This window comes from Podarcis cretensis, assembly GCF_951804945.1.
Source record: "Podarcis cretensis genome assembly, chromosome: 5".
Lineage (NCBI taxonomy): Eukaryota > Metazoa > Chordata > Lepidosauria > Squamata > Lacertidae > Podarcis > Podarcis cretensis.
This window is the reverse complement of record NC_137174.1, coordinates 102,608,597-102,660,271: the sequence shown is the minus strand read 5'-3', so window position 1 is coordinate 102,660,271 and position 51,675 is coordinate 102,608,597. Positions and strand designations below refer to the sequence as shown.

The window sequence follows — 51,675 nt, the reverse complement described above, 5'->3', positions numbered from 1 at the left end:
CAACAGGGGGGGGGGTGGCACAAGCAGAAAGGCAGCAGGGGCCAGTCCTGACCCTCCCCCCCAGACACACCAGGAAAAGGCAGGAGAACCCAGAGGAAGAACTCCAGCAGAACCAAGCCAAGGGAAAAAATTTGAAGAAAAGAAAGCATTGCTCAAAGCATCACTGCTGCTAGATGGCGGTGGTGCTTTTATCTACAAGGACATAATTCTCACTCTTAAAGAAGCCCACCCTGGATGTTTTGCTGCTCAGCTGGAAGTGGCCCCCTCTTGGGTCGGGTGGATTACCTAGATTTCAAATAAGGTTCCTACTAGCGGAAATTATTAATCTCAGCCAGTTTTATGAATGGAGACTCAGGGAAAACATGAATGAATGCTAGAATGAACACTAGAAATTGTATGAAAGTGTTTTAATTACAAAAAAAAAGCCAAACCAAGGATCACACACATTAACCAAAGAGGTACCAGGTTGCAGTGCCTGGACAAGCTGTGAACTGCCATCATGCCCAAGGCACAGGGTCACGGGGGCAGAATCAGGTCTTGGGAAATTACAGATAGCTATCAGAAGTGGAAATGGGACAAAAGGACTGCTATCAATGCACAAAGGAGGAAATGTTTAACACAGATAAGGTAAAGGGCAATTACTGTGATTGGATGTGAAAGGAAAGCCTTAGTGATTGCAAAAGGTGAAAGATGAGCAGAGACTTGTCTTTCTTGCTTGCTCGGTGGCCAGTCAATCACACAAATTTCTGCAAAACACCACATCTTTCTGTGACATGGTGATGTTTGTATTACACTTGTGGGAGTGGATCTTTGGGGTGGGGGGGGGGGACTGATCGTTTAAAAGAAGCTGCACCTTTTCTCTTGGGTCTTTTTTGCTATTTCAGATTTGGAAACAAAATAAAGACCAGGCTTTTCATATACCTTGGAGGCAGCTAGTTGCTTTGTTCTGGCCGACAAGCAGGCCTCGCAGAATCAGGAGTCCCTGGAGTGCGGGGTGGGCTGCAGCAGCCCTCCCTGTTGTCCTGGGCTCAGGCATGGGCTCAGGACCGAATCAGCCTTGGTCGCCCCAATGGGTGGTCTGGATGGAGAGGCTGGGCCAGAGGGAGAATGACTCTGCTTCTGTTTCTCTCTCTCTTGGCGGCCTTTGATGCCTCTGATTGTGCTGTCCTCATGGACCGGCTCTGGGGGATGAGTGTTGGGACCGGGGCTCCAACGTGGTTCTGTTTCTGCCTACAGGGACTTTTCCAGAGCCACAATTTTGCCATGGATTGTGTTCCTCTCTGTTCTCCTCCTTTGGCCAAGACTTCTGCCTTCTGGAAGAAGAAGCCTCCTTGACGGTCCCTGGTTTGTTGTAGGTGCTCTTCGTGCAGAGAGCTGACCACCTTGACCCCTGCTTCCCTTTTTACAGCCCTCCCCCCATTTGGGAAGCTTCCTCTGTTGCACTTAGATCAGCTGGTGTTAGACCCTCGTGCCAATTGCCTTTGTCTAGTCCTACATTCAGCCTGATAGCCCTGTGGCTCCCAGTCAGCTCAACAGCACTTGGCACTTCACACCAGCTCCTAGCTGACTCTCACAAAAAAGGCATGGAAGAGGGGAGAGGGGAACACATGACAGAGGGGCATAAGGTTATACCTGGCGTGGAGAAGATGGACACAGGACTTTCAGGCTGGTAGATGAAGGGAACACAGTGGATGTAGCCTACCTTGATTTCAGCAAGGCATTTGACAAGGTGCCCCATGATATTCTTGTAAAGAAGCTGGTAAAATGTGGACTTGACTATGCTACCACTCAGTGGATTTGTAACTGGCTGTCTGACCGAACCCAAAGGGTGCTCATCAATGGTTCCTCTTCATCCTGGAGAAGAGTGACTAGTGGGGTGCCACAGGGTTCTGTCTTGGGCCCGGTCTTATTCAACATCTTTATCAACGACTTGGATGATGGACTCAAGGGCATCCTGATCAAATTTGCAGATGACACCAAACTGGGAGGGGTGGCTAACACCCCAGAGGACAGGATCACACTTCAAAATGACCTTGACAGATTAGAGAACTGGGCCAAAACAAACAAGATGAATTTTAACAGGGAGAAATGTAAAGTATTGCACTTGGGGAAAAAAAGAGAGGCACAAATACAAGATGGGTGACACCTGGCTTGAGAGCAGTACATGTGAAAAGGATCTAGGAGTCTTGGTTGACCACAAACTTGACATGAGCCAACAGTGTGACGCGGCAGCTAAAAAAGCCAATGCAATTCTGGGCTGCATCAACAGGAGTATAGCATCTAGATCAAGGGAAGTAATAGTGCCACTGTATTCTGCTCTGGTCAGACCTCACCTGGAGTACTGTGTCCAGTTCTGGGCACCACAGTTCAAGAAGGACACTGACAAACTGGAACGTGTCCAGAGGAGGGCAACCAAAATGGTCAAAGGCCTGGAAACGATGCCTTATGAGGAACGGCTAAGGGAGCTGGGCATGTTTAGCCTGGAGAAGAGGAGGTTAAGGGGTGATATGATAGCCATGTTCAAATATATAAAAGGATGTCACATAGAGGAGGGAGAAAGGTTGTTTTCTGCTGCTCCAGAGAAGCGGACACGGAGCAATGGTTCCAAACTACAAGAAAGAAGATTCCACCTAAACATTAGGAAGAACTTCCTGACAGTAAGAGCTGTTTGACAGTGGAATTTGCTGCCAAGGAGTGTGGTGGAGTCTCCTTCTTTGGAGGTCTTTAAGCAGAGGCTTGACAACCATATGTCAGGAGTGCTCTGATGGTGTTTCCTGCTTGGCAGGGGGTTGGACTCAATGGCCCTTGTGGTCTCTTCCAACTCTATGATTCTATAATAATAATAATAATAATAATAATAATAATAATAATAATAATAATTATTATTATTATTTATTATTTATATCCCGCCCATCTGGCTGGGCCTTCCCAGCCACTCTGGGCGGCTTCCATAAAAACCAAAAATACAGTAAAATCACACGTTAAAAGCTTCCCTGAACAGGGCTGCCTTAAGATGTCTTCTGAATGTCAGGTAGTTGTTTATCGCTTTGACATCTGCTGGAAGGGCGTTCCACAGGGTGGGCACCACTACCGAGAAGGCCCTCTGCCTGGTTCCCTGTAGCTTTGCTTCTCGCAATGAGGGAACCGCCAGAAGGCCCTCGGCACTGGACCTCAGCGTCCGGGCAGAATGATGGGGGTGGAGACGCTCCTTCAGGTATACTGGACCGAGGCCATTTAGGGCTTTAAAGGTCAGCACCAACACTTTGAATTGTGCTCGGAAACATACTGGGAGCCAATGTAGGTCTTTCAAGACCGGTGTTATATGGTCTCGGCGGCCGCCCCCAGTCACCAGTCTAGCTGCCGCATTCTGGATTAGTTGTAGTTTCCGAGTCACCTTCAAAGGTAGCCCCACGTAGAGTGCATTGCAGTAGTCCAAGCGGGAGATAACCAGAGCATGCACCACTCTGGCGAGACAGTCCGCAGGCAGATAGGGTCTCAGCCTACGTACCAGATGGAGCTGGTAAACAGCTGCCCTGGACACAGATTTGACCTGTGCCTCCATGGACAGCTGTGAGTCCAAAATGACTCCCAGGCTGCGCACCTGGTCCTTCAGGGGCACAGTTACCCCATTCAGGACCAGGGAACCCTCCACACCTGCCCGCCTCCTGTCCCCCAGAAACAGTACTTCTGTCTTGTCAGGATTCTATGATTCTATGATTCTAAGTTTTTCTCCCTCATAATACTAGAACTGAAGTGAATGGGAATTTAGGACAGACAGAAGGCAAGACTTCTTCATGCAATGCTAAAACTCTGGAACTCCCTCCCGCTGGACGCAGGGATGGCCATCAACTTGGATGTCTTTAAAAGACAATTGGACAAGGCTATCAGTGGCCACGATCCACAAGGGCCATCTTCCACCTCCACTGCCAGAGGCAGTATAGGAATGCTTGTTGTTGGGGGTGATGACGATAACAACAACAACAACAACAACAACAACAACAACAACAACAACAACAACAACAACTATTATTAATTTCTACCCCAGCCACTCTGGGTGGCTTCCAACAAAATATTAGAAATACATTAAAACATCAGCCATTAAAAACTTCCCTAAACAGGGCTGCCTTCAGATGTCTTCTAAATGTCAGATAGTTGTTTATTTCTTTGACATCTGATGGGAGGGTGTTCCACAGGGCGGGCGCCACTACTGAGGAGGCCCTCTGCCTGGTTCCCTGTAGTCTCACTTCTCGCAGGGAGAGAACCACCAGAAGGCCCTCGGATCTGGACCTCAGTGCCCGGGCTGAACGATGGGGGTGGAGACGCTCCTTCAGGGATACTGGGCTGAGGCCGTTTAAGGCTTTAAGGGTCAGCACCAGCACTTTGCATTATGCTCAAAAACGTCTTGGGAGCCAATGTAGGTCTTTCAAGAATGGTTTTATGTGGCTCCAGCGGCCACTCCCAGTCACCAGTCTATCTGCTGCATTCTGAATTAGTTGCAGTTTCCGGGTCACCTTCAAAGGTAGCCCCACGTAGAGCGCATTGCAGTAATCCAAGCGGGAGATAACTAGAGCATGCACCACTCTGGTGAGACAGTCTGCGGTCTGGGAGGGTCTCATCCTGTGTACCAAATGGAGCTGGGAGACAGCTGCCATGGACACAGAATTGGCCTGTGCCTCCATGGACAGCTGTGAGTCCAAAATGACTCCCAGGCTGCACACCTGGCCCTTCAGGGGCACAGTTACTCCATTCAGGACCAGGGAGTCCTCCACACCCACCAGCCCCCTGTCCCCCCAAAACAGTACTTCTGTCTTGTCAGGATTCAAGCTCAATCTGTTAGCCACCATCCATCCTCCAACCACCTCCAGACACTCACACAGGACCTTCACCGCCTTCACTGGTTCTGATTTGAAAGAGAGGTAGAGCTGGGTATCATCTGCATACTGATGAACGTCCAGCCCAAACCCCGTGATGATCTCTCCCAGCGGCTGCATGTAGATGTTGAAAAGCATTGGGGAAAGGATGGAGTCCTGAGGCACCCCACAAGTGAGAGCCCAGGGGTCTGAACATTCACTCCCCCCACTTACTGGACACATCCCAGGAGGAAGGAGCAGAACCACTGTATGACAGTGCCCCCAGCTCCCAGCCCCTCTAGACGGTCCAGAAGGATGTCCTGGTCGATGGTATCAAAGGCCACTGAGAGATCCTGCAGAACTAGGAAACAGCTCATGGGGAGAGTTGCTGCTGTTGTGCTCCGGTCCTGCTCACAGACCTCCCCCTGAAGCATCAGGCTGGCCACTGTGAGAACAGGGTGCTGGCCCAGATGGGCTGCTGGCTTCACCGAGCTGCAGGGAATATTCTGCACCAGCTGAATTTCTGCCTTGCATGCAGCCATTTGAAAAGCACTGGCGGCTCAGCCTGAGCAATCCTGCTGCTTCCTTTGAGGCACCACAGGAGGCCCTGCAGCAGCCATGGCAGAGCCTTGCACCCAGCCAGCTCCCTCCTGCCGGTGCTGGGGAGACCAGCCCCTCCCAGGGATCCCTCTCAACCAGCTGCCACCCAGCTCAGCCCAGCTCAAGACTTGAAGACCTCTGCCCCCTGCTGGCCTCCTCACAGCACGCCTGGCCAAAACAGGCCGCCTGCAGTCCTGGTGGGTGCGGAGTGGGGAGCCCCAACTGGTGGAGGGGGGGGGCAGAGGCATCCCACTCTCCTCTTTGGCAGCAAGATGCTCCGCCCCCGGCAGCGTCCAACACGTCAAAATAATCATTTGGAGATTTTCACTATTAAAGTCATAATGAAGTCACCCAGCCCTACTAAGAAAGCCTCTGAGCATGTGCAAAGCATGCCCCGCCCCACCGTAAGTGGAAGCAGCCCTTGATAACCGAGGGAAAGAGCATGTACACCGTGTCTAAGTGGGGGGGGGGTGCATCTGTGGCCGGGGGCAAGAGAGTGGCTTTCTCAAAGGCTCCGCTGAGATTGTAGCAGAGACCCAAGTCCACCTGGGAGCTTCCTGGTGGCAGGGTAGGGTGTGCCTCTGGGTGCAGCTCCTGGGACACTTCATGGAGGCACAGAATCACTGTGATTGTAGAGTTGGAAGGGACCCCCAAGGATCATCTAGTCCACCCCCATGCTGGTTTGCAGGGAATATTTCCTCTTAGGAATTGGCAGGCCCCAGTGCCAAAAGGGTGGGTGGGGCCTTAACAGGACAAGAGGGCCTTCTTGGTGGTGGTGCCCACCCTGTGAAACGCCCTCCCATCAGATGTCAAGGAAATAAGCAGCTATCCTATTTTTAAAAGACATCTGAAGGTTTAGGGAAGTTTTTTATGTCTGGTGTTTTATTGTGCTTTTACTTCTGTTGGGAGCCACCCAGTGTGGCAGGGAAACTCAGCCAGATGGGCAGAGTATAAATAAATTATTATTATTATTATTATTATTATTGAGATGACATCACAGAGCTCTGTGACATTACCCTGGAAACGGTGGTGTCACACTGTAGGAGCACAGCATGGCTCCCCAGTTAGGGCTTTCCTCCTCCTCCTGCTGCTGCTGCTGCTGCATTTTGTAGGTAAGTTGGGCTACTTGCTTCTTGCTCAACTTGCCTCTTCCTGGAGGAAACGTCTGTCCTGAGCTGTTACCCACCACAGCTAGACTGGGCGGCTCCCCATGGTGAAGAGTCCAGGCCCCCCAGGGGTGGGTGCTGGGTGGCAAGCATCAAGGCAGGGCCACCCCTCCCTCCATGCCCAGCCTAGCGGGTGCCAGAGACCAAACCCAGCAAGGAAATAATAACCTCCCCCTTGCCTGGCAGGGGGTGAGAGGGGCTGCACAAAAGGGGGCAGGAGTCGTGGCCAGCCATATATGTGCCCCCCTTCTGCTTTCCCCAGGGGCACAGGAAACTACCAGTGCAGACCACTGGGTCCAGCTAGCTCCATGTTGTCTTCACTGACTGGCAGCAATGGTGCCCCAAGATTTTAGGCAGGGGACTTTCCCAGCCGTCCCTGGAGATGCTGCCAGGGACTGAGCACAGAACCTTCTGCATACCAAGCAGGTGCTCTGCGCCACTGACCTCAGACCACCTCCCCAAGCAGAGAGGATGTTGCGCCTGATCCAGCAAGGAATGGGGCTCAAGTGGTGGAGACAGCTGTGGGCCAAATCCAGCCTCAGGTATGCCTGGCACAGCAGAAACAAAGGCAGGGGGGCAGAAGTCACTGCAGGATGATGGAGGTGGAGGGGGGCTCTGGGCCATGTGCTGTGGGGGAGGGACCTGGCACAGGGGCTGCTGGTCTTGGCAGGGCACCACAGAGTGTATTATGGGATGACCAGCCTCATAGAACCATCATGCTTGAGTCTGATGAATGCATGAAGGGGTTAATGCCATAGAGTCAGCTGTGAGGAGATTTCACCCCTCCCATATCCAAGAATCTCCTGAGGAGTCTGCTGATTCCCCAGAGAGGAGGAGCAGTGTTCTGCTTTCTACTTATTCAGCTCCAGCACCAAGTCAGTCAGTCAGTCCGTCCGTGTGTTGGAGAGAGAGAGAGACTGAGTGTTAGAGATCATGTGTAGAGATAAGGTTGCTGCTAAGAGCAGCTGCAGACACTCAGTGTAGCATTCATTTATGCTTAGACCTATTTAGCTCTGTATATAGTTTTGTATCATAGTTGTAGTTATAGAATAAAAGAAGATATTCTACAGAGCTGCTCTCTGAGTCGTGTATACACTGCCAGACTCGGCTATACTCTGCTGTGCGACGACTGTATTGTGGAAGTGAATCTGGTGCTCACAACTCTAAGCTGTGAGTCCACAGCACTTTGGTAAAAGGTGGTCTCTGGAACTGCCTAGCCCAGTCGGGGTTGAAGTGCATGAGTCCAGTTGGTGACACTGGCTCAAGGGCAATGCTGACAAGCTGCCCTGCCAGGCTTAGCTAGCTCACTCTCCGCACCTTGGCAGGAGCTACTCAAGCCTATTGTTGTGCCTCAGTCTACCTGAGAGGTTCAGTGGGTCAAGAGGTCTGAGCTGGCTGCTGCATCTCATTGGCTTCATGGGGGGCAGGGGCTGCCTACCACACAGGCTTGCGGGGGGGGGTCCTCAGTGATTTCCTGCCCCCCATGTTTCCTGCCCTTCCTCTTCCAGGCTGCTGCCTCCCTCCTATGTTGTGCCTGACCAGAGAGTGAGCTATTCCAGCCATGCCAACAAGGTGAATGGGGGCTGTTGTCACTCAGCCCTGCTTTGCCCCCGCCCTGCGTGAGGCTGCCTGGGACTCCTTTTGGCTGCCCCCACCCTGAGAGAAGGCACGCTGGGCAAACAGCGGGGGCAGGTGCTTTGGCAGGAGGTGGGAAGCGGGTTCAAGGTGGCCTTAAAGCTCAGGAGGGGACCACTGAGATGAAAAAGCGTCCCCGCCACAAGATGGAGGGAGAGAGGAGGGGTCCTGCACCCACTGGAAGCTGCCTGGGCATGAGCTCTGTTGTGCCACCGCTAGCCCCCCCCCAACAGGATGCATCACCTTTTCTTTCAGGAATCAACATCCTTTGTCACAAACATATTCAACGGGCACCTGGCCCCCGAGAATCTCTTCCCCTTCCCTTCAGGTAGGCAGCGGGAGCCCCCTCAGCCAGCGGGGGTCTCTGAGGGGTGGGGTGAGGGGTTTGATCCTCCTGCTGACCCACCAGCCTTTCTGCCCCTCCAGTTCTCTCCGCGGAGCAAGCGCAGTCCCTGCAGGCCATGGTGGATCCCTGCACCCGCTTCTTTGAGGTGAGTGAGGGTGAGGAGGCCTGAGGTTCCATTTTGCCAAGTTAAGCCAGCGTCCGTCTTTGGGTGCCCTGGGCAGCTGTGCGTAGCGAGATTGGGTGGGCATCTGAGAGGGCACATCTGGGCACTTGCCTTGGAGCCCTGGAGGGAAGCGTATAAAGCTGGAAGAACATTGCTCAGACATGCAAAATCCGGCAAAAGTATCATTTCTCACTTTTTCAGATTTCACTTTTGAAATTCTTTAAAAAACAAAACCTAATTCTTCCGTCTTGGGTGTTGAGTGATTTGCCCCTTAGATCCTTGACTCCAAATGTATCCACAGCTATTAACTTGGAAAGACCCTTCGGATCAGAAGACAACTCTCTCTCTTCCCCTTTTTCTTTTTGGCAAACCAGTCCTAGAAGGAGGCCTCTTGCTTTAGGCCAAATCTTCCCTGGAAGTCCCTGCCACAGGAAAGTGGCCTTAGGGGAGGGTCTGTGTCCTTTGTTCTTTTCAAACTGTGGGCAGGAAGTGAACGACCCAGCTGCCAACGAGGACCTGGAGAGCATCCAGGAGGAGACCCTGGCTGGCCTCAAGGACATGGGCTGCTTTGGCCTCCAGGTGCCCGAGGAGCTAGGGGGCATCGGGCTCACCAACACGCAGGTGAGGGGGACTGATGGGGGGGGTCCAGTGGGACTCTGGGGAGGAGGAGGAGGCAGAGAAGGGGCCAGAATTCCCAATTTGTGCAGCACCCGCCCATGCAGAGATGTGGGAGCATGTGTGGGTGGCACTGATGCTCCAGGTGTGATGGGCCAAGGGGAACTCATCTCCCTGGGGAGACCCCTCCTCCATCTTTGCCTTGTGGGGCTGGGTGAATCAATGGCTGCCTGCCCCGCGTGATGCCAACCTCAGAGCAATTCACCCCCCAGTATGCCCGCATGGTGGAGGTGGTCGGGATGCATGACCTCGGGGTGGGCATCGCCCTGGGTGCCCACCAGTCCATCGGCTTCAAGGGGATCCTGCTCTTTGGCACAAAAAGCCAGAAGGAGAAATACCTGCCCAAGTTGGCAACTGGTAAGACAACCCCCCCTCCCCGAAATGAGACCTGCCGGCGAGGGCAGCAGCGCCGTCGGATGCCCAAACCAGGCAGGGGACGCGGGCGGGAGCCGTCGGGTCTCCTTCCGCCGAGCAGCCGCAGGGGTGAGAGAGGCCAGCCTAGCCGTCGCTCAGAGGCCCGGGGACGGCGGCGCCCAACCTCGGAGGGGCGCTGGCTGCCTCTGAGAGTCCCGGGAGGCCGCCGGCCGGGGCGCCCCGTCGAATGAGCGGCTCGTCTCTCCCTGCGCCAGGCGAGGTTCACGCGGCCTTCTGCCTGACGGAGCCGTCGAGCGGGTCGGACGCCGCCTCCATCCAGACGACGGCGGAGCTCAGTCCCTGCGAGCGCTATTACACCCTCAATGGGGGCAAGATCTGGATCAGGTGAGGGACAGATCCGGATCAGGACCCCCCCCGGTGGCCCGGCGGGCTTTCCCGCGCCCTCGCTGACTCCTCCCGGTTCCAGCAACGGCGGCACCGCCGAGATCTTCACGGTCTTCGCCAAGACGCGCGTCAAGGACGTGACGACGGGCGAGGAGAAGGACAAGATCTCGGCCTTCATCGTCGAGAGGGCCTTCAAGGGCGTCACCAGGTGAGTCCCGCGGGGGGAGAGGAGCACAGGGACATGCCTGGACCACGAGGAGGGAATAGCCTCGGGACGCGGGCAGAGTGCGCCTCCCTCGCCCCTGGGTCGCCGCCACCGGCGCAGGAGCCTAAAGGGACGCGGCTGGTTGCGCCGTCGGCTGCGCGGGGACCGGGGGGAGCCGAAGGCGCCGCGCTGCCCTGCGCCTCCCAGTCCTGAGCCCCGCTCTCCCTCTCAGCGGCCCCCCGGAGCAGAAGATGGGCATCAAGTGCTCCAACACGGCCGAGGTGCACTTCGAGGGCGTGCAGGTGCCGGCGGAGAACCTGCTGGGCGGCCTGGGGCGCGGCTTCCAGGTGGCCATGCACATCCTCAACAACGGCCGCTTCGGGATGGCCTCGGCGCTGGCCGGCACCATGCGCGGCGTCCTCCGCAAGGCGGTGAGCGGGGCTGCCGTCGGGGGGCCGGAGCGAGGGAGGGAGCCGCCCGCGCCCGCGCTGAGGTCCGGCCCTGACCCGCCCGCAGGTGGAGCACGCGGCCAACCGGCGCCAGTTCGGGAGCGCCCTCAGCCACTTTGGCACCATCCAGGAGAAGCTGGCGCGCATGGCGATGCTGCTCTACGTGACCGAGGTGAGCGGGGAGGCGTCGGCCCGACGCCTGAGGGCAGGCTCTGGGCGGCGGGAAGAGGCGACTGCGCCTTGGGGGGATTCCTGGGAGCCCTTGCACCGCCGGGTGCCCAGCGGTACCTCTGCCCGCCCCCTCCAGGCCATGGCTTATGTACTGAGTGCCAACATGGACATGAAGGTGCCCGACTACCGCCTGGAGGCCGCCATCAGCAAGATCTTCGCCTCGGTGAGTGGATGGGGGGGGTCCACTGGTGGAGGAATGGGAGTGCGGAGGGAGAGGACCACCCCCGGGGGCACCACTATTCCAGTAGGGTGCCCTCATGGTGCCCCCCCCGGGATGCGCACCACGCCCCTGCCTGCTCTCCACCCCATAGCGGAGGATGCAGCTTCGCCACTGGGTGGGTTGGTGGGGGACCTGTCTCTCCAAGGAAGCCAGGCCGGCTCTCCCAAATCTCCATCCCTCAGCCCACCCCGTCTGCTAGGCAGAAACAGATTGGCCTCGCAGGGGGCAGGGCATGAGTTGGGGGGGCTGGGGGACCCTCTTGAGCGCTTGAGGAGGCACTCCTTGACTCTAAATTCCTGGCCTGTCCCCTTTGCTTGCCCCTTCCCTGGCCTGTTAGAAGTGCTGCATCCTCCTGACCCATTCCCTGCTGGCCTCCTGCTTCCGGCTCCAGAGGGGGCACCCGTCTGGCCAGCAAGGCCTTTGGGGTGGTGGCCCCAGATCAGCTGAGGCTGCCCTTGCTGCCTTGGGCTGTTTCTGTCCCCAGGAGGCAGCCTGGACAGTGACCGATGAAGCCATCCAGATCCTGGGTGGGATGGGCTACATGAAGGTCAGTGCTCCTGCCTGGGTTGCAGAGGGCGGGGTGGGGGGCTTGCAGGGGCGGCTCCTGTTGGCCCCAACCGGGCAAGAGCCTCAGGCCAGTGGAGGTGACATTGCTTCCTTTGGCCAGGAGACGGGAGTGGAGAAAGTCCTGCGAGACGTGAGGATCTTCCGCATCTTTGAGGGCACCAACGACATCCTCCGCCTCTTTGTGGCGCTGGGGGGCATGAAGGTGAGCCCCCCCCCCGGCCTTTGACCAGGGCTGCCCTCCCACTGGCTCTGCGCAGGAAGGCTGCCCTTCCTTCTGGCCCACCTGCCTTGACATCTCCTTGGCCTTCTCAGAATTCACTCAGCCTCTCCTTGGCTGCCACAAACATCAATCAAAGCCCTCAGGACCCACCACTAGATGGCACTTGGAGCACAAGAAGCTGCCTTCCTGGGGTCCATCTAGTTTAGCACTTCCTACACTGACTGGCGAGGGACGCAGGTGGCGTTGTGGGTTAAAGCCTCAGCGCCTAGGACTTGCCGATCGAAAGGTCGGCGGTTCGAATCCCTGCGGCGGGGTGCGCTCCCGCTGCTCGGTCCCAGCGCCTGCCAACCTAGCAGTTCGAAAGCACCTCCGGGTGCAAGTAGATAAATAGGGACCGCTTACCAGCGGGAAGGTAAACGGCGTTTCCGTGTGCGGCTCTGGCTCGCCAGAGCAGCGATGTCACGCTGGCCACGTGACCCGGAAGTGTCTCCGGACAGCGCTGGCCCCTGGCCTCTTAAGTGAGATGGGCGCACAACCCCAGAGTCTGTCAAGACTGGCCCGTATGGGCAGGGGTACCTTTACCTTTACCTTTACACTGACTGGCAGGGACGCGGGTGGCGCTGTGGGTTAAACCACAGAGCCTAGGACTTGCCAATCAGAAGGTCGGCGGTTTGAATCCCCGCAATGGGGTGAGCTCCCGTTGCTCGGTCCCTGCTCCTGCCAACCTAGCAGTTCGAAAGCACCTCAAAGTGCAAGTAGATCAATAGGTACTGCTCCGGAGGGAAGGTAAACGGTGTTACCGTGCGCTGCTCTGGTTCGCCAGAAGCAGCTTAGTCATGCTGGCCACATGACCCGGAAGCTGTACGCTGGCTCCCTCGGCCAGTAAAGTGAGATGAGAGCCGCAACCCCAGAGTCGGTCATGACTGGACCTAATGGTCAGGGGTCCCTTTACCTTACACTGACTGGCAGCAGTGGCTCCCCAGGATCCGAGGCAGGGGACACTCCTAACCATACCTGGAAATGCTGCCATGGCGGATGGAACCTGGGACTTTCTGAGTGCAAAGGGGGTGCTCTGCCCCCTGAGCCAGGGTCTTCTGCCTGCCTGCTGCTGGTGGCTCCCACCCTGTGGAGACTGGGAGAAAGCAGTCAGAGGCCCCCCAGGAGTGAACCAGGAGCCCAGGCAGATGTCCTGGACAGTTGTCCTTTTGCCAGCACCATATTCAGCCTGTTAGATGGCACACCAACCCCATGAGGTCAGCCACCATTAGTTTTGTTTTCTAGTGGAGTCTGAGAAGCCCAAAGGAGTTCAGGGCAGAGCTTTCTCCCTGAGTCAGGCCAGAATCTCTCTGGCAACCCTCCCTTGCTGGGCTGCCCCTTCTTCCATGGCTTGTCGGTGGGTCCTTTGTGGGCAGGAACCTTAGAGGAAGTTCCCCAGTTCATGGGCTGGAGCTGCCCTCTGCTCTGCTCCAGGTTGACCCAAGACTGTGGGGGAAACCGGAGGGGTGGGGTGGGGTGCCCCACTCCCATCTCTTTTGCAGAAACAGCCTTGGGGCTGAACCTCCGTTGAGCAGGGCGACTCTTTCTCCCCATAGCATGCTGGAGAGGAGCTGCAGCGCCTGCAGAAGTCCCTCTCCAATCCGGTGGGGAAGGTGGAAGCCCTCTGCAAGGAGATTGTCATGAGAGCCAAGCGGTGAGGAGCATGTCTGGGGCTATTTGGGGGGCTGTGAGCCCCCATCTCCAGCTTGGGGGCAGAAGTGGGTGCCTGGGGTGTTCCTCTGGTCTGAGGGGGAGTGGGTGAAACTGTGGTCTAAACCACAGAGCCTCTTGGGCTTGCCTATCGGAAGGTCGGTGGTTTGAATCCACACGACGGCATGAGCTCCTGTTGCTTAGTCCCAGCTCCTGCCAACCTAGCAGTTCAAAAGCATGAAGTGCAAGTAGATAAACAGACTGGAGCTTTTACCGTTTTTCACCCTCTGGTCTGATGCAACAGCCAGGAGTGACAGCCCACAGACTCCCTGGTTTGCTCTCCATCATCCTTCTGATTTCTATCTTGAATGTCCAACTGACAGTTCTGTTCCAAGTTCTGCACATCTCCTTTCCTGTCTCCTTCCACTGCAGGAAAGTTGGGCTTCCCAGTGGCCTTTCTCTGCAGGGCGATGTTCACCCAGGCCTGGAGGACTGCGCGACTCTGGTGAGACATCATGGTGGGATAAAAAGGGGTTTGGAGCACAGCTGTGATTGGATCCATGTGCTGGCAAGGAAGCAAACCTTGGAGATGTACAGAGCTATGTACACAAATAATCTTTGTGTGCAGACACTTGTTACATTGCCTGCAAAAACTGCTCCCCTCAAAAGCATCAAGCATTTGAGCCTATCCTGAGATGCTGTTGCAACTTTAGCTCCTCTTTCCATTGTGCCAGTGAAGAGGACACCCCAAGGCGGGTAAGCTTTTTGGCTCAATGGCCCACAGGATCTGGATCAGCCTCAAGGGCCAGATTTGACATGTGGTTGGGGCTGCCTTAAAGCTCTTTGCAAAAGCACTCTTTGGAGCAGCTTTGGGCACTTTCTCTAAGTGGACAGGGATGTGATGGTGATGGTGGGGGTCTGTGTGGCAGATAGCAGAACGAAGCCTGTAAGATACAAGCTGCTCTTCCTGCTTCTGCCCCTGATTGTTTAAGAAGGACAGCGCTGCTTCAGAGAGTGCTTTTGCAAAGGGTTTTAACTCCTGCCTATCAGCTGATGGGGACGTGGGTGGTGCTGTGGGTTAAACCACAGAGCCTAGGACTTGCCAATCAGAAGGTCGGCGGTTCAAATCCCCATGATGGGGTGAGCTCCCGTTGCTCGGTCCCTGCTCCTGCCAACCTAGCAGTTCGAAAGCACGTCAAAGTGCAAGTAGATAAATAGGTACCGCTCCGGCGGGAAGGTAAACGGCGTTTCCGTGCGCTGCTCTGGTTCGCCAGAAGCGGCTTAGTCCTGCTGGCCACATGACCCGGAAGCTGGACGCCGGCTCCCTCGGCTGATAAAGCGAGATGAGCGCCGCAACCCCAGAGTCGGTCACGACTGGATCTATCGGTCAGGGGTCCCTTTACCTTATCAGATGATGAGCAGAAATTGAATCCTGTTGCCTTGGCTGCGTGATCGTTTCCTGTCCTCACATCAGCTGATGTTCCCTGTGACATCAGCTGATGGGCAGGTAGGCCTGGCTTGAGAGAAATGTGGGTCAAATGAGACCCCTTAGCAGGATGAAGTGGGCCCATGGATTGAAGGTTCCCCACCCCTGCCCTACGTGGGTGTCTGCATGGGGTGTTCTTCCAGAGCGGGGTGCCAGAGCCCCCTCCACACCTGTTCCCAGGTGGTGCCTGGAAGGGCAAGCTCCTCTCACTCCAGAGGGTCCTGAAGTGCCGGCTGCCTGAGAGGTGGATGTTGTCCCCCCCCCTGGGGGGGGGCTGAGGCTCCTGACCCACAGGAGCATCACTTTCCAGCTGGTTCTTCCGCCTGGTCTTTCCGAGATGCCATCTCTGCGCCTGTAGGTACTGTAAATATGCAAAGAGCGGCTGATGGAGAAACAGGGTGTGGGAGGGGCCTGTAAAGGAAGAGCTGCTGGCCCCCATCACAACTATTTTCATGCTGGGGGGGCGGAGGGGTGTGGGCATGCCAGGCTAGCCCTGCCCTTTGCCCTTCCTCCGTCCAGGTCACCAAGGCCATTGACCTGTTTGGTGAAGCGGTTGAGAGTCTGCTGCTGAAATACGGAGCTGCAGTGGCAGGTACCCCCCCCTGTCCCCCAACAAAAAGCAGGCCCTGCTTTGCACCTTGAGCTCCTCCCCGGATCAGGAGCCATGGGGAGCAGGGCCGGACCAGGCAGGGGAGAGACCCCAGCCTGACTTTCTGAGGTGGGGCGTGGAGGCCTCTTGTCAGGCCCCACAACTTTCTGTGGGTGTTCTTGGGAAGGGCTGTTGGGGGGCCACACAGTGGGGCAGGTCCAGTGTCTGGTGTGTTATGGGTCGAGGGAGGGGGATAATCCAAGTCTGGATTTGCAAAAGCAAACTCATCTCCTTAGCCATTTCTGGAGGGAGAAGCAGAGGCCAGGCCAGCTGCCCCAAATCTTGCCTGACGCCTCCTCTCCCCCAATTCCTCCATCAGACCAGCAGTTCCACCTGAAGCGTGTGGCAGACTCTGCCATCGACATCTACGCCATGGCTGTGGCTATCTCCAGGTAGGGAGTCTGCCTTTGCAGGGCGAGAGCAAAGGGGCCCACGGTTTGCCCCCAGGCTCTGCAGGCTTAGGGGCCTGACCCCTGGGGGGGGGCCTGTGTCGGGCTCTGGGCTCCCCTCCTGTGGGCTCTGGGCTCCCCTCGCTCCCTCTTTCTTCCTGCAGGGCCAGCCGCTCTCTTTCGCTGAAGCAGCCGGCAGCGCAGCACGAGGAGCTCTTGTGCCGGACGTGGTGCCATGAGGCAAGGGGTGGGGTGGGAGGAGCCCCTTCCTCGGCTTGGGCTCAGCCCTGTCCTCCCTCTGGCCCCTCTCTCCCCTTGGCTCTGCCTTGGCCCCACGGAGGCTTCTCCCCCTGGCTGCCCCTCCCCCAGCCCCGTTTCCTGCCTGCCAGGTGATCCATTCTTCCTCCTCCTCCTCCTCCCAGTCCTCAGGCGGGAGCTGAGCCTTGCAGGATGTAACCAGGTGTGAAATGCTTCTCTCCTCAATTAGCCATAATTGCAGGGAGTTATGTGGGCCTCTCGCCAGAGCACCTGGCTGTGGCTCTTTGAAGCTTCCGCTGGCCTGGAGGAAGCCTCACTGCTGATGGGTCTCCCCCGGGGCCAAGAACAAGGTGGCTCACAGGGTGCCAGCCCCGTGCCAGCTCTTGCCCAGGCTGGGCAGCTGTGCCCTGGAAGGACCCCGAGCTTCCCTCCCTTGCCAGCTTTTCCCTGTGGGCCTGGCAATGCCCTGGGAGCCTGTAGCTGCTGCTGCTCTGTGTTGGGTGGCCGTGACCGGTCTCCCGCGTGGGTGGGTGACGCTCCTCCTGTGTCCCGCAGGCCTTCCAGCGCGTCCGCCAGGCTCTGCAGGAAGCCAGTTCACTGGCCTGGGAGGAGACCTTTGCCGGCATGAAGCTGATCTCCGATGCCCTGGTGAAGAATGGAGGTGTTGTGGCTGCTCACCCGCTCGGCTTCTGAGATCCTGGGGGGCTTTCTGTCAGGGACTGGAAGGAGCTTGGCATCTATTAAAGCTGATTTAGAGCCAGCTGCCTCCGTTTCTCTGCTGCTCTGGTGGTCTGCCCTGGTCTGGCACAGGCAGCTTCTGGTGCACCTAGCTCTGGGCTCTGGCTGGCTCCCCTCCTCTCCCGCTTTGGACAAGCACTCCTGACATCTTCAGCAGAGGCTGGATGGCCACCCGCCTGGGATGCTGCAGTTGAAATCCCTCCATTGCCGGGGGTTGGGCTGGATGACCCTCGGGGTCCCTTCAAACTCTACAGTTCTAGGATTCTAAGACGGCCACTCAGCCTCTGCTTCAAACCTCCAACGAAGGGCAGCCCAGAACTTTGGAGCGTTCTCCGCAGGGCGGCCTCATTGGCCCATCTTGTTTCAGTCGGCCTTTCTGGTGTTTATTGGCTGCGCCCGTTTTCATGCATCTGCTGTAAATCTTCTTTGCTGCCCTGAGAAGTGATGGGGACCCCTCTTGCCTCCCCCAGTTCCTCGCTCTAGGGCAGGGGATGACTTATTGGGAGTCAAGTGAGGCTGCACAGTGATCTTACTCTAGGGCTGCCATATTCTGGGGATCAAAAACTCAGACCCCCCCCCACAACTCCCTCGCTTCTGCCCCCTTCTTCCCTCCCCTCTCTTCCCTTTGCTGTCTTTGGCCTCCTGCTCAAGATGGGAGGCTGAGCGCCCCTGAGGTGGTCAGGCAAGGCCAGGCGACTGGGGAGACCGGCAAGGGGCCTGGCATGGCCCCCGCCAGGCCGCACCAGGCCACTCGATGCCTGCACCCTGTTCTGGGACACAGCGCATTAAAAAATAGTGAAAGAAGCAAAAAGAAAAAGAAAAAAGAAAAACCTCCAAAACCTGGACATTTAATCCAAAATGCAAAAATCTTCCCAGATGGGGGTGCTGCCCTCCCAAAACTGGACTTGTCCGGGAAATCCCTGATGTATGCCCCCCCTGTCTTACTTAAGGGGATCCTCTTCAGCCCCTGAGGTCTCCAAATGTCACATTCCTCCTAAAGGGTCTGAGGAACAGGAGGCCTCATCCTGCCTGGTGCTCTTGCAGAGTGTCCTGGACCCCAAGGAGCGAGGAGCAGATTTGCCTGTTGAACCACAAGCCAGGAGGGCTCTTCAGGCGGGGGGGGGGGCTTTGATGCCATGAGGCGTTTGGCATCAGCGTTTGGCATGACCTGTGGCTCCTCTGTCCTTTGCCTGCCCCTTGGACAGTTGCACAGGCCTGTCCTGGAATGTGCAGCCGGAAGGAGATTCCCCTTCGGCAGCCGAGCGGAAGGAAGACAGCTGCCCGGGGCGGGGGGCGGGGGCGGGGGGGCGTTTGCCACACACAGTCAAGGGAAAACTTCCACTGCAAGACAAGAAGGTAAAGCATCTTGGGTCTGGTACTTGCCAGCACCACAAAAGCCTTCATCCAAGGCACAGAACAATATTGGTCACCTTGGCTTTTACGTAGGATGACAAATGCCCACAAACCACAAAGGACGTCCGGTCCCATCTCACCTGAGGTTGAGCCACCGGCTCCCTTGCAAGCGTTTCGAAGGGACCTGATGGGCTTGAAGAGCAGCATGAAAAGTTCCCCCCACAAAAGGACACATTTATCTACAGTTTGCACATGCTGCTGCATTATTACTCATTTTTTTGTTTATTAAGTTTCTATACTGCCTTCACCCGAGGATCACAGGGCGATTTACAGTACCGGTATATCTGTAATTTGATGTCTTAATGTATTATATATTTTGATGTTAGCCAGCCTGAGCCTGGTTCTGGATGGGGAGGGTGGGTGGTGGTTGTTGTTGTTGTTATTATTATTATTATTATTATTATTATCTACATTGTACATGTATAGATGCAAAGGTAGTATAGCTCTCTCCTCTTCTTCTTCCTTGCCTTTCCACCGGATCAGGACAGGCCTTCAAAGTGAGGATTGTCCTCCATAAAGTAGGACACCTAGGAGTTGATCATCCACCCAAGTGTGCCATGAGCCACCATTAATGTTCTGAAGTTGAGGAGTTGGGGCTGATTCTGCCTCCAGAAATGCATTTGTCACTTCCTGTCCCTGGGACTCCGGTGGCTCTGATGTGCTCCTTGGAATGTCATGAATGGTTGTCACAACGGATGGCCATTAATTTTTCCAACACTTTTATCTGCCTGTTTCCATGTTGTTGCGAATTAAAATAAACTTCCATTAAGACATTAAAATGGGACGTTGCGTTGCTATTTTTGTCCTGCATTGAGTTTTGACCAAATATGCCGTATTTCCCTTGAAACATGCCTTCTAGATATTGGGTGTATTTACTTACAAAATAAAATTATCACCCAGCAATCCCATGGGAAGCATCTTCCCTTCCTCTCCAGTGGGCAGAGAAAGAGCCTCTGCCTTGAGAGGGAGATCTCATTTTCATAGAATCCTAGATTGTTGAGTTAGAAGGGATTCCAAGAGTCATCTAGTTTAACCCCCCTCAATGCAGGAATTTCAAGAAAAGCATCCATGCCAAATGACAACCCAACCACTGCTTAAAAACCTCCAAAGAAGGAGAGTCTACAGTGGAGTCAGCTCTTGCCACCAGAAAGTTCTTCCCACTGTTGAGTCGGATTCTCCTTTCTTGTAAACTGAAGCCATTGGTTTGAGTCCTATCCTCCGGAGGAAGAGAAAACAAGCTTGCTTCTGGACATGCAAAAAGATATTATATATAACGAGCTGCAAAAAAATGTTTTTAGAAATTATTTGTTAAAAGTTAAAAGAAAAGCTTTCTTTTAGGCGTAAGTGTATTAAAGGATCAGAAATATCTCTTATGTATGCAACTTTTGTTGTTGTTGTTTAGTCGTTTAGTCGTGTCCGACTCTTCGTGACCCCATGGACCAGAGAACGCCAGGCACTCCTGTCCTCCACTGCCCCCCGCAGCTTGGTCAGACTCATGCTGGTAACCTCGAAAACACTATCCAACCATCTCGTCCTCTGTCGCCCCCTTCTCCTTGTGCCCTCCATCTTTCCCAACATCAGGGTCTTCTCCAGGGAGTCTTCTCTTCTTATGAGGTGGCCAAAGTACTGGAGCCTCAGCTTCACAATCTGTCCTTCCAGTGAGCACTCAGGGCTGATTTCCTTCAGAATGGAGAGGTTTGATCTTCTTGCAGTCCATGGGACTCTCAAGAGTCTCCTCCAGCACCATAATTCAAAAGCATCAATTCTTCGGCGATCAACCTTCTTTATGGTCCAGCTCTCACTTCCATACATCACTACTGGGAAAACCATAGCTTTAACTATACGGACCTTTGTTGGCAAGGTGATGTCTCTACTTCTCAAGATGCTGTCTAGGCCTGTCATTGCCCTTCTCCCAAGAAGCAGGCGTCTTTTAATTTCGTGGCTGCTGTCACCATCTGCAGTGATCATGGAGCCCAAGAAAGTAAAATCTCTCACTGCCTCCATTTCTTCCCCTTCTATTTGCCAGGAGGTGATGGGACCAGTAGCCATGATCTTCGTTTTTTTGATGTTGAGCTTCAGACCATATTTTGCACTCTCCTCTTTCACCCTCAATAAAAGGTTCTTTAATTCCTCCTCACTTTCTGCCATCAAGGTTGTGTCATCTGCATATCTGAGGTTGTTGATATTTCTTCCGGCAATCTTAATTCCGGCTAGGGATTCATCCAGCCCAGCCTTTCGCATGATGAATTCTGCATATAAGTTAAATAAGCAGGGAGACAAAATGCAGCCTTGTCATACTCCTTTCCCAATTTTGAACCAGTCAGTTGTTCCATATCCAGTTCTAACTGTAGCTTCTTGTCCCACATAGAGATTTCTCAGGAGATAGATGAGGTGATCAGGCACTCCCATTTCTTTAAGAACTTGCCATAGTTTGCCATGGTCGACACAGTCAAAGGCTTTTGCATAGTCAATGAAGCAGAAGTAAATGTCTTTCTGGAACTCTCTAGCTTTCTCCATAATCCAGCGCATGTTTGCAATTTGGTCTCTGGTTCCTCTGCCTCTTCTAAATCCAGCTTGCACTTCTGGGAGTTCTCGGTCCACATACTGCTTGAGCCTTCCTTGTAGAATTTTAAGCATAACCTTGCTAGCGTGAGAAATTAGTGCAATTGTGCGATAGTTGGAGCATTCTTTGGCACTGCCCTTCTTTGGGATTGGGATGTAGACTGATCTTCTCCAATCTTCTGGCCACTGCTGAGTTTTCCAAACTTGCTGGCATATTGAGTGTAGCACCTTAACAGCATCATGCTCAGAATTGGAAAGGGGGCACAATACCAACAAAGGAAGAATGGAAAAATATTTGAAAGATGGAAAAATATTTCAAGAAGATTGAAAATGCTTTGTAGTTTATCTGCAAAATTACTGTAAGCATATTAAAAAGTTAACAGTAATAGAGTAAATTCAGCAGTAACAATTATTAGGCTATAAAACAGAAAGTGGAAATATTGGGAACAATTAGAATATGTAGTGGAAATGAAAATAAGGGGTGGAGGGAAGTCAAAACTAAATGTGTGTTTTGTATTTGGTTTATTGTTTTTATTGTTTAAATTATGAAAATGAAAAATGAAATTTAGAAAAAAGAAAAGAAGCTTGCTCCCTCTTCCCTGTGACAGCCCTTGAGATATTTGAAGATGGCTCTCATATCTCCTCTCAGTCTCCTCTTTTCCAGGCTAAACATGCCCAGCTCCTTCAACCATTCTTCATACGGCTTCATAAGACCCTTGATCATCCTGGTCGCCCTCCTCTGCACACGTTCCAGCTTATCAACACCCTTCTTAAATTGTGTGCCCAGAATTGGACACCGTATTCCAGGTGTGGTCTGACCAAGGCAGAAGAGAGGGGGACTCTGACTTCCCCTGATCTGGACACTTGACTTCTGTTGATGCAGCTCTGTGAAGCTTGTGGTCCACCAAGACCCCTGGATCCTTTTCACATGCACTACTGGTAAGCCTGGTGTCCCCCACTTCTTTTGAACCCCTGCCCTGCTTCCCTGATGTCTTCCATGACTCTTGTCCTGCTGATATTAGAACTCTGACATTAGAAGGACGGCAAAAGCGGGTGGGCCAAGGATAGGACCCCACACCTTTCCCCCAGCCTTGAAGTCCCTTCCCTTCCTTCCCAATGGGAGGAAAATGATTTAAGGAATAAAAACAGGGAAAGTGTGGAGGAAGGAGAAAGCCCCCCCCTCACCCGGGTGGGGAGAGCCTAAGCTGGTCATTGGATGAGGCAGATGAAAGGTCTTGGGGTTCCCCCACCCACTTGAGGATTGCATCCTGAACCTCCTTCCTGACCCAAAGCCATCCAATACGACATGTATCTTCACGGAAAGCAGAAAAGCACAGCTGCAAGGCAGAGAAGGACCGGAAGGCATCTGGGCTGGAGGCGGGGATGGAGACACCTGTCCAGCTAGCTGACTCCTGCCAGGTGATGATGGGATCAGGTGAGGATCCTGCCAGGTGATGGGATCAGGTGAGGATCCTGCCAGTCTGCAAAGAATGAAGGTTGGAGGAAGAGGACTCACCTGTCCCTCTTCCCACTCCTGTGGCCTCTTACTCAAGGACACCGCAGCGGATTATATGGATGCCATTCAACTCTTGGGGCTGGTTGCTGCTGCAATATATAAATATATAAAAACAAAGAATGTGCTCTGCTCAAAATGCTAATGACTCTGAGCTAATTGGCAGGTGACACATTGCCTTGACTGTGTCAGGTGCCTGTCCGGACCTTGCAAGAGGAAAGACCTGGGCTGGGCTGGCCGGCAGCCCCCCTCCCAGTCCTGGGAAGGGGTATGAAGCCACAGCGGGGGGGGGTGCCAACGTGAATAAAATATTGGGGTGGCCCAGGTAAGCCCCACCCCACATAATCAGTCACAAGATGTGGCATGCACACAGCATATGAAGGACCATGCCCACCAACTTTGTGGGCCCCAGCCCCTCAGATATTTTTTTGGGGGGGCTGAAGGGACCTTGGCTCCTAGGAGTTGGCTCCTATGGCTGGGTGGGATCTGCCTGGCCACTGTGGGGAAAGGATGCTGGTCCAAATGGGTCCACTTGGGTCAGATCCCGCAGCAGGAGCCCCCAGGCTCTCCTTGTGCTCTGGCTGAATTGTGCAAGGGGTGAAAATCCAGGTCAATGGAAGCAAGGAGATTCCTTTTGCTTTGGACTTGTGCTGCTCTCAGGAAGGCAACAGGAGTCACACCCACAACAGACGTTTAATGTGCATTGACAGCACTTCCCCAAAGAATCCTGGACCCATCTTTTACCCCCCACAGAGGGCAGCAATGCCCAGCACCCTTAACAAACTACGGAGCCCAGGATTCTTGGGGGGAGGTCATGTGCTTTAACTGTGTGGCGTGGATGTGATCTGGATTGTGTGTGTGTGTGTGTGTGTGTGTGTGTGAGAGAGAGAGAGAGAGAGAGAGAGAGAGAGAGAGAGAGATATCAGGGTGGATGGACTCCAAAGCTACAGGGAACCCTCTGTGCCCGCAATGCAGACTCTGCCCTTCAGAGGCTCAGGTTGCTGTTCTGAGGCAAGGCTGCCTTGGGGAGGTATTAATCCGCCCCCGGTTGGGAAGGGCTCCTTCACTCAACACATAGTTAGACTAGGGAAGTCACTCCCCCATGAGGCAGTGGTGGCCACCCAACGTGGACAGGAAGAGACTGCTCTCCATGGCTGCTGGCCAGCCTGGCTCTGCTCTGCCTCCACCGTCAGAGACAGCAGCACTTCTGAATCCCAGTTGCTGGAAGCTGCAGGAGGAGAGAGGGCTCTTGGGCTTGCAGGTTTCCCTTGGGGGCATCTGTTCATCCACTGTGCAAACAAGATGCTGGACTAGATGGGCCATTGGCCTGATCCAGGAAGCTCTTTTTAGGGCACTGACATTGCCAGGGGGTGCAGGGGGGCAGCTGCCCCCCAAATCACGTAAATAAATATACTTAACTAACTGACCAATAGCATTGCTGATAACTCGGTTCTTCCCTGCTAACAAAGCCTGCCTCCCCAAATAGATTCTGGCTACAGCCATGTCTTAGGGCAACTTGCTTCCTGTCTGGTTGGAGCAGGTAGAGCTCAGGGGCCGTTCCCAAGCCAGGGCAAGCAGAGAGTAAAACAGGCTGGCTCGTGGGCCATGCTCCAGTACAAAAATACAAAAACCCTTAAACTCTTATCCAGCAATACACTTATCCATTCTCTCTAGACCTACACTTACACATTCAACAGTCAAAATATATGACTTAACATAACCTCTCCACTGAGAATACTGAGCATTGGTACTGTATAAGGAGGTCTTGATTTTGATAAATACCATGGTCCAAGAAAGGGGTCCATGTTTCTTGGAAGGTGTCTCTATTTGTTATGCCTTTAATTGCCCTCCTCTCTCTGATGAGATGCTCAGACATTGCTGTATCCCAGATATATTTTATTTTCCTGTAAGTGCAGGGGTATTTCAGCCTGGTTCTTCCATTGCTGAGCTATTGCTAATCGAGCTGCGGTCAGTAAGAAGCCTATTAGTTCACTGTGGCACAGAGTGGAGCCTAAGTCTATGTCCAAGGTTAGGAGGACTAAGGCAGGATTTGGAGAAAGGGGTTGGTCTGTAATTGTGGGTATAATGGAGAATACTCTATTCCAAAAGCTTTAAACGTAAGGGCATTCCCACCAAACATGAATAAATGAACCAAACTTTCCACAGCCCTTCTAACATAGAGGAGAAAGGGGGTGTGTGTTAATTTTTGCCAGCCTGTCTGGCATCCAGTGCCATTGGCCTTGAATGAGGCCTCCTGTGAGTGAACAGAGATGGTTTTGAATGGGGAGTGGTCCAGATACCCTCCCATTTGTGATCTTCAGTTGGATGGCCCAAATCTGATTCCCATACAATTCAAAGCCCTCTAGCGTCCCCCGCTTCCTGATCTAACAGATTGCTGTATATTTGGGAAGCGTCACCCTTCAGGGCATAGGCTGGCCTTCTGCATAAGGATTCAAAGAAGGGAAGTGTGTCTAGATCCTCTCCCTCGCACTCCAAACGCTGTGCAAAAGAATGAGCCTGAGCAACCTGAAACAAGTCGCGTGAGTGCCTTTTAATTTACCTTGCAGTTCCCCTTGCGAAATTGCTTTCCCTCTGGGAAGCAGGTCACAGATTGTGTAAATGCAGAGGAAGCTGGATGATCCAGGAACGGGACCAGCAGTGAAGGCTTTTGCTCCCTGTTCTCCACACCATCAGAACTGATCTAGTAAACGCATTGTCGGTCTTCCTTACCTCCTTCAAGGACCAAGGGAAGAAATGGTGGCCGCTCATTGAAGGTGTGGGAGGGACAATCTTGACTTGGACCCCAGGGTTCCTCCCTTGGGCAATGGGGTCAAGGATTTGGTTTGAAAAGCAGCATAGAATAACATTAAGTTAAGATGCATTCCCATCCCTCCTTTTGTTCTATGTCGGTAGAGAGTTTTGTTGCTTCTCCTAGTTTTTTTGCTTTCTGACAGAAATGCATTGAATCTTTAGCTGAAAAGGGGGGATGGGAATAAGCAAACTTTTTAAAAATACAAGGACTTAGATTGGGGTCCATTTTCTGAAGCAACTACTGCCTGGTACTGAGAAGACCGCTGCTGCTGGTGGGGGGGAGGAGCGGCAAGGAAGGGCACTGATGCCAAAGAGCCTGCCCTCTGGATGGCACCAGTTGCCGCCCTCCTTCCAGCAACAAAGGGATGAGTGAAAGGGGAGGAAGGTGTGGCTTGCCAGGGCAGGATCCTCAGCCCCAGAGAGGCTCATAAAAGGAGCTGCCCTTGCAGGGATCCTTTCCAGAGAGGCTGGAGAGCATCGGCTGCTGGTCTGCAGGAGGAGAGCTTTCAGCAGGCAGGAGACACCACCTGAGCTCAGGTAGGCCAAGACCACGTCTCTTCGGGGTCTTCTTCGAAGGCTTGTGGAAGGCAGGCAGGCTCTCCATTCTGAGGGGGCTTCCTTCTCATAGGCAAGGGGCAGGAGCCTGGAGGGGCTTGGAGTTGGGCTGCTTTTTCATGCAAGCGTTGGCTCAAAGGGCTCAAAATCAAGCGTTGGCCCTCCAGAATTACCAACAGGGATAAATGCTTGACTAGCAGCTGACCATGCACCCCATCTATGGCCAAAGTTTGCTTGTTTATTACTATAATCTTTAGAATTTTTGTAAAATTATGGACAGAAGTTCAACATCGCTCGCCTGAGGATTTGGTTACAATAAGAGGCTAAGCCTAAGTTTTTTGACAAAAAAGAAAGAGAAAACAAAAACCCAAAAGTACAAATGTAAGGAGCCACGTTATGGAGTGGTTACAATACCATCAGTTACTTGAAATGTTTAGATTAGATAGCAAAAATTGTTTTTCCAACTAAAGCTCACAATTCGAAAAAGAACTCCTACAAAACAAAGAGAAACTTTAGTCAAAAATGTATAATTTGTTATTAGACAGGGAACAAAAGACGAGTTTGTTAAAGCCTCACTGACACACCGGGCAATAGATATAGGACACAATATAGATTTTAACCTCTGGGTTAAAAACTCTGTTATTCTTTGAAGGAGAACTACTTGAAAATGATTCACAGATGGTATTTAACTCCAAGCAGGCTTGCTAAGATGTACAAGACAGAATCAGATTAGTGCTGGAAGGGTAAAGAGGTGGAGGAAATGTTTTTTCATATGTGGTAGACTTGTAAAAGGGTAAAAGAGTATTGGGAAATGATGCATAATGAATTGAAAAGAATGTTAAAAAAAACCCAGAATTCTTTCTGCTGGGGATAATTCAGACTGAAATTCCTAGGTGTCAAAAAAAGGTTATTTAGGGATGCTACTACTGCGGCCCGTGTTTTGTTAGTCCCGAAATGGAAAACAAGTGAGGTCCCAACCAAAGAAGAAAGGCAACTTAAGTGGACAGAATATGCACAATTCCCAGGCTTAACATATAGAATAAGAGAACAGGAAGAACATACATTTAAAGAAGACTGGAAAATGTTTATTGAACACATGGGAAATAATTGTATACAGCTGAAAATGCTGGCAGCAGTGTAAACAAGTTTTGATGGGTGCAATAATGGAATACTGAATGGCATAGTTTTTGTAAAATATTCAGGGATTTAAGATATGTAAAATGAACCTTGGAAAGAGAAGAAGGGAAGTCATTGATATCTAAATGATATTTTAAATTGCAAAACAGAAGATTTAATAGAAAATCTTATATGACAAGTACATCTCTAATAGACTGAAGACATAATAAAATGGTCACAACTTTACTTCTTTCATAAAATTTATACAATGCTTGACTATAAAAAGACAAACCTCTAAGTGGTTTACAAAAAGGACAAAACAATAACAGTAGCAGTAAGAAAAATTAACAACAATAATTTCAGACTCCCCCCAAGTTAAAATAGAATAGGCAAAAACAGATTCCATCTTGCCTCAACGTTCTAAGGTTGCCTCCCCTCCCCTCAGTTCTGCCAACCCATCTTCTGCCTGAAGGGACTCGCAAGAGAGCTACTGTCTTCAGGGGAGCCATCTCTGAACCCCCTTCCAGCCGCCATCCAGCAGAGACTCCCCAGAGGCAGAGGAGGCAGCTGGGCATGGCCTGCCATGGGGGGGGGGCGCCCACCCATGCCTCTGCCCCGGAACTGGCATGGTCTTCAGATGGGCTGGCTGCTCCTGGGGAGGTAATGAGAGCCCAGAGCAGCTGCAGACCCATTTCCTCTGCCTGGAAGCCACAAGAGGCTGCAAGTCTGTCCAACAAGGAGCACTTTGGGAAGGGATCCCCAAAGGCCATCTAGTCCAATGCCTGCAGTGCAGGAATCACAACGCTTTTCTCCCCCTCCCTTAATGTGGATGGGTGGGAGATAAACTTTCTTAAATGAAGTAAAAAGTACATCTTTGGTGTAAGATTCTTTTCCAAAAAGTGATTCTACCTGCCCTATTGGAGATGTTATTTCTGAGCGTGAGGGATGCCTTTCCTTGCATGGCGCTGCTGGTCTCTCTCCACCCAGCGATATTGGCAGCTGCCCTGGGGGGTCTCACTGGGTCTACTGGCTGGAGTTGTGAGCCAATCCATTGCCTTCTGGGCTTCTTGCCCCCCCCCCCGCCTTCTCTTCCCGACAGGCACCTGGGGATGAAGTTTCACCCATGGCCCTTTTGGCCAATTTCTGAGCCTTGCTCAATGATTGCCAGCCAGACTCATAGAATTGCAGAGTTGGAGGGGACCCCAGGGCCATCTAACCCCTCCCTGACCCTTGTGCTGTTTTTCCCTGCCAGGAAGGGAGCCTATTTCTGCTCCCGCCCATCGCCATGGCAGTCCACTGGGTGCTGCTCCCCTTCATCCTGGGACTCCTCAGCGGGACCCAGGGGCAAACTTTCCACATGGGGAGCTGCCCAGATCCTCCAGTCCAGGAGGGCTTTGACGTCAACAAGGTAGGAGCAAACCCGCCCTGACTCTGCCTTATTGCAGCCAAACTCAGCAGTCGGCTGGACCACCAGGTGGCGGGGGCAGCGAGGGGGGCGGGTTGAAGGTGGGGAGGGCATTGCCAAGGCTGGGCAGGGAAAGACAGGGCAGAATGAGATTTCTTCAAGACTACTCTGCGAGGAAGCCTGTTCCAGAGCGGTGCTTCAATCGCAGCCCCGCAGAAGAGGATGGGAAGAATATGAGTGACTCTCTTGTGTGTTCCCTCCCCTCTCTCAGTATCAGGGGATATGGTACGAGATCGAGAAGCTGCCATCCAGTTTTGAGAAAGGGAAATGTATCCAGGCACACTATGAGCTCAAGGAAAACGGGAAAGTGAGAGTGGTGAACAAAGAACTCCTGTAAGTATCTTTCTCCTCCTGCCTGGCAGGAGTTGGGGGTGAAACGTGGGTTCTTCTTCATGGTTTGGGGAGGGGGTGGCTGGGCAAGAGCTGTGGGGCTCCTGCTGGGCTCCTGGGTGCCCCTCCTGCCCCAACACCTCCCTCTGGCTGCCCCGGCTGAGGGGTTTGCAGGCTTGCCTTTATCTAGGTGTTTTGGTGCCCCCTCCCAGGGCCAAAGACCCCCCTGCAAAGACAGCTCACAAAGGGAGGCACAGAAGGTTTAAAACCTGCAAGATCAGGCCACCCAACAGCGGCAGTTTCAAATTATACATTTAGTTAAAACGAGAACAGGAATAGCTGCATCTCAAAGGCCTATTTTAAAAACACAGAGAGGGAACCAGGCGCACAAAACGCAGGAAGGAATTGCACAGGGAAGGAGCCACCACTGAAAAGGCCCCGCCTGCCTCCCACCAAGCAGGCAGATCTGAAGGGGAGGCCTGTGAATGCCACCGGGGCACACGGGGACTGCAGTCCACTTTCTCCAGACACAGTTGCAGATGTGTCCATGCTGTTCCATGTTTTGGAAACTGTTTCTTGTCCTCCTTGAGCTGCTCTTTCACCTGCTGCACGTCTTGCTCTCCCTCCAGCTCTGACGGCTCCATCAACCAGATTGAGGGGGAAGCCTTCCAAAGAGACCACCATGAACCGGCGAAGCTGCAGGTCAAGTTTAGCTCATGTAAGTAAGTGGGAGGCTCCTCTTCTTCCTCTGGAATAGCTGGTCCACCCTAGTCAGGGAGGATGGAGCTTGCAAGGCCAACCGTGGAGGCAGAATGGAATCTGCCCCATTTCGGGGGTTTCTGCTGGCTACATTGTGGTTAGTAGTCATTGGCAATCCTCTTACTGCCCACTTCTCTTGGTGGACCATCCAAGTTGGTGGCCATCCCTGCCTCCTGCAGCAGTGAGTTCCATAGTTTAACCATGCACTGTGTGAAGAAATAGCTTCTTTTACCCGTTCTGGATCTTCCAACACACAGCTTCACTGCATTGACTTTCTCCACAATATTCCAAATTTGCCCCAAAGTTGTAACCATTCCTCACCAGGGGAGTTGTTTCAGCCCCTTGACAATTGCAGTGGCCCCTTCAGCTCTGCAGCGCCCTTTGTGTTGCAGTGCAGAGTGTCTTCCAGCTGTGAGCATGCCATAGATTTGGACAAAGGCCTCACACTTATTGGCCATTTTCAACCCTTTATCAATGATCTGCTTCTTTGGCACAATGTGGCTTCTTTCTACCTGCCCTCTACCTGGCAAGGAAGCAGATGGAGGCCTCATTCATTAGAAACACACAAAGAGCCATTTCCTTGATTGCCGGCTGCGAGTTTTGCCACTTCATTCCCTGCTGCAAGGATACATCTATTTTAAAGGCTGCCTTTTGCATCGTGATACAATTCGGTGAAGTCTCTGCCCTCTGAGTCACCGGTGAATAGGCTCCTTATTCCTTTTGCATCGTGGGCTTCGTTCTTGCCCGGACAAAAGGGAGGCCTTGTTGGGAAATGAAGGGGTGCTGCCAGGCCTCTCCTGTCCCTCCGTTTTCCTGCCGGCCAAGCCAGCCCCGGCTCTTCCAGCGGCTCTTTTGCTGATGGCAATTCCTGCTCCTTTCCCCTCCAGTCATGCCGGCAGCCCCCTACTGGGTCCTCTCCACAGACTACGAGAACTACACGCTGATCTACTCCTGCACGAATTTCCTCTGGCTCTTCCATGTGGATTACGCCTGGATCATGTCCAGAACCCGCCAGCTGCCCCCGGAGACTGTGGAGCACCTCAAGAGCACCCTGCATTCCTACAAGATTGACACGGCTCGCATGATGCCCACCGACCAGGAGAACTGCCCTTCGGACATGTAGGCTGCAGAGGCGCCAACCAGCCCTGGACTCTGCCTGCTCCTCCTCGCTAGCTACTGCTTTGTCTCGACCAGCACAGCCTTTGGGCTTGTGTAGTCTGCCAGCCCTCAGGCCACCGGGACGGGTGGGAAGGCCCTGCGCCTGCTGCCTTGTACCACCCACCTGTCCTGGGGAGGACCTTGTTGTAGTGTCCTGCTGCCCCCTTCCGCACTGCTGTTTCCGGGTTAAAATCTGTCTCAAGAGTAAAGCGAAGATCTCTGAGGAGGCTGCCATCTGACTGAGGCTGCCAGTTGCTTCCTGGAGGGTTGGGAACCTGGGACCACATTCCAAATTCTCTTGTGAGGAAACTTCAGTTTTTCTGCTTAGAATAAACTTGCCTAATCAAGCAACTTGCATCTATACAGCTCCTGATTTTCCTTCATTTATTGTGTCTTGCTATGGTGCTGAAATTGCGGGGGGGGGGGGGGCTTGGAGTGAGACCCCCTCACTCCTTTGGAACTTGCACCTCAGAATTTCCAGAACCCCAAATGGTGTGTTTGTTTCTGACCTCATTGCAGCCTCTTTGCCGGGGCTGTCAGAGGCTGAGCCAAAGGTGGGTGGTCGAGATGGGTGCTGAGGGTTGTTGTCAGTCCTGCTGAAAAGCTGTGTCTAGACCTCCTCACTGCCGTTTAGAGGCAAACCATCTGGGCCTCTGCTGAGATGTGCATTATCTGGCAGCCTGCCTGGTAAACTGACAGGCTGGGGGACCAAGAGGAGTAAATGTCGCAGAGACGGGGGCCCACTGAGTCTGCCAATTGCAGCCAGCTTCCCAAGTGGCCCTTCCACCAGCCGCTCCAACTTTGCAAACATAGTCCCTGGTGCTGTGTTTTCTTGGCCAGGGGCTCTCTGGAGCTCCAGTGATAAACATAAGGCATACAAAATATGTAAAAACACCTCAACAATTGAAGCCTTACCTATTTGCAATTTATTTGCAGCTTAGGAGGGACCAGTTATGGTTGAGGTAGTTACAGGTGAGAAATAACGGCTGCCCTGAGGCCATCCAGTGGGGATCAGGCCTGAGTGGAGATGCATCCCCCACCCCCGTCATAAGCCTCAGTCACATGTCAGAGTTCATGGCTAACGGCTGAATGTGAAGCCAGTGCAAGCAGCAAACCACAAGCCTCTGCTTGGCGTGGGGGACACCCAGGAGACTGTGGTTTGCTTCACTCCAGACAAACCACCGTCTGAAACCTGAATCTCTGGACCTAGCTTGCTTGAGAGCAGCCAACTGGGGACCCCTCTACCTCCCTCATTAATTGTGCATTCCTAGCGATTGGTGCTCACCATGGTTTCAGGGAAGTAATACATGATCCTGCTCTCAATGCTCTTTACGCCTGCAAGAGTTTCTGGGCAGAGACGCTGCTTTGTTTCCTCCCAGCGCCCGCCCCGGAGTGTCCTGCTCAGTTCCTGTAACTTTTCATACTACAACTAAACAACTAAACTAAACTACTGTGCCACACAAACCTGCCTGTAGTTCCAGCACTCATGTCTGCCACACCAGTAATGGCTGCCTGTGCGGAAGCTGAGCTGAGCTTGAGGAAGAAGAGCTCATGGAACATTCACTGCCCCAAGAGTTTGTAAGTGGGACACTGGCCGCTTCCTCACCGGCCCAGCTTCTCTAGGCAGCTGCTGGGTCTTTGAGCAAGCAAGCTGATCCGCTGAGTGGACCTGGAGCGCCACCCAGTGGCTTGCCAGGAGCCAAGCACCTGGTGCTCCAGAGCCCTTCAAGAGAGTCGGAGCAGGGTCCGCAGGGCTGTGTGGAATCAGGCCTCCTGCCTCTGGCCTCCTCTGGGTTGCTTATTCTCTAAATAATAGCCAGCTGAGCTCTGACACCACTCAGGGCCAAAGCCCTTCCATGCTGGCTCACATAGAAAGTCAAAATGCAAAATACTAATAAAATTAACTTATTAAGACTATAAAAATAAAGCAGGAAGCTGTAAACATTCTGGCACATCTCCCCATGAGCTTTTTCTCATCTGCATATATTTGCCTTAGCTAACTTATGCCACAAGCAGCAAATGAGGGCCCAAAACTAAGGAGAACAGCAATATTTTAGAAACCTGATGGTTCGATTTCCATATGGCCATACATATTTTTGAAGCAGGGAGCAAATGGCTTTTAGGAGAAGCACATGTGTGCCATAGCAGGAATAGTCGGAGGAGAGAGGGGGAGGGATTCCTTCCTGTGTGAGAGAGAAATCCTTCCTAAATGAAATGCAGTTGCCACCTGCCATTTTTCTAAGGACCAGCATTCCAAGCAATGCATATGCACAGAGAGAGAGAGAGAGAGAGAGAGAGAGAGATATCTGCTACCTGGGGTACTTTTGCAGCTGATGGGAAATGGCTGGATGGATTGAACAGACAGAACACAGCTTTCAGTCCCTGGAAATTCAAATGCAGCCCCAAAGGCACAAATTCCTGGTTTGCCCAGGAGAAAACGGGCAGCGCAGCAACCCTGCGGCTGGCCAAACCTGTCTCTTCTTGCTGGAGGACTGAGAAGTCCCTGCAAAAAGCTGCTCTCCCTCTACCAACCTAGATGGCACCCTCTGGAACCTGACGCTGTGACTTCTGGGTCCTACTCCAGATCCAGCCCTGAGCTCCCCCCAAACTCCCAGCTGCTCAAAGACAACCTTGGCTCAGATCTGGCCACCAGTTATGAAAGAATCCCGTTTTCCACAGACCACCAACAGCCATCTTGGTCCCTCTAAATATTTTGACCTTTCCGCAGCTGGTGTTCAGATGGATAACTACAGTGACATGCGCTTAGCTCAGCATCATGCAGGGACAAATGCCATGGCTTCCTCCTGGAGCCAGCGAGACTCACACTAACCTGCCTTTATCCCCCTTGGGTCTTCCTCAGTTGGGGGTGGGGGCGGCAGTCTGGTGCCACCCCTGGGGATTCTGTGTTAGCCCTCCTGGCTGCGTGTCTGCCATCCCACAGCACTGTACCTTTCCCAATCCAACAGGAACACCTCACCCTCACTCAACCGCAACACCTGCCTTGGGGAACCTGCTCCCACACACCCTGACTCTCTCCCAGGTGACTGAAGTGAAGCCACTGCCTGCTTGCCCACTCACCCTGATGCTGTGTGACGGATGCACACAGGGCTGGCCCATCCATGAGGTAGACTGAGGCAGCCACCTCAGGTGGCAGAATCTATGGGGTGCCTCCATGGATGCCCTCTACCACCATCCTTGCGACTGGAAGGGCGGCTGGTTGGGGTGGCTTCCGGACTCGGGTGAGGCCTCTGCACAATCTTGTGGGGCTCTCCTGAGATATCGCCAGAACACACAGCTGTGCACGCCGGCAAGAGAGGCTTTGGTGGGGCCTCAGGTGGTGAAACAGGATGCGTGTGACCTTTTTCCCCCCTTCTATTTATTAAATTTCTATACCACTGGTTCACGGCATAAAAATACAAGCAGGGGCAGGGGAGCTGGCAACCCGGGAGCCTGGGCATGTGGAACTCATCCGAACCGCTCAAGGGGAAGAGGCCTGTCTGGGCAATTTTGTGCTCGGGCCGAGAGAGACTGGCAGTCCCCCCCCCCCCCGAGCTCCCAAATGATCTGACAAGCCAGCAGCGGCCGAGGCTCAACCCGGCCATTATCTCAATCACTCCAGCAAGCCGCTCGATTGGTTTGGGCAGGGCTGACAGCTGGCAAGATGATGCGGTTGTCACTCCTTGCAAGGGAACAGGCAGAGACAGGGCGTCCTGATTAGCAGCCAAGCAGGGCGGGATGTTCTCCTGCCTGGAGCCGCTCTGCATGGACGAGCTGCGTCCCCTGAAGGGAGATGGCCCACTTGCTAAAGCTGTTCTGACAGCAGAGCGGCAAGCCCTAATCCCCCGGCACCCCCGCCCCGTCTGCTTGTTAGCCCAGCGCCTGACAGCCAGCAGCCAAGCCCGGTGACGGAGCCGGGATGGGCCCAGGCTGCCGGCTGCCTGCCCGGGAGCGGGAGAGGGCTCCGCACCCGGGGGCAGAGCTGGCCAGACCCCTCAAGGCAGGAGAGAAGGGCCCCGGAGGAATGGGTCCCTCCCCAGCCACGCCAGTCCCAGCGGTGGTGCAGTGGGGAGAGGGGGTCGGAGTGCCCGCTTAGCCACGGGGGTGTTGTGAGGACAGAATTCAGGAAGAGCCTTCGGAGTGGATGCCCTCGGGGGTCCCTTCCAGCCCTTCTATGAAGGGGAAGGCGGCACACCCGCCCTCTGCTGAGGGGCCTCCGGGCGAGGCCGGGCCGGAACCAGGCCGGCCAGCGGACGCGGCCAGCGGGGCCAGAGCCCGGGGCCCCGCGGAAAGGCCTCCTCGCCCGCCCGCCTCCCTGCCTGGGTCCCTCCTGGCGCGCCTGCACTACAACTCCCGTCATCCTGCCGGGCTGGCGCGGGGGCCGACGGGAGCTGCCTTCCTGCCGCGTCCGGAGGGCGGAGGCCGCCCGGTTCTGAGGCGCTGGCCAAGGCCGATTCGCGTCCAATGGCAGCGCTTGTTGTTGTTGTTCGGGTTGCGCAGGCGTAGTTTGCGTTGAGCGGCGCGTTCTACATCCGAGCTTCCGGACGTCCCGCCTCCCGCGCGCTCAGCGCATGCTCAGACTGCTGGTCCTCCCCGCCCGGGGAGGGAAGGGAGCCGGCCCCGCCCCCCGCCCGCGCCCCGCTTATGACGCCTCGTCGCGCGTCGCCTGCCTGTTGCGCGTGCGCAGAGCGAGGTGGCTCCGTGACTCCGAGCGGCCTCCGGTCCCGCCTCCGCCGCCGCCTGAGGAGCAGCAGCAGCAGCAGCAGCAGCGGCAGCAGCGGCAGCAGGAGCAGCGAGGCCACGGGCGGGCGAGCGAGTGGTCGGGCGGGGAGCGCCTGCCCCCCTCCCGGCGCCATGGAGGCCAAGTCCTCGTCCAGCAGCGGCCGCCCCCCCGTGAAGGGCATCCTCAAGAACCCCTCCGGAGGCAGCGGCAGCAGCGGCGGCGGCGCGGGCCTGGTGGCGGCGGCCCTGGCAGAGGCCTCCACCGCCAAGGCCAAGCCGCCTGCCGCCGCCAAGCCGCCCGCCGCCGAGGCCGCGCTCGGAGGCGCCTACGACGCCGACGCCCAAGGGTGCGAGGCCGGGCCGGGCCGGGGGGGGGCGGGACTCGGGCGCGGGAGGCCGGGCGCAGCCGAGGGAAGGGCGCCGCTCCGGCCCTGGATCAGCTTCCCTTCGGGGCCCCCCAGGCCCACTCCCCGGGGGCAGGACGGGGAGCCTCCTGGTCAGATCTGCTTGGTTGCTGCCCGGGGGGGGGGGCGTGTGCGACCTCGTTTCATGATTGGAACAGGCAGATCAGAGCGGTCGTCTGTTCTTATTCCCGATGGGCGGGTTATAAATAATTTACTAGTATTATTATCATCCACCTTTTCTCCAAAGATCTCAAGGTGGTCTTTGCCCTTTCTCCCTCTTCATCTTGTCCTTACAACAGCCCTGTCGGGTTGGGGGGTTATAAGACCCACCCAGTGAGCTTTGTACCTGAGCAGGGGCTTTAAGGTGGGGTTGGATAGATCAAAAGGGTGAGTTGCCCTGCTCTCTAGGGAGAGGGAATAGGGTTTCTGGAAGAGAGAAGTGCTAATGGTTCTCTCCATTCTAATTCCATTTCTTTCCTTTCTCGTGTTCTTTTAGTAAGAAGTCCCAGAAGTGGGATGAAATGAACATCCTAGCTACCTACCATCCAGCGGGCAAAGACTACGGCTTAATGAAGATAGATGAGCCAAGCACTCCCTACCATAGGTAAGCCAGTCATGATGATTAAAAGATAGGTTGCCCTTGTGCGCTTCGCCAGATAAAGGCACTTTTGATAGGCTAAACAGCAGCCTGGAGTGAAAAGACTGCATGGCGTGGCAGGCTTTCTGTGTTGTGGGGCTTGCTTTTGATTAATTAGTGCACATTTGTGTGCATGATAGGCTTTTGGGAAGTGCAAGCTCCAAGTATAAACTATATCTTTCAACAAATTTATATATCGAGGGAAAAGCCCTTCTACTCTGTTTAAAGAGACCAATTACAGCATTTAATAGGTCTCTGAATATGACATAGTTGGATATCGCCTTGATTTTTGTAGATACCTTTGGTATCTTCAGCACAGGAGTTGATTTACACAAAAATACTTGAAATAAGGAGAGCTGGCATTTAAAGGAATCTCTTTTGGCACGCAAGTAGCTTGGTGCTGCTTCTTCAAGTGAGGCTGTAGCAGCAAGTTCTCTTGATGTCCTCTGTGTCTTACTTACCTTTGCAGCATGGCAGGAGATGACGAAGATGCAGGCAGCGATACAGAATGTAACGAAGCCGTCACTGCAGATGTGTTGGCAAAAAAGTAAGTGCTCCTGGGTGCAGGAAGGATTCTTAGGTTTTATGCTACATTTTAAATTTATATTTTTACCTGAACTTGCTTATTTCTTTGGGTGTGTTATGTTACTACTGTAACCTGTCTTGTGATCTTGGGAAATAGAGTAGGCTAAAAGTATCATGAAATAAAATAAATAACCCAATAAATCTGTGTAGGTTAGCAGCTGCAGCGCATGGCAAAGGGCCGAAGATCCTCGCTCAGCAGGAAGAGAGCAGCGACGAAGAGGAGGATGAGTCGGAGTTAACTCCTGAAGAACGTGGTAGGTCTTGCTTTGCCAGTTAGAGCCAAATGGTGCCTGTGGAATAGCTGAAATGTGTGAAGGGCTAGATAGTTTTTATTTTTCATATTTGCACAGATGTTGTGGTTTATCCCTATCTATGTGTCGGGACGCGGGTGGCGCTGTGGGTAAAACCTCAGTGCCTAGGGCTTGCCGATCGCATGGTCGGCGGTTCGAAACCCCGCGGTGGGGTGAGCTCCCGTCTTTCGGTCCCAGCTCCTGCCCACCTAGCAGTTCGAAAGCACCCATAAGTGCAAGTAGATAAACAGGTACCGCTTTATAGCGGGAAGGTAAACGGCGTTTCTGTGTGCTGCGCTGGTGCTGGCTCGCCAGAGCAGCTTAGTCACGCTGGCCATGTGACCCGGAAGTATCTCCGGACAGCGCTGGCCCCCGGCCTCTTAAGTGAGATGGGCGCACAACCCTAGAGTCGGACACGACTGGCCTGTACGGGCAGGGGTACCTTTACCTTTACCTTATCCCTATCCATAGATGGAAAGCTGAGGCAGAGGATGGTAATTTGCCTGTGACCATCCAGTGGAGCTGGGAGGTGGGATTGAAGCCCAAGGAACAGACTCTTGACTTTGGACCCCAATAATATAATAGTTATAACCTGTGAAAGAAAGATGCTTGGATTTGAAGGCACTCCTGGGGGTTGGATTCCGTTGAAACCAGTGTTGTTAATTGACTTAAGCCCTTTGCAATGAGGGGCTCCTCTTTGAGTATGACTTAGCTGGAATAGAGCCCTTAAGTGTCAGGTAATGGCTGGGACCTTCTAACAAGTGGAGTTGGGTTGGGTTAACAGGTAAAAGTTCATCCTTCTTAGATCTCTACCTCCCCATGGCATGATAAAGATGCTTGGTGACAGTTATGATTTTGGATGTTTTCCTTCCCCCTGAACTTTCCAATTAAATTTCTAAATTTCAGGCTCTTGGTGAGACACGGAGCTTTTTCCAAGTCAGCAGTTCTTTTGACTGCATAACATCATAGAGGAGGGAGAGAGCTGTGGTGGTGAATGAGCTGCCTTTTCCTTTAAGGCTAACTGCAGGGGCCATGGGACAAGTTGGAAAGAATGGTCGCTCTTTGACGGATCAGTTTGGGGATCATGTTCTTGCCTCTTTTTGCAATTACATGCTGCAGTTCTTGTGTGTTCATACCATGGCTTTCTGAAAACTGCCCTTGAGAATAGCTGGCATTTGTGCTGGGTATCTCTTCTTTTGTACCCTTAAGCCTTCCCAGTTACCTACCCTTATGCCTGACTCCAGAGTAAAATGGCTGAGCTTGGGAGCTGCTTAGGTTGGTCTGTCTCCTCCTTCCTTTGACTTTACTAAGCAGAAAAATAAGCCACTGATTTCTCAGTGCAAAGGCCCAACAAAATAGACATTGGTGTGGTTCTTGCACAGACTGTGCATACACACTTGTGCAGGTGGATTTTGGCTGTTCAGGTGGAAATTCTGCTCCATTACGGACCTGGAAAAATTCTAGTTGAGCACCCTGCAGAAGCTGGGAGGGAAAAATGTTCTGGAAGTTCTAGACTGACCAAAAACAAGTTCTGTTTGTGCTGCCTCCCTACCCACCCATAGCCTTTGGGATGAGGTCGGCTGTAACTCTCCTTAGGAAATGCACCCTAGGGAATGTGGTAAGTAATTCCAGTTGAACACATTTATGTACATTGTCTCCTGGCCAAATGCAATGCCTCTGCAGGGTTTTTTCAAAACCTTCCTGTTGAAATTTTGATTTTTATTTTTTTTTTGGATGGACCCCAGTTCTTGTAGTTCAGGGTCTTCATGGCAGCAGGCAGCGGCGGCAAGATCTGCTGCAGCTTTAGCAGAGTGTGTAAAATGTGAAGTTGCAGGAGGTATCGCAATCAAAAAACGATGGCTGATGAGTAGGTCTACTGAATCTGTTTGTTCTCCGTGCAGAGAAGAAGAGGCAGTTTGAGATGAAAAGGAAGATCCACTACAATGAAGGCAAGAACATCAAGCTGGCCAGGCAGCTGATTGCGAAGGAGCTGCATGGTGACACAGCCAATGAAGAAGATGACGACGATGAATGTGATGATGAGGATGAAGACGATGAATGTGATGAAGAGATGCGGGACACAGTAGACCTTGGTGAGCCAGTTACTCCCAAAGTGCCTACAGTTGGTGCCGGTCAGAGAGCACTTCCCCATTAGCGTTGGCTCTACGAGCCACAGAGTGGAGGGCATTTTGCAGGGCTGAGAATAGCTTTCAGATTCTTAGGTGCCAGGATGAAATCCCCAGGCAGGCTCCTAGGCAGCTGCTCTAGGGGTTTGGCAGCCTTGGCCATCTTCAGCCAAGTGTTTGCTTTGCATCGCCTGACAACTCTGGTATTTTCTTCAAAATGATATACAGTACCAGCTTGAAGTCTATATCGTGCTGTCGGTTTCATGATTTTTGACCTGGCAATATGTGTTTGGTGAGACATTCATCAGGTAAACATCCTGATATACCAACAGATCACAATGTCTGAAATAAGGATGTAATTATGTAGAGGTGAACAGGGTAACGTCCTGGAAAGTGCTGCTTCTTAGTGGTCTAAAACTGACACAACTGATAGAACAGAACAACAGGGACAGAAGAAATTGTGAGAGAAGGGATGACTGGCTTCACATTTTTTACATGTTGCAATTTTTTTCATAGTGCGTGCATACGCGCACACACACACATTGTGATTCACTATATATTGCCATGCTGAATATTATGAAACTGTTGACATAATGTGGACTTCAAACTGATTTTTGATGATGTTTCAATACATTGCCTATCCCTAGTCTGTGTGTGAGTGAGTACGTTTGGCGCACTATACAAAAATCACAATGTGGGAAAAACCATGAAGCCAGCCCACACTTCCTTGGAAGTTTTCAAGCAGAAGTTGGATAGCCGTCTGTCATGGATGCCTTAGCCAAGCTTCCTGCATTGCAGGGTGTTGAAGTAAATGACCCTTGCGGTTTCTCCCAATTCTGTGATTCTCGCAATTCCTGCAGCCCCTGTTAAACTCTGCCAGCTCAGCTCTCCCCTGCCAGGGGGCAGCAAATCACAAGAGCAGGTGCTGGCAAAAATCACAATGTGGGAAAACCCATGAAGCCAGCCAATGTCTCTACATAGCTCCATCCTTATTTCATCAGTATATTGCAATGTTTAACTGGTGATATATCACGATGTCGAAAACCAGATATTGCCCAGCCTTAACAGCCAGCTCTGTTTCCATTGGAGGGACTTGTTCCTATTTGCCTGCAGGGGCCGTTCTCCTTGAGGTAGAAATGGGAACTGTGGAGAGACAAAAATGGGCAGTGTGTTGCCATTCTTGTTTTTCCACTCCTTTTCCAGGTGACTGGAAGGCAAGCCCTTCTAGGATTTGTGCAGCTGGGTGGAGCCCAAGCAGCCAGCACTGCCATGTCAGCAGACAGACTCAGTGTGTGTTTGCGTGAGAGAGAGAGAGAATTGGGCAGCAGCTGAGCTGGCCTGGAGGTTTGCGTTTGCACTCCTCACACAGCGTTCTGCATGCAGAATGGCTTATTCAGCTGCTGCTGAGCTGGTTTGGCCTTCCCTCTTTGCATGCCTCATTTACCCATCCTCCTTTATCCTCACATGAATAAATTGAATGCTTCTCTTGGAGATTTCAAAGGCTGCTTAGTGGCACTGATTTATTTATTTTTAGTTGGCTTCTGCTGTTGCTGGCCAAGTGGCTTCATTCACAAAGACACGTTGGAAGCAGCAGTGTTAGTGATGCCTGAACAGTTGGGTTTTGAGATTCTCCTCCCAGATGCAACCCAGATATTCTTCTATCCCATGATACACATATGAACTTCAGTTTCCAAGTTCTTTAGTTCTAAGTCTCTCCTTTAGCAGAAATACACCTTTGACATCTGGGCTGGAAAAGGCATTGATAACAAAGGGAGCTTTGAAAAGTATAAGCCAGGCATAGGCAAACTGAGCCCTCCAGATGTTTTGGGACTACAGTTCCCATCACCCCAACCACTGGTCCTGTTAGCTGGGGATCATGGGAGTTGTAGTCTCGAGACATCTGGAGGGCCGAGTTTGCCTATGCCTGGAATAAGCACATGCAGAACAGCACTGTGGCAGAGACGGGCGATAGAGGAGGATCTGTGAGTTCTAGGAGAGAGTAGTGAGCCCAGGTGTGCTGTGGAATGGTTGAGGGAGCCCAGGGAAGAGAATCTCAAATAATTTTTAAAGAAATTTTGGTCCAAAATTGGGCGCAGATGAATTTTTTTGAAAATTTGGTTTATTGTGCGATTTAGGCTAATGTAATTTCTGTGTCAGTTTAAGGAAAACCTTTTTCACTCATTTTTCAACCAATTGGGCTTATTTTGGTATCAAAATAAAGGTACTTGTGGTCTCTTTCAAAATAAGGTATAAAAATGGTACTAAGTGCCACAGAAAAGGGTCACCGACCATTCAAAGTGAATTTTTGTAATTTTATTTCTGGTGGGTTTGATAAGCCATAGCGTGCAAACCACAACTAACATGTGTTTCATACTTTTGTTGTAGAATGGGCTAACCATGTACTTTTTATGTTTTAAAAATAAGGAGGGGTTTTTTGGTGGTTATAAAATAAATTGATTTTTAAATAAATTGTTTGCACTTTTTTTACTTTTTTTGTACAGGTTTAAGGTCTCCTTGAGCCTGAAATAACTCACACATTCATGAGAATAGTTAAAATTGTACCCCCTTATGTTACAGTGTCATCTGATATATTTTTAAAATTAAGTTTTATTGATTATTTAATAAAAACAAAATACGTCTCAGAGCCCTTGTTCATTTTATTGTGTAAAACACTTCTGCAATGATATGATCAAATCTATTTTGGTAATGAGGCTGTATGTGTGTGTGTGCGCATGTAAATGTGACGATAGATAGATTGGATTTTACAATTTAATATTCAACCAAATAACACAATATAACATTTGTCATATAAACAAAAGAAGGAAAAAAAACCCACCCCATGACTTCCCTGGTTCTTTAAATATTTATTACTGTATTTTTCGCCCTATAGGACGCACCGTCCCATAAGGCGCACCTAGTTTTTTGGGGGGGAAATAAAGGGAAAAAAATTATTTCCCCCCCAGACGCGGGGCTGGGGCCCCAGCCCCCAAACAGGCAGCTCTCTGCAAGCCGTGGGAGCCCAGCGCTGGCTCCCGCTTCTTGCGGAGAGGTCCGCGAAGCCTGGACGCGCTGAGCTCAGTGCGGGCAGGCTTCAGCATGCAGGCAATTCTCCGCAAGCAGCGGGAGCGCTCCCGCTGCTTGCGGAGACGACCGCGAAGCCTGGACGCGCTGAGCTCAGCGCGCGCAGGCTTCAGCATGCAGGCAACTCTCCGCAAGCAGCGGGAGCCCAGCGCTGGGCTCCCGCTGCTTGCGGAAAGCTGCGCGAAGCCTGGAGAGCAAGAGGGGTCGGTGCGCACCGACCCCTCTCGCTCCCCAGGCTTCAGCGAAATCCTGCATTCGCCCCATAGGACGCACACACATTTCCCCTTCATTTTTGGAGGGGAAAAGGTGCGTCCTATAGGGCGAAAAATACGGTACTTCTGCTTAATTTCTGACTTATTTTTATGATCTTATACCTCAATGTACTTAACATTTTTATACCAAATTTTATTTCGTAATTACAATTCCACAACATTTGAAAAAACTTTCTCTTTACACTTCCAGCATTTATTGAAACTAGTTCTATACATTTTTGCAAGCTTAACTGGAGTTTAATACCGTCAGTACATCATTTCATATAATTCTCTTTCAGAGTTGTACAAGCAGTAAATTTTAAATCAACTTTCCATAATTGCCCCCAATCTTTCATTTGCATATTGTGTCCTAAATCTTGTGCCCATTTAATCATTACACATTTAACTTCTTCATCTTTGGTTTCCCATTCTAACAATAAATTATACATTTTCTTCAGTATTTTAGTGTTATCCTCTACAATTTCTCTTTAAAATCTAGATAGAGTATAGCTAAATCATTTCTTTTTATCTTATTTAAAAACCCCATTTACTTGAAAATATTGCAACCAATCATTAACATGATCTCGAATCTCTTCAAAATCTTTCCATTTTAATTTCCCTTCTATTTCTATTAAAAGATCTCTATACGTAAGCCATTTTTCTCTCCTTTTTTAAAAATTGATGTTGCTTCCGTTGGTGACAACTACCACAGAGTCTTTTGTTCTAATAAATCTATATCTTTCCCATACTTTTAAAAGTGACTTCCTGATTATGTGATTATGGAATATGCGCTTTCCCTTTGTAATTCCACAGGTATGCATGGCATCCAAATCTGTTGTCATGTCCTTCAAGATCTAACAAATCTGTATTTTCCAATTTAAAACCTACTGGCTGTTGCTGGGGAAGGAGGGGGAGAGGCTCAGAGTGAGCATTGTCACAATGGTGTTTAGATGGAGCTGCTTGCCAGGCTCCGTATTTGCTGAATTAAAACCACAAAATAAGAATTTCTTGCTTTTTCTTTGATCCTTGAAGCTGCCGGGGGAGAAGAGAATCCCTCAAGTCTGATACTTATTGCCTAAATCCTTTGGTTTCATTCACAAGAAACTTGTTGGATGTTTTTAAAGTACAAAAATAAATACATTTTTTCTTGCTGATTCAGAAAGGTCATATTGCATACAGTGGTTAAAACAGCATCATTGACCATATCATTTCAGAAGTGTTTTACACAATAAAATGAACAAGGGCTCTGAGACATAGCTTGTTTTTATTAGGTCCTGCAGGAAAAACAAAATCAATTGAACTCATTAACAACAACTACGGAAGTTCAAACAGCAATTAAACAGGGAAAGATTGGGAAGGCACCTGGACCAGACGGATTTACAGTAAAGTATTATAAAATATTAGGTGAACAACTGATATCCCTGTTAAGAGAAGTTATGAACAATATATTGACAAAAGGACTGACCCCAAAGACATGGAAAGAAGCCTATATTACTTTGATTCCAAAACAAGGCACAGATTTATTGAGTGTAAAGAATTATAGACCAATTTTGTTATTAAATAATGATTCACTTTGAATGGTCTCCTGTGCCCAATTTTGGACCAAAAAATCTTTACAAAATAATTTGAGGTTATCTCATAGGTATCTACACATAATTTTTTTTTTTTTTGAAGAAAATCTGAGTCATGAGAGCATGATCGAGTATTAAAATCAGGTGATTTGGCGTGGAATGACTCATGAGTAAGTGTAAAATGATGTTCATGGGGGCAAGAAATCTAAAGTTTGCATCAGTGCTCCTGGGATCGGCAGCAAATGACCAAGAAGGAGACCTTGGGTTCCAGTGGAGACCTTGATGAAGATGTTGAGAAAGGCTAGGGCAGGAATAGGCAAATTCCAGCCCTTCAGATGTTTGGGACTACAATTCCCATCATCCCTGACCACTGGTTCTGTTAGCTAGGGATGATGGGAATTGTGGTCCCAAACATCTAGAGGGCCGGAGTTTACTTATGCCTGGGCTAGGGATTGTTAGGAAAGGGATTAAGAATAAAACTGTCAAAATTGTTACGTCGTTGCACAAATTTGTGGTGCAGTTTGGAATGTCGCCTCAAAAAGAATATTGTAGAGCTGGAAGAAGTTCAGAAAAGGACAATGGGGTGAAACAGCAAACCAGTGAGGAAAGGTGACAATATTTTTAGTTCAGAGGAAAGACAAGCAACAGGAAACATGATAGAGGTATAAAATTGGGACTAAAGAACATCTTTCACACAGCACAGAGTCAGGTTATGGCAGAGATGGGTGCCAACTTGGGTGGCATTAAAAGAGGATTAGAGAAAAGCTTGGCAGATCAGGCTCCCCAGTGACCGACCACTGTGGCTGTGCTTCTGCTGCCTCTTTCGGAGGCAGCAGGCCTCTCCGTACCAGCGGCTGGTGTTCCCTGGGGCGTTGCACTCATGTCCTGCTTGCGGGCATCCCTTAGGGGCAACTGGTTGGCCCCTTTGAGAGCAGAGTTCTGCCCTAGACAGGCCATGGACTGGATCCTGCAGGAGGTTCTGCCATCACTTCAACCTCTGGAAGCAAATTTTATCTTTTTGCAAGTGCACTGAAGCAGTGCCTGCCCATCGTATTCTGGCCAGTCTGAAACACGTTATGTGCATTTCTTGACTGAGGTGAGGTTTTGTTTTTTTACTGTTGTCTTCTTTCTGACAGATTGGGACTGTTGAATAATATGTTAGCCATGACATTCAGAGTAGTAGGAATAAAGCAGATGAGAATCAAATCAAGGCCTAATGAATCTTCCCACCAGAACCCCGACGACGACGTGCTGGTTAGCTGCTGGCCGTAATTCTGCGGATGACCTTTCTTGTGAAGCTGTGCAGTTCACAGAGCAAAGGAAGCTGAAACATGCGCATTTCTGAACTTCCTGTCAGCCTGAGTCACTTAGAAATCCCTGTAGGATACTTCATCTCTCGTTTCAGCACAGTATTTGGACAAGAGCAGGCCTTGAATGTTGATTCAGTTGAGGGCTTGCAGTCCTTTCAGCTGGGTCGGGGGGGGGGTGTCCTTCTGTGTTTGTCTCCTTCATGCTGGCATGCCGGAATGGGTGGCTAAGTGCAGGAGGGTCTGGCTGCCCAGGCTCCTGGTCTTCTCCCCCAGCAAGGCCCTGGGGTGCTTGTGAGTTGAGCTCCTTCCACTAAGCTCCCCGTGGCTTCCACTTGCTCTCCTACGACCTCCAGTTGTATCACCAGGACTCCGTCTTTGCCCTTCCCACAACTGCAGAGCCCAGTGAAGGGCTTCCCTCTAACATGCAGGCCTGTAGACTCTTTGGCAGCTGTTCATCTTTTCTCCAAGCAGAGGGGCAAGTCTGGGTTGAGTTGCCTGCTCTCAGTTGCTCACTTGCTGCCTTTGAATGGAGGGCTGGTTGTGGGGCTGAAGCCACTGTGGGGTTTAAGCCACTAACTGTGTGGCTTTTTAAAGGACTCTTTCCTCAGAAATGGGGTCTGAGTTGGAGGCCTGCAGCTTTTTATTATTAAGAATGGGATTTCCTACCTCTCTATGAGGCGCCAGAGAAAAGGTGCATTTTCTCCCCTTGTCCCCCCTCTCTTTCCCCCAAGTCCTGTAGGAATGGTGTGGGGAGTGTTTGGGGAGTATCAGGCTAAGCTGTTGAGTGTAGAGTGGAGCTCCCTGCTCAGTTGTCTCAAGAGCTGTATGCGTCCCTCAACTTAAGACACCTGCTGTGTGACTAAGATGTTGGGAAGGAGGCCAGGAGAGACACTTGGGGTAGCAAATCCTCATCAGTTGGCTACAAAAACATTGGGGCTGGGCAGGGAGGAGAAGGCACACATGATGTCCCAGATCCCTGTGTCTTTCTCTTCATCTCCAGAGATCTTTGCTGAGGTTATTTTAGCCTTGAGAACCAAGTTAAACAAAAATGGCATCGCTTTGGCACAACTGGTTGATCTGTGAGTCGCTGATCTCTCCCCTTCCCAGTCACCTGGTGCACTGCTGTCAGTCGAAGATGCTGCTCCCTTCCCTTTTGTCTCTTCAGCCACCTGCTTGACAGCTGTGGGTTGTGTGTGTGTGTGTGTGTGTATTTATATATATATATGTATAGTTCTGCCTCTCCGTGTGCCTTCCTGCTTAGTCTTCTCTAGGGTAGATGTACCTCCTTGGCCAGCCTGTTCAAAAATGGTGCTAGACTTGGGGCTGGTCCAGTTCTTGCTGGGATTATGTGTGGCAGATGCAGAATCCTGACCATGAGGTGTGGATGCCTCGGTCCCTTGCGCTTGGTTGCCCAAGTTGGATTTATTTCCCAGGTGGCTTCAGGCCTGCAGTCCGGGAGGGCAGCTTTTGTGACCTGGAAAGTGGTTGAAGCATGTGGGTGGTTTAAAAGGCCCTCGTGATGCACATTGTGGGTGGCACCCTGCAGCTAGTGGAGATGACCCATGTGTTTGGGCGTTGTGCACACGCTTTGATGGACTCAGGTTAACCATTTGGAGTTTCACCCTGTTCAGATGAAAAAGAATGATGCTGCATGCAGGCATCTGACCGTCTGGGCTCTGCTCCTGTGAGGTGAACGCTTGCCCCACAGACGCACAATCTTTTGTGATGTAAACTTCAGCTGGTGAGAAATTCCCTGTTTCTTTTTTTCTCTTTCCTACAGCACCTGATCCTAGTGACCCACTTGAGAAAATTGCACACAGCCTAGAAGAAGTCTGCTCAGGACTGTAGCTGATCCTGAAGCCACACCTTTGTATTCACTGCATTGCACACCTGCAGTTGTGACTCAAGTAACTGAGGAGCAGGTCAGCTCCCACTTAGTGTTGCCAAGTGTGGTGGGAGCTGGCGAGACTTTTCTCTTAGGCAGACGGAAAACTCTGCTGAGCTGGCTTATTCTTGTGCCTGGCAGCTACAGAGAAGACGGCTTCATGCATAAACAGCAGGATCACATGACGTACAATGCAGGTGACTTTGGCACATCCGTGTTGCTCCTCTTTATGGTTTTGAAACAACCAGTCACTTTGCTTTCTCCTATTCTATTTGGCAGGACCTTCTAGGACTTAAAGTGGCCACATGCCTGGTAGAAGGGCTTTGGCTTTGATGTGCCAAACTTTACGACTAGAATAGATGAACCCTTACACTGAACCGCTTGACAATTGACAAGGTATTTTGAAAAGAAAAAAAAGGGATTGATTGATTAATAGGTTTCTTTTTGTAGAATATTTATTCTTTGTTAATCTTGCTAGTCTGTATCTTGTTGCTGGAGGGGGAGAAAGAGGCAGAGAGGGAGGTGGCATTAATGCAGCCAGGAGGAAAATGAAGGAGAAACGGGGCTCTGCATTCCCTCCAGGGGCTGTTCTGAGCCTGGAAATGATGTTCCAACCCTGCCAGGCTGTGCAACATTCTCTGCTTCTGCTTGTGGGCTTGGCTGTGGAGTGTTGTCTTGTGGGCTCTTTCACCCTTAATCTCCATTGAGTTGTGTGCCACCTTGTCAGCTGAGGCAGCCCAGGGGCTTGCCACACTTTCCCAAAGTTGGAGGGAAGTCAGCTTTGCAAATCTGCGCTAAAAGCATCACTGGCATCCGCCTCCCTCCCTCTTCCTGTCCAGAGCGATAGGGTGGCCTGGTGAACTGTGCTGCCGTGCCACCTGTAAGTGGTTGTGGATGGAAGACCAGCCTTTGTGCTGGAGGCCCCAAGTGGTGGGGTCCTGGCAGATGGATGAAGGCAGGGGAGAAAGAGTCGTGGGTCTCTCCAGACTTGAGTAGAGAGACAATCCTGCTTTGGCTTTTCATTTCCTAATTTTGATCTAAATTCCATGTGTTGACCCAACTCCATATGACTCTATGGATCTGTTTTAAGGTGGCTTGTTTACTGTGTGACATCTGAACAACACATTGAAAGTTCATTGAAAGGGTCGTCTTAAAACATTAGGCTCTTTGTACCCTTACAAGAAAGACGTGTGTGTAGTCATTTAATATAAATAAAATGGGGAGGGGGCCGTTGAAGCAAGCTTAACCTTTCCACAAAAGTCCAGGCTGTGTGGAATTGCATGTAAGCGTTACCACATCAGAGTCACTGTCTGGCTTCCCGTTTGCAGTTTTATTTTGATGTTTTAAGTAAAAGTGTAGTTTCCTTTGACTGCATTTTCCCATGAGAAGAACTTGTAGTGAATGTTCTGCTCTTTAAAGCAGATCTCCAGATGCTGGTTGCACTCCAGCTTCCAGCCCCACCTGTGGGGCCGGCCCTATTTTGACAACATCATGGTGAAGTGACATTGACCTGTATCCCACTTGGTCCCAGTGAGCAGCATCTCCAGGGCACCCACCCCCAGTCCCCTAGTTGGCTGGCTGAGATTGTGAGCCTCTGGGCAGGGATGTTGTCTGTTCTGTACAGCACTGACCCTAAATAAACAAGTCTAATACCACTGGCTTGCTTCCTCAAGCCATCCTGATTGCTTGCGAAGCTCCCCCTTGGCCCTGGGGGAGTTTAGCCTGTTCTCTGCTGGCCCACCATCTGTCGAAAGCTCCTTTGGACTTCAGGCTCCTCTGCAAAGAGGGTGGGGAAAAATGCCTGCATTTGGAATCAGCACCTCTTGGCTGCATGATGCTGAGGCCAGAGTTGCCTGCCCTGCACAGCCTTTGGGGCCCTTCGTCTTGCATGTATTGATGGCCCTTTTCCTACCAAGCTGCAGAATTTTAAAATACCAAATCAAGGTGTATATAAGCCTTATGAGAAGCAGAAGAGCAGAGGGGTCTCTGTGAGCTGGTGGCCTCTGACTTCCCCTGGGAATGTGCTGGAGGGATCCTTCCCAGTGAGCTCTGCAGGAGGGCCGGTTCTTCACCAGGACCTGGCAAGTGGAGGTGTCCGGGGAAGAACCTCCTCTACTCGGGTGGGGGAGGGAGAGAAGCTGCTTTTCAGGCCCCACCCCCAGCAGCTGAATCTCTTGTGAACAGTCTCCTTTCTTTCCTTAGCATGCAGTCTTATAATCTGCCCAGACTACCATCCAAGTATAATTGATTAAGGTTAAGGCATTGATTCTATATGGATTTCTGAAGATTTTGTATCTTTCCCCCCCTTCAGCCAAGTTCAAAACATACAGTGTAACACTTCTAGGCAATTGAAACCAGAATGATTAAATTTTATGAACCTCCGTCCACTGTCTGCCCGGCGGGAGGGTGCTCAATCAAGCACTGCAGCGATGCCCTGCCGATTGCACACTCCACTGTTTTGCAAACAATTTTGATTTGTCAGTCGTTACCCATTCTTTGAAAATGCAGAGTTCATTCATCAAAGAATGGTATTTCATTGAAGCATGCGTTTAATACAGTCATACCTTGGATCCCGAACAACGCAAACCTGGAAGTGAGTGTTCTAGTTTGCAAACGTTCTTTGGAACCTGAACGTCCAACGGGGCTTCCATGGCTTCCGATTGGCTGCAGGAACTTCCTGCAGCCAATCAGAAGCCGTGCTTTGGTTTCTGAATGGACTTCCAGAACTGATTCCGTTCGACTTCCAAGGTACAACCATAGTTGATTTCTCAAAAGAGGGAGGATTGGGGTTTTAGGGCTATGTCGCGTTTGTGCTTATGGTGTAAGGGAACGGTCAGGCTCACCCTCCTGACTTTAGCTCAAGGCCGTGGTGGGGACTTGGTACTACTTCTGGGGTGTCCCAATCCTCCCCCTCCAGCTTTAACAATAGGTATTGGAATACACCTGATGGGTGCTCTGATGTACCCTGCACAGCACGTCTGCAGCTGGCTGGCTTTTCTTTTTGGCTAGTTGTGTGGCATAGCAAAAGCAAGCTCCATCGACAAGCCTGTTTCTCCCTCCCCTGGCCTTGCAGGCTTTTCTTGGGAGAGGTGTGTGCTCACCCCGAGGGGAAAAGGAAGCTGACAAGCACCAGGAAAGCAGCCACACACCTCCCAACTTCCTCAGCCAAGCCAGGTACACATCAGTTGTTGACTGCCCTTCCTGTGTTGGACCCACAAAGTCAAAAAGAGAACTCTCAGGGCAGCCTCTGCTTCCTCCTCCCTTTTCTCTGCTGGAGGGACCCCGCAAACGAAGGCGCAAAGAGTTGCCAGCAGTATGTTCAGCTGTGGAATACCTTCACCAGCCTCTTCCTGCTTCATTTGCTCACTGTCACTGCCGTCACCAGGATGCAACTGCAGGAGCTCTATGCAATGTCAGAGTGTGTTTTGGGTTGCTTGGTATTTAGAATAAAGTTCTTAATTTAACTGTATGTCTTTTTGCATTTGTTCAGCTGCTGAGGCTGCAGCCAAAGGGGATGTTTCCTGTTGTTCTCCTTTGTGGGGCAGGGGGAGAAGTTGGATCCAAACTCTCCAAAAAGGTGGAAAGAGGTTTCCCAACAGAGTGCCTAGAGCATGGTTAAAAAAACTATGTTTAATTTTATTTTTTAAGATGAGAGGTCATACTATTGCAAGGTAAATAATGGAGGAGCCAACTGTCTTTTCTGAAGTAGAATCATGTATGGTAAGCTCTCAGCCTACATGGGGGTTCCTTTCCAGGGATCATGCCTGAAGCCAAAATTGCATATAGTCAAAACATTGGCAGTCCCACCATTGAAAACAAAGGCTTTTTTTCTGGACTCCTGC

The 51,675-nt window shown here is 51.6% G+C and overlaps 3 protein-coding genes across 11 annotated transcripts; all 3 read left to right on the top strand.

Moving 5' to 3' along the window:
• The first annotated feature begins 6,476 nt into the window (after positions 1-6,476).
• LOC307216988 (very long-chain specific acyl-CoA dehydrogenase, mitochondrial-like) lies at positions 6,477-17,314 on the top strand. Of its 7 annotated transcripts, none has more exons than XM_079977934.1 (19): positions 7,046-7,158; positions 8,125-8,188; positions 8,507-8,579; positions 8,678-8,742; positions 9,247-9,381; positions 9,648-9,792; positions 10,065-10,194; positions 10,277-10,402; positions 10,632-10,830; positions 10,916-11,020; positions 11,156-11,242; positions 11,784-11,846; positions 11,970-12,068; positions 13,679-13,776; positions 14,205-14,277; positions 15,778-15,850; positions 16,227-16,299; positions 16,461-16,536; positions 17,110-17,314. In XM_079977934.1, the coding sequence occupies exons 1-19, from the start codon at positions 7,088-7,090 to the stop codon at positions 17,245-17,247; spliced, it is 1,893 nt and encodes a 630-aa protein (XP_079834060.1). In that variant the 5' UTR covers positions 7,046-7,087; the 3' UTR covers positions 17,248-17,314. The 7 variants fall into 7 exon arrangements, 5 of the variants coding, with proteins under 5 accessions (XP_079834063.1, XP_079834060.1, XP_079834059.1 ...); XM_079977933.1 differs by having other exon boundaries at positions 11,967-12,068; XM_079977935.1 differs by having other exon boundaries at positions 7,073-7,158; positions 9,192-9,381; positions 11,967-12,068.
• Positions 17,315-25,971: 8,657 nt separating this feature from the next.
• APOD (apolipoprotein D) lies at positions 25,972-31,335 on the top strand. Its single transcript, XM_079976564.1, has 5 exons — positions 25,972-26,128; positions 28,515-28,670; positions 28,939-29,060; positions 29,687-29,775; positions 30,704-31,335. Exons 2-5 carry the CDS (start codon positions 28,548-28,550, stop codon positions 30,937-30,939), a joined length of 570 nt encoding a protein of 189 aa, XP_079832690.1. The 5' UTR covers positions 25,972-26,128; positions 28,515-28,547; the 3' UTR covers positions 30,940-31,335.
• Positions 31,336-35,600: 4,265 nt separating this feature from the next.
• PPP1R2 (protein phosphatase 1 regulatory inhibitor subunit 2) lies at positions 35,601-51,297 on the top strand. 3 transcript variants are annotated; one of them, XM_079978245.1, is made up of 6 exons: positions 35,601-36,040; positions 36,594-36,701; positions 37,204-37,281; positions 37,470-37,570; positions 39,511-39,702; positions 47,729-51,297. In XM_079978245.1, exons 1-6 carry the CDS (start codon positions 35,616-35,618, stop codon positions 47,794-47,796), a joined length of 972 nt encoding a protein of 323 aa, XP_079834371.1. In that variant the 5' UTR covers positions 35,601-35,615; the 3' UTR covers positions 47,797-51,297. The 3 variants fall into 3 exon arrangements, with proteins under 3 accessions (XP_079834371.1, XP_079834370.1, XP_079834372.1); XM_079978244.1 differs by having other exon boundaries at positions 37,470-37,573; XM_079978246.1 differs by lacking the exon at positions 47,729-51,297 and adding an exon at positions 45,775-45,844 and having other exon boundaries at positions 37,470-37,573.
• The last annotated feature ends 378 nt before the right edge of the window (positions 51,298-51,675 follow it).

Bases quoted from the DNA above. Each gene is read 5' to 3' on its own strand.
- PPP1R2 (XM_079978244.1), top strand. From the start codon at position 35,616: ATGACGCCTCGTCGCGCGTCGCCTGCCTGTTGCGCGTGCGCAGAGCGA. The intron at 36,702-37,203 runs GTAAGCCAGTCA...TTACCTTTGCAG, and splicing joins CCAAGCACTCCCTACCATAG to CATGGCAGGAGATGACGAAG. The intron at 39,703-47,728 runs GTGAGCCAGTTA...TCTTTCCTACAG, and splicing joins GCGGGACACAGTAGACCTTG to CACCTGATCCTAGTGACCCA.
- LOC307216988 (XM_079977933.1), top strand. From the start codon at position 7,088: ATGTTGCGCCTGATCCAGCAAGGAATGGGGCTCAAGTGGTGGAGACAG. The intron at 9,793-10,064 runs GTAAGACAACCC...TCCCTGCGCCAG, and splicing joins CCTGCCCAAGTTGGCAACTG to GCGAGGTTCACGCGGCCTTC. The intron at 16,300-16,460 runs GTAGGGAGTCTG...TTCTTCCTGCAG, and splicing joins ATGGCTGTGGCTATCTCCAG to GGCCAGCCGCTCTCTTTCGC.
- APOD (XM_079976564.1), top strand. From the start codon at position 28,548: ATGGCAGTCCACTGGGTGCTGCTCCCCTTCATCCTGGGACTCCTCAGC. The intron at 28,671-28,938 runs GTAGGAGCAAAC...CCCCTCTCTCAG, and splicing joins AGGGCTTTGACGTCAACAAG to TATCAGGGGATATGGTACGA. The intron at 29,776-30,703 runs GTAAGTAAGTGG...TTTCCCCTCCAG, and splicing joins GCAGGTCAAGTTTAGCTCAT to TCATGCCGGCAGCCCCCTAC.